We start from the raw sequence: 72,089 nt of genomic DNA, 5'->3' as shown, positions 1-72,089 counted from the left end.
GCATCAAATCTTTGAGGGTTGGGAGTTGGGCAGCCCAATAACTGTGCATTGGGCTGCTGAAAGGATAGCTTATCTGAAAATTTCTCATTCTCTGCCTAAAATTTTTGATAAATTCTCAATCCAGTAAGAAGAGATGATGACTGAAACTTTTTGTTGAATGTTTTCCACAACTAAAGATCATTATATGGTTTGAACTATTATCATCAGTTGATAAAATGATAGAGTTAGAAAACGAGTTTGAAGTGAAGGGTAGATCTGTTTGTGATACAAAATATATCAAAAGAGAGATTTTATTTAAAATTCAATTCATGAGATTGGTATTTCGCTGCTCATATTAATATATTTGATGCGCACGTTTTATTGAAATTTGCCCACAATCTTTCTCAAGTTTAATTTTTGAATTTACGATGCCTCGTAGCTTAAGAGTGATCATGAGGTCGAGAGGTCGAGCCTCTCTCAACCCGAACGCATTTTTTCTTTTTCCTCGTTTGGTTGTTCCTCTATTTTTCGAGCAAACAAGAAAAGCATGCGTAGTTTCTTCTCCATAACAGAAGACCTTTGTTGTTGTGTTGCATCAGTGACACAATAATAAGAGACATGCCTCTTAAAAGTGATCACTCTTCAGACGGTTGAAACCGTCCTCCGACCTAGAAAATATCAACAGATGCATGGATTTTAGCGATCTTGAACCATCCTGTTATGTGTGTTGCTACTTTGATTGGAGTGCAGACACTATGCAAAGATATGGGGACGATCCACCGTAGTGTTCTGAATAAGACTTGAAGCTTTTCGCTTCAATGGCTTAATCTGATGTAGAGTGAGAAATCATGGGAAACTGAAAGGGTGTTCATTATAAAAGAATCAAATCCTGCTGCACGCACCGGTGTCTTTATCCAGGAATGATCGGAATCTGCATTCCGATGTGTTGATACACTTAGAATTAGGTGGCCCCAATGATCAACTTCCTTTCGTAGAGCAGCTGTCCATATATGTGCAACTGAAATCTTACCCCCGCTTCTTACTTATTCAAAAAGCAGTAGCCCAACACTAACTGTCGAGCAAGGATCTATGTCCTTGTTCTTCTGCTCTGCCTTCAGATAGGAATGGAAAATGTTGATTAGGTTAGCAATGTATACTTTTCCTATATTGGTGGATGATCTTGCTGAAGGTCACCACCTTGGGCAGCTCTACTACATATACCTTATCTTTCATTCAATCAAATTTAAGAAATGAAAAAGAAAAAACCATGATACAGATGAAGCAAGATTTTGAGGCTCAGTTTTCAAATTCAAACACCGTTGCACAAAACCTATTCAGTGTATACCAGTGCTACAAAATACCCCCATCCTGTACATGCGAATGAATATTTTTCTTGTGGTAAACCAGAGTGCATTAGAGGCATAACTGAGGAATTCCGGCCAATCTAATGCCATTCGATACCTCCAAGTGTGGTACAACCAACTCCTTCCCAAACATCATTGCATCCTACTTCTTCATTGTCAACACCTTCCATTTGGTCATCCCACCAACCGCCCCCATTCTCATCTGTTAGAAAAAGAATGAAAGCATGGTTTTAGTTCGTTAATAGCTGAACTTGGAGGTGAAAGAAGAGTAATAGAGATTCATATGGTGACTCACAGTGATTGAAAAGAGGTCTAGGTTCTTCATGGGCTAAGTTCTTCCTTCTTGTACTTTGTGTTGGTTTTGAATCTTCTCCAAGAACTACCAACCGCTTCCGAGCAGGTGGCTTTTCATAGTGACCTTATAATTCAGATGGAAAAATGAATAAGTTTTAGTGCTATGGAGCAGAGACGCTCAGTTCTACACAGGACCGAGATTAGATAGGAGTTCTACCATTCTGAGTGCTTATCTTCATAACCTAATAGACATATTGTATAATGTCATTCCCCAAGAAAGAGTAGAATAGCCAAAGATTAAAGGTCTAAGAAAAATATAAAAGGTGGTGAAGGAAGGTGACAAATGAATTGGAAAAAAAGCTGTCAACTGACTTGCCTTAGGAAAGGTACATACGTCAACTAGAAAACCTGAGAGGAGGTACTGAAATGAAGCCAGGCAAAACTTTAGTTTAACTAAACTGAAAATTTCAAAAGGCAAACCCAAAGTTTAACTCATTTGACCTGAACTCTAGTTATCTGAATGTGATGCGGACTGCTAAGAGGAAGGCTGGAAGCTTAACATCATATACTCATATGTGCTCCATAGACAAATTTCTTAATAGATCCGTTATAGATTTAGCATATATACTTCACATGTGCTTCATCAGTAGTAGATACTCCATTGAATCGAAAAGGGAACATGTAACAGTTTAGATGTGTCGTCCTGAAAACCAAAGCATGATTAACAAGCTGCCTTAGCAGGGCTTCTTCAGCCTATACACACAGAAAATAATGTTCCATCAGTTAAAGTTCCCAGCATGTCGAAATTATTATCTTTCCAAAACTAAGGTTCACAACTGTGAGTACTTCCAGCATCAATATAGCTTCAGTAATAATGGGAAGCAATAAGAAATGGATGAAGTTAATTTTAAAGAAGAGTGTCTTCAAACATAAACTTTTACAGAGAAATCATGGAAATGAAGTGGTAAAATTATAATAGAGATTTCTGGTTTTGTTAATCAGCTTGCTAGAAGATGATTAGTTGAGAAACACAAGCAACTAACATTGAACAATAACTGCAGTGCTCAAACAAATCAATCGAGACTTATTGGAGGCTTAATGGGTGTGTGAGAACTACATTGAAATTACATACCTTCAAACAGATTTTTTCTCTTTCTCGTTTGCTGTAAGTCATCCTCATAAAAAATCTCAGTCGCATTGGTTACATGAGAATTGTGAGACTGGCTCTTCTCCTTTCCGACATTCTTGAACATATTGAAAGCACCATCAATTGAAAGCTTTACCTCTGCTTCTCCTTTTTGCTTTTTACCACTTTCTCCCACTGCACCCGTATTGAAATCTTGACCACTTAACGCAGAAGAAAAGCGCAGCTCTTTCCCCTGCCATAACAGAATCCTGTGCTCATAATTGGTTTCTTAAAAGACATTACATTTGCATGAATTACCAACCCAATGCACCCTCACTAAGATTTTTCTAACTTTTATGTAGTCCAAACTTTGTTACTACAACTATGCGTATCTGACAACGTAGTCATGACACTTTTCATCCCATCCTCTAGAATCAAACAACGTAATAAAGCTACAAGCCACACAACATCTCTAGGCGCACGATGATGTTAAAACTGTTCAAGAACCAATTAATCTATAAACAAGAAGTAAGAAAATATTATTGCTTCAGCTGAAGCTAGAGCAGCTCTTTTATTTGCAATTCAAATTCTTCTTCGTTTTCACGTTTAACAATAAACCAATATTTTCTTATTTCTCTTCCATATTCGAAACTTTGACAATGAAAAACCAACATTAGGATTCAAAGAACTTGTTCAAGAATTTGTTATCCTTTGTTTGTACATTCCGAAACCCCAGTAAATCACAACAGCCCATGTGTCTTCCCCAAAAACTGAATAGATTTAACACACTAAACACAAATATCACCTGCACTGATGACGGTAGCACAGAACTCCTATGCAAACTCCTGTTAAGGAAATCAGACAAGGAAACCTGAGAACCCTTTTGACTGGGAGCTTTAGTTACCAAATTCTTCACACAATCACTTGACCTGAAAATGAAAACAAAAGCAAAAACACAGCGAAATATGACATAAAAAAAACAATCAAAAACCCGCATGCTTAGAAATTAAGTGGAAAAACAGATTCAAGAAGCAACTTGGACATTTGAGTTCAGAAATTCACCTATTCGAGGCACGGAAGAGGAACGTCGAAGCGATAGAGCGTTGCCCAAATGGCCTGAGAGAACACTTTTTTGAGTTCATCTCTGTTTGTCTTACCTTTCTTGTTTATCCTTCTCGTTTTCGAGCAGTCTGGTTCAATTTCGGTACGGTGATCCGGCGCCAAATTTCAAATAAATTGGCGGCCAAGAAGTTGAAATGGACATCACGACTCCAGCATAAGCTGCACACACGTTTCCATCGTAGTCTTTACTAATATTAAAAGAGAAGCAATCTTCCAACCTCACAAATTTTGGGGCAGCCAACGACAATGTAGCATTAATTTTTTATAAAATCAAAAATATTCTTAACGAAAAAGTAATTAATTTTTTTAATTTTTAAAATTTATATTAATTAATAAATTATTATTTTTGTTTCTTTTTTTTTATTATTTTATGTATTAATTTATAATATATTTTAAAATATTAAAAATTATTTATTATATACACGTAGAAACAACTTCTCAGACTTTAAAAAATTGAAAATACGTTTGAAACCAACCACAATGTGATTCCATTTTTGGGCTGATTCCAAAATAACCCAAAATTACTAAAATGTTGTACCACATCTCACAATAATTATTTTAGCCCATTTCAAATTTGATATTTGATTTCATTTTCAGCCTATGTCGGACATTGGTTATATGACATGTTTGGGTAGATTTTTTTTACCTACACTAAAACTTTTATAAATTAATAAACTCTTTAAAATAATAAAATTTTCTGGTCCCGACATGGGCCTTTGTAAAAAATAATCAAATTCGATAAGATAATAAGATAATAATTTTTTGAAAAATTCCTTTATAAATATTAGGTCCCATTAAAACTCTAAATTAATAATTCATAAATATTATGGTAATTGGCTAAAATATGAAGTCTGTACTTTACGCATTTGATCATTTATGGATAATTTTGCGATGCTTTTTTTAGATGAGAAGACAGGGTTGAGTGTTATGAATTATTTTATTTTCATATTGAGATTTATATAGTATATGTTTCATTCATCATACATGAATATATTTAATTGGCTATAATAGTTATTTAAGTGCAACGAATTAATGTAAACATGTATATTTAAGTAATTCCAATGAATTGGTACATGCGTCCATGAATATAATAATTAATTGTATACAATGAATTGATATGATACATGAATATATTTAATTAGTTACAAAGAATTGGTTGATGCATGAATATAATCAATGAAACACATATATGAATTCATATATTTTCAATACATATGTACTAAATTTGCTGAATTTAAAAAGTCTCTCTTTTAATTAATAAAATATTAATTTATCGATAAATTAATACCTCTCTAAATTAATAAAATTTCATGGTCCGAAGGTTATTAATTTATAGAGGTTTTACTGTATTGTGTATTTTTTTATAGATTTTGAATTTTTTTAATTTGAATTTTGCATTTTGAATTTTGAATTTTTAGTTTTTTTTTAAATTTGTTTCGAAATATTGAAAATTTAATTTATGTGTACTTGTTTACAATTAGTAAATTGGAGTTGCAGAATAGAAAAATATTGGGTTAATTATTTAAATTATATTAAAAAATTATATAAATATAATTTATATAAATTATATTACATATGTTAGTGACTCGACTTGAAATTTTTTTCTTTTAAAAGAAAAAGGCCAATGTCGTGGATGTCAGCCACGATATCGTCCTTTTTTTTGTTTTTTTGTTTAGTTTTATTTTTTATAAATTAATTATATTTAATTCATTTTTAACAATATATTAAAATTCAAAAAATCATAATTATCCTACAACATGTCAAATAATTTAGGCACTCCCAATAGATGGTGAGCCTATGACAGGAGTTGATTTCGATTGAGCCATTATTCAATGGAAAGACTATTGCTTGACTTATTTAGGTTTTCGGCCGGATGCAAATGCGTTCAAGGATTTACGATTTGCAAACTCAGATAATTATATGTCAGTTGGCGGCGGTCGAAATTACTCATAACACACTCCACTGTTGTCTAGTACGCTCGTGTTGTTGCGTTGCTCCTATTGGGTGGGGTGATGTGCGCGGATTCATTAGGAAATCCGGTATCATTACTATATCTTTTAAAATTAGATGATATAGAAACAACCAAAAACTACAGTTGGGGCAGTGTTGTGCTTGTAATTTTATACCGTGAATGATGCAATGCCAGCATAAAACACAAAACTGCAATTGTTACAGGTAAAATTTAAGTATTAACTTATAGATAAATTTTTTTGTTACAAATATTAATTAATAACACATGTATTTATTATTTATACAAATTTGGGTATGATCACATATCACTCCACTTTGCCCCGGATTTGGTGCAGAACAATTATATATTGGCAAGTCCAAACTGATAATAATCGCTTGCTCCTAGTAGCACCTTATGGTGCTACATGGAATTGTGAGCATACCTTCACCCAAACTATACGAGCCACTATCTAGGTCATAAGAGATATATTGGACGAAATGCAGACGGATCAAGTAACTTATATTTAATATTATATGTATATTTATATTGTGAATTAAATGCACATTAATTTACATTGTTTCATTTATTACAGTTCATCTAGCAACTGTATGACATAAACTCGGATATCATTATGGCTTACTGATAGAATCGCATTTTGTACTTATTTCATATAATATTTTAGCCTATTTTGTGATCAAATACTCCTAATTAAATATTATTTTGCAGCATTAGGACAAAAGAATTGGAAAATAAAGAAAAGCACCAAAATGGAAATTCAAACAAGACTCAAACTCAAATTCTGGCAAGAGTTTGGAACTGCTTGGACTACCTCTGATGAAGGAAGAGTTTAACTAGGATTATAATTTTATCTCTATAAGTCTTCTAGTTCAACTAGGAATCTACTTCTAATCCTAGTAGAACTAGGTATCTAGCTATTATAAATAGGTGATGTAATTCACTTTAAGAGAACTTTTGAACTCTTCTATTTCTCTACGTTTTTATATTATTTTGCTTTTCATGCGTTCTTTGAGCATGTCTAGCTAAACCTCTCATTCCGGTTGAAGACTTGGTGAACGCTTAAATCCAACGGGTTGTGAGATCTAATTTATGCTTTCTACTTTTATTCATATTGGTATTTGTGTTGTTCTCTGTGCTTTTATTACAAATAATCTGATTTAATGTCAAGAATATTTGCCTAGCCAATTGAACTTTCAAATCCGTAATTGTTTGTTTAGTTCGATAACTAGTGGTAACACAACATAATTGATTATGTAGAAGTTTTCGATTATGTTGTGGGGAATGCACAATCTAACTTAAATAAATCCTCGTAGGAATTTATTGGTTAGAATTGGGCCTTTCTAGTTCTTAATGCTGTCGGTAAATTAAATCTTGAGGACGTTCCCAAGGTTGTTTACTGATTAGGGATTTAGTCAACGGACGTTCCTTGACTATCCACAAGGTAAGGAAAGGTGAGGTCGTTAGGTCGTACCAATTGCCATAACCAATTTATCTATCATGAATAATTGTTATCTTTGCATCTATGATCAACCGTGGAATTAAGTGTGATCCTATCTTTAACTGGAATACTCTTCTCTTATATTTATCTCTTCTAATTTTATTAGCCTTTTAGTTTTATTCTTCTTCCAATCAAAACTCCCCCTAATTATTTTCGTTTTTGAAGGAATTAATTTAAAACCAATCTCTGTGGATTCGACCCTACTCACACATCTACAAAAGTGTTCGTAGGAATTATTTTTGGTGGATTCGACACTCATCACTTACGCCGCTGATTTGAACCCCCAGCTGCGAAGATCATCGTGTCCCTTAGTATTCTACGCAATAGTGGAAATGCATCATCCTGAACGGGTCCTTCGCCAATCTGAAATGAGACAGAGTATTCTAAAATCAATGGATACTCGGGACATAAACCTACATCAAATCTCTCGAAAAAATCATACAGGCACAGATTAGAACCTACAACACAATACAATACATCATTAGATGACAAATACGATATGACACGATTGTACAAAGGCTACCCATTTCCAACAGAAGAGAAACAGAACGAGAGTACTAAGAATGGTACTGCAACATAATACAAAATTTCGTATTGCCATCTACTAACAAAAGTTTAAAAAGCGGGTACAAACCTTAAGACGCACCTATGTTGCAAGTTGTGGTCTGTTATATAATATCGCATACTTTATTTTAAATATTTTTTTACAACACAACATTCATTATTTTTCAACAATCTTCAAGCAGAAGAAGTGAATGCCCTTGAAACTTTGCATCAATCTAGACCACTAAATATTGAAGGGTTTGGTGGACAGGTTCAGTTGAACATCATGATGTTGGGTAGATATAGTTGGTCTTTCTACAGTGTATACATCTCAAGATAATTATATTTTCCAACCGCTTCAAGATTACTACATGCCTCAACCGCCACAAGATGATTGATTTCAATCGGCTCTATATATGTCAATCCAAACAAAATCTTGACCTTGGCTTTGGCATTAATCAACTATATACACTAGAATAAAACATTTTACCAATTTTATTTTCATCATTTAGTGCATATCGTGATAATGTTTAGTCTAGTTTTGCAACGATATCAAGTCGGTAGGATATTAATCACGGTGGTGATGATAATGAGACACAAAATGGGCCAATGTAAAATGTGGGCATGAAAATAAAATGACATCGGCGTCAACGCCACAGACGCAATTGTGGAATGGATGGACATTTTTCATATTTATATTTTTATTGTAATATTTTCTAATAAATTGGTCGTAATTATAATTATACAATTTTAACATTATAATTATTTGAATTTTAATATATTGTTAAAAATTAATTAAATATAATTAATTATAAAAAATAAAATTAGACAAAAAAATATATAAAAGGCTGTCGTGGATGCTACCCATGACATGACTGTTTTTTTTTTAAAAAATATACATTTTTGAGATCGAGTTGCGGATGTGATCCACGACTCGACCTAAATGTGTTATACAATTTTTATAACGTATATTATATAATTGTTTTGAAATAATATTTAAATAATTAACCCAAAAAATATTACAATAATTGATTTATTGACACGGTGCATTTAATTTAAATTTATACTATTTATTAAATTAAGTTCTTAAAATAATTAATTTTTGTTGTCAATATGTGTTTTTATGAAATTACTTGAATCCAAATATTATATATAATAAAATACATATAATTAAAGCCACCCATAAACAATATATATATATAATTATAATACATATAAAAAATACATGATTTAACAATGAATAATAATATTTGTCTCCCAAACATATTTCATCCAAATATATATAATAGTATACATATAATTCAAGCAACATACGAACAAAATATATATATAGAATTACAAGTATATATAAAAGAGACATAATTTGATAATGAATAAGTATTGTATATTTGATATTGTGTTTTGGGAGATAAAAATCATTGTTCATTGTAAAATCATATATCTTTTATATATGTGTGTGTGTGTGTTATCCCAAATGTGAGGAAAACCCTGCATGGATTATCTTTAGAGGATTCCGATGTTAGGATCTCGCATGAACAAGTATTCGATTGAAAATCAAATGAAAGAGGTAACCTCGTTTTAGAATTACGTGTCTCTTTTGTTTTTACAACCATAATCTCGTATGAATATTTCTATTCTCGTCTTTCATACTACATCAAACACACGGGAACACCCCTTGGTTCGTACAATTTATGTTTCACTTTAATCTTTATGCAATTTTATCAATTTTTCTCTCTCGTTTTTGCTAGCACGTTCTTGGGCCGATCCGCTATTGCGAGTCGGTTCAGCCGCCTTGACAACTTTGTCAACCACGCACTAACGTTGCGTAGGTGCCCAACATCTGTCGCTGATGAAATGCGACACTCGCCCAATTGATGCAACACTTAGTGCAAGTTTCGGTAGGACTCTCGATACCTACTGTCGAGGTCCTCGAATTAGAACATTTCAGATTCAACCCTCAGCCGGTTCATAGCTGTCATTCAATGCGCATCCAACTACATGGATTGTTTGATTAGTCTATAGACTTTGTTATGATATTAAAGCTGTAAAGCATAATATATCACAACAAATACAATACATTTGAATACTCCACTTTATTCATATAATCTAACATTACTTCAGAAAAAAAATTGATTAAATATATTATAAAATGTCATCTAATTAATTTTTTGGTAATCTATTCTAACAATAAAAATATGGTAAGATCAATTAAAGTCAATGAATAATTCAGACTGCAGTTTCTAAAATGCCACCATGGGGTCCATTTATATGGAGACCATAAAACCCACACAATTGGCTGAAATCCTATCCTAAGAGCATCAAATCAAATACAAAATTTATCAAATCATCTCTGCCCACCTCCATCACCATCTACCTGTGTCATTATTACAGTAGAGCCAAGGTTGTTTCAGAATAAAAGGGACTAAACGAATCGAGTTTTTTCAAGCTTGTGATCAAATTAAAATTTTTATAAAATAAGAAAAAAAAGTTTTGTCCCCTTATCTTATGAAATTAAAAATATAATTTTGCCGTAGATTTTTCTTCCAAAACGGTTGACTAACGGACATATACATTGCACGGTTCTTTTCGTCTGATTTTAATAAAAAACTCGATATGAAACTCAACGTGTCCAATTTTTCTAATTCTGAAACTAATAAAACTCCGGTAAAGTAAAAAAAGCTAAAAGCATTGACCTTATCCAAATAGGACTAAAATTAATATTTTGCGGATTTGTATATCCAATTAAATTTTATTACTTTGAACTCATATTTTCATATTATTGGGAGTAACTAAAGTAATTAAAAACAATTCCACTCCATAACATATATAGCTTAATTTCTTGATGTCAACCATAAGTCAGTTACCATCTATATATTATTTTTCTTGGAAATTTATTAGCCGTAGATGTTGGAAAACTAAAGATGGCTTGTGGCACAAATAAAAACATATACAATTGCAATTCAGACAAGAATAATTAAACTATGTCTTTTCCATCATATGTCCAATCAATCTTTATTAAAAAAAACTTAGCCAAGAGATGAAAAGGAGCAAAATATGAGTGGTGAGCCCCCACACTTCCCTTTCAGCCCACTAATTGTGGCATATTTTTATTGTGTTGTTTTCCCAACTTACTTCACACAGAAGACTTAGGAAACTTAATATGATACCATATGTCGATGTCTGCAACCAATGGCTATTTCATATTATCTCTTCCATTTTAATATATATATATATATATATATATAAAAAATGAATAGAAATTTATCTCCCTGTGATATTAATCTCCCTGTGTGGGGTGTGTGTGTGGGGGGGGGGGGGGGGGTGTGTGGGGGTGTGTGCGGTGGGTGTGTGTGTGCATGTGCGGGGTGTGTGTGTGTGTGTATGAGTGTGTGTGGGGTGTGTGTGTGCGTGTGCGGGGTGTGTGGGGGTGTACGTGTGTGTGTGTGTGTGGGGTGTGTGTGAGGAGGTGTGTGTGTGCGGTGGGTATGTGTGTGCATGTGCGTGTGCGGGGTGTGTGTGTGTGTGTGTATGAGTGTGTAGGGTGTGTGTGCGTGCGTGTGCGGTGTGTGTGTGTGTGTGTGTGTGCGTGTGCGGTGTGTGTGTGTATGTGTGCGTGCGTGTGCGGTGTGTGTGTCTGTGTGAGTGTGTGGGGTGTGTGTGTGCGTGTGCGGTGTGTGTGTGTGTGAGTGTGTGGGGTGTGTGTGTGCGTGTGCGGTGTGTGTGTGTGTGAGTGTGTGGGGTGTGTGTGTGCGTGTGCGGTGTGTGTGTGTGTGTGTGCATGTGCGGTGTGTGTGGGGGGGTGTATGTGTGTGTGTGGGGGGGGGGTGTGAGGGGGTGTGTGTGTGGGGCGGTGTGTGTGTGTGTGCGGTGGGTATGTGTGTGCGTGTGCGTGTGCGGGGTGTGTGTGTGTGTGTGTCTATGAGTGTGTGTGGGGTGTGTGTGTGTGTGCATGTGCGGTGTGTGTGTGTGTGTGTGCGCGCGCGTGCGTGTGCGGTGTGTGTGTGTGTGTATGTGTGCGTGCGTGTGCGGTGTGTGTGTGTGTGTGTGTGTGTGTGTGTGTGCGTGCATGTGCGGTGTGTGTGAGGGGGAGTATGTGTGTGTGTGTGTGCGGGTGGGTGTGTGTGTGCGGTGGGTATGTGTGCGGGGTGTGTGTATGTGTGTATAAGTGTGTGTGGGGTGTGTGTGCGTGTGCATGTGCGTGTGCGGTGTGTGTGTGTGTGTGTGTGCATGTGCGGTGTGTGTGTGGGGGTGTATGTGTGTCACAGTGTGTGTGTGTGCGGGCTGTGTCTGTTTGTATGTGTGTGTGCGGTGGGTGTGTGTGTGCGTGTGTGTGTGCGTGTGCGGGGTGTGTGTGGGGGGTGTGTGTGTGTGTGTGCGCGGTGGGTGTGTGTGTGCGTGTGCGGGGTGTGTGTGTGTATGAGTGTGTGTGGGGTGTGTGTGTGTGCGTGTGCGGTGTATGTGTGTGTGTGTGTGTGTGCTTGTGCGGTGTGTGTGTGGGGGTGTATGTGTGTGTGTGGGGGGGTGTGTGAGGGGCTGTGTGTGTGGGGGGTGGGTATGTGTGTGCGTGTGCGTGTGCGGTGTGTGTGTGTGTGTGTTTATGAGTGTGTGTGGGGTGTGTGTGTGTGCGTGTGCGGTGTGTTTGTGGGGGTGTATGTGTGTGTCACGGTAGAACATGTTTTACTTTCATTTTGAACATAGAATAAGTGAAATGTTGTTTTTATCTTAGTGGACAATGCATTAGTATGGTGCATTTGCTGTTTTTCAGTTTGATATAATGTATCATTTTAATTGCTTTGTTCTTCTGGTTGTAAGAATTCTTATATTTACTGAGTATTCTATATGTGATTCCAACATATGATCGGTCCTGTTAGTTTAATATTGCAGTAATGCTTGGAAATTTATCGAGTTTAAAGTTGTTTTACTTGTTGGTTGCTATTCGATGCTTTGGGGAAGCCTGTTTGTGGTAATCAAGAAGAGATTAACTATTGCTGCTCTTTCGAACCCAGTGCTATTATTGGAGCAAAGAAGGTTGCAGCATATCCCGGTGTGTTTTATATATGTAACGCTATTAGACCAAAAATTTTGCGATTAATATTATCTAGTTTCTGGATCAACCTCTCTAAAAATCATGATCTGGAGTAGCATGTTTTCATTGAGATCATGATGTCAAGGAATATATTTTTATATGTTCTAATCAGCTACTGTATTTCTTTTTCAATTTTATCAACCACAAATTTGAAAAAGTTTTGTTGATTGATCCCCCTCCTTATTCCGACTTTTTCATTTCCTTGTGTGTGCGTCTTTTTTTTGTGTGTGTATGCGTGTGTGTGTGCGGGGTGTGTGTGTGGGGCGGTGTGTGTGTGTGCGTGTGCGTGTGCGTGTGCGGGGTGTGTGTGTGTGTGTGGGGCAGTGTGTGTGTGTGTTTGTGTGAGTGCATGTGCTGTGTGTGTGTGTGTGTATGAGTGTGTGTGGGGTGTGTGTGTGTGCGTGTGCGGTGTGTGTGTGTGTGTGCATGTGCGGTGTGTGTGTGGGGGTGTATGTGTGTGTCACGGTAAAACATGTTTTACTTCCATTTTGAATATAGAAGAAGTGAGATGCTGTTTTTAACTTAGTGGACAATGCATTGGTATGGTGCATTTGTTGTTTTTCAGTTTGATGTAATGTATCATTTTAATTGCTTTGTTCTTCTGGTTGTAAGAATTCTTATATTTACTGAGTATTCTATATGTGATTCCAACATATGATCGGTCCTGTTAGTTTAATATTGCAGTAATGCTTTGAAATTTATCGAGCTTAAAGTTGTTTTACTTGTTGGTTGCTATTCGATGCTTTGGGGGAAGCCTATTTGTGGTAATGAAGAAGAGCTTAACTATTGCTGCTCTTTCGAACCCAGTGCTATTATTGGAGCAAAGAAGGTTGCAGCATATCCCGGTGTGTTTTATATATGTAACGCTATTAGACCAAAAATTTTGCGATTAATATTATCTAGTTTCTGGATCAACCTCTCTAAAAATAATGATCTGGAGTAGCATGTTTTCATTGAGATCATGATGTCAAGGAATATATTTTTATATGTTCTAATCAGCTACTGCATTTCTTTTTCAATTTTATCGACCACAAACTTGAGAAGTTTTGCTGATTGATGCCGTCTTCTTATTCCGGCTTTTTCATTTCCTTGTATGTGCGTCTTTTTTTTATGTGTGTATGTGTGTGTGTGCGGGCTGTGTTTGTTTGTGTGTGTGTGTGCGTGTGCGTGTGCGGGGTGTCTGTGGGGGGGGGGGTGTGTAGGGGTGTGTGTGTGTGTGTGCATGTGCGTGTGCGGGGTGTATGTGTGTGTGTGTGTGGGGTGTGTGTGCGGGGCGGTGTGTGTTTGTGTGAGTGCATGTGCTGTGTGTGTGTGTGTGTATGAGTGTGTATGGGGTGTGTGTGTGTGCGTGTGCGGTGTGTATGTGTGTATGTGTGTGCGTGCATGTGCGGTGTGTGTGTGTGTGTGTGTGCATGTGCGGTGTGTGTGTGGGGGTGTTTGTGTGTGTGTGTGTGTCGGTGGGTTTGTGTGTGCGTCTGCGTGTGCGGGGTGTGTGTGTGTGTGCGGTGGGTATGTGTGTGCGTGTGCGTGTGCGGGGTGTGTGTGTGTGTGTGCATGTGCGGTGTGTGTGTGGGGGTGTATGTGTGTCACGGTAGAACATGTTTTACTTTCATTTTGAACATAGAAGAAGTGAGATGTTATTTTTATCTTAGTGGACAATGAATTAGTATGGTGCATTTGCTGTTTTTCAGTTTGATGTAATGTATCATTTTAATTGTTTTGTTCTTCTCGTTGTAATAATTCTTGTGATGTCAAGGAATATATTTTTATATGTTCTAATCAGCTACTGCATTTCTTTTTCAATTTTATCGACCACAAACTTGAGAAGTTTTGCTGATTGATGCCGCCTCCTTATTTCGGCTTTTTCATTTCCTTGTATGTGCGTCTTTTTTTTATGTGTGTATGTGTGTGTGTGCAGGCTGTGACTGTTTGTGTGTGTGTGTGTGCGGTTGGTGTGTGTGTGCGTGTGCGTGTGCGGGGTGTGTGTGTGTGTGTGTATGAGTGTGTGTAGGGTGTGTGTGCGGTGGGTATGTGTGTGCATGTGCGTGTGCGGGGTGTGTGTGTGTGTGTGTATGAGTGTGTGTAGGGTGTGTGTGCGTGCGTGTGCGGTGTGTGCGTGTGCGGTGTGTGTGTGTGTGTGTGCGTGTGCGGTGTGTGTGTGTGTGTGTGTGTGTGCGTGCGTGTGCGATGTGTGTGTGTGAGTGAGTGTGTGTGTGTGTGTGTGTGTGCGTGTGCGGTGTGTGTGTGTGTGTGTGTGTGTGTGTGTGTGCATGTGCGGTGTGTGTGTGGGGGTGTATGTGTGTGTGTGTGTGTGGGGTGTATGTGTGTGTGTGTGTGTGTGGGGTGTGTGTGAGGGGGTGTGTGTGGGGCGGTGTGTGTGTGTGTGCGGTGGGTATGTGTGTGCGTGTGCGTGTGCGGGGTGTGTGTGTGTGTGTATGAGTGTGTGTGGGGTGTGTGTGTGTGTGTGTATGAGTGTGTGTGGGGTGTGTGTGTGTGCATGTGCGGTGTGTGTGTGTGTGTGTGCGCGCGTGCGTGTGCGGTGTGTGTGTGTGTGTATGTGTGCGTGCGTGTGCGGTGTGTGTGTGTGTGTGTGTGTGTGTGTGCGTGCATGTGCGGTGTGTGTGAGGGGGAGTATGTGTGTGTGTGTGTGCGGGTGGGTGTGTGTGTGTGCGGTGGGTATGTGTGTGCGGGGTGTGTGTATGTGTGTATAAGTGTGTGTGGGGTGTGTGTGCGTGTGCATGTGCGGTGTGTGTGTGTGTGTGTGTGCATGTGCGGTGTGTGTGTGGGGGTGTATGTGCGTCACGGTGTGTGTGTGTGCGGGCTGTGTCTGTTTGTGTGTGTGTGTGCGGTGGGTGTGTGTGTGCGTGTGCGGGGTGTGTGTGGGGGTGTGTGTGTATGTGTGTGTGTGTGTGTGTGCGCTGTGTGTGTGTGTGTATGAGTGTGTGTGGGGTGTGTGTGTATGCGTGTGCGGTGTGTGTGTGTGTGTGTGTGTGCGGGGTGTGTGTGGGGGTGTGTGTGTGTGTGTGTGTGTGCAGTGGGTGTGTGTGTGCGTGTGCGGGGTGTGTGTGTGTGTATGAGTGTGTGTGGGGTGTGTGTGTGTGCGTGTGCGGTGTATGTGTGTGTGTGTGTGTTCGGTTTGTGTGTGTGTGTGTGTGCTTGTGCGATGTGTGTGGGGGGGTGTATGTGTGTGTGTGGGGGGGTGTGTGAGGGGCGGTGTGTGTGTGTGTGCGGTGGGTATGTGTGTGCGTGTGCGTGTGCGGGGTGTGTGTGTGTGTGTTTATGAGTGTGTGTGGGGTGTGTGTGTGTGCGTGTGCGGTGTGTGTGTGTGTGTGTGTGTGTGCATGTGTGGTGTGTGTGCGGGGGTGTATGTGTGTGTCACGGTAGAACAAGTTTTACTTTCATTTTGAACATAGAATAAGTGAGATGTTGTTTTTATCTTAGTGGACAATGCATTAGTATGGTGCATTCGCTGTTTTTCAGTTTGATATAATGTATCATTTTAATTGTTTTGTTGTTCTTCTGGTTGTAAGAATTCTTATATTTACTGAGTATTCTATATGTGATTCCAACATATGATCGGTCCTGTTAGTTTAATATTGCAGTAATGCTTGGAAATTTATCGAGTTTAAAGTTGTTTTACTTGTTGGTTGCTATTCGATGCTTTGGGGAAGCCTGTTTGTGGTAATCAAGAAGAGATTAATTATTGCTGCTCTTTCGAACCCAGTGCTATTATTGGAGCAAAGAAGGTTGCAGCATATCCCGGTGTGTTTTATATATGTAACGCTATTAGACCAAAAATTTTGCGATTAATATTATCTAGTTTCTGGATCAACCTCTCTAAAAATCATGATTTGGAGTAGCATGTTTTCATTGAGATCATGATGTAAAGGAATATATTTTTATATGTTCTAATCAGCTACTGTATTTCTTTTTTAATTTTATCGACCACAAATTTGAAAAAGTTTTGTTGATTGATCCCCCTCCTTATTCCAACTTTTTCATTTCCTTGTGTGTGCGTCTTTTTTTTGTGTGTGTATGCGTGTGTGTGTGCGGGGTGTGTGTGTGGGGCGGTGTGTGTGTGTGCGTGTGCGTGTGCGTGTGCGGGGTGTGTGTGTGTGTGGGGGGGTGTATGTGTGGGGCAGTGTGTGTGCGTGTTTGTGTGAGTGCATGTGCTGTGTGTGTGTGTGTGTATGAGTGTGTGTGGGGTGTGTGTGTGTGCGTGTGCTGTGTGTGTGTGTGTGTGTGCATGTGCGGTGTGTGTGGGGGTGTATGTGTGTGTCACGGTAGAACATGTTTTACTTCCATTTTGAATATAGAAGAAGTGAGATGCTGTTTTTAACTTAGTGGACAATGCATTGGTATGGTGCATTTGTTGTTTTTCAGTTTGATGTAATGTATCATTTTAATTGCTTTGTTCTTCTGGTTGTAAGAATTCTTATATTTACTGAGTATTCTATAAGTGATTCCAACATATGATCGGTCCTGTTAGTTTAATATTGCAGTAATGCTTTGAAATTTATCGAGTTTAAAGTTGTTTTACTTGTTGGTTGCTATTCGATGCTTTGGGGGAAGCCTATTTGTGGTAATGAAGAAGAGCTTAACTATTGCTGCTCTTTTGAACCAAGTGCTATTATTGAAGCAAAGAAGGTTGCAGCATATCCCAGTGTGTTTTATATATATAATTCTAGTATACCAATGATTTTGTGATTAATATTATATAGTTTCTGGATCAACCTCTCTAAAAATAATGATCTGGAGTAGTAGGTTTCCATTGAGATCATGATGTGAAGGAATATATTTTTATATGTTCTAATCAGCTACTGCATTTCTTTTTCAATTTTATCGACCACAAACTTGATAAGTTTTGTTGATTGATCCGTCTCCTTATTCCGGCTTTTTCATTTCCTTGTATGTGCGTCTTTTTTTTATGTGTGTATGTGTGTGTGTGCGGGTTGTGTTTGTTTGTGTGTGTGTGTGCGTGTGCGTGTGCGGGGTGTGTGTGGGGGGGGGTGTGGGGGTGTGTGTGTGTGTGTGCGTGTGCGTGTGCGGGGTGTATGTGTGTGTGTGTGTGGGGTGTGTGTGCGGGGCGGTGTGTGTTTGTGTGAGTGCATGTGCTGTGTGTGTGTGTGTGTATGAGTGTGTATGGGGTGTGTGTGTGTGCGTGTGCGGTGTGTGTGTGTGTGTGTATGTGTGTGCGTGCATGTGCGGTGTGTGTGTGTGTGTGTGCATGTGCGGTGTGTGTGTGGGGGTGTATGTGTGTGTGTGTGTGCGGTGGGTTTGTGTGTGCGTCTGCGTGTGCGGGGTGTGTGTGTGTGTGCGGTGGGTATGTGTGTGCGTGTGCGTGTGCGGGGTGTGTGTGTGTGTGTGCATGTGCGGTGTGTGTGTGGGGGTGTATGTGTGTCACGGTAGAACATGTTTTACTTTCATTTTGAACATAGAAGAAGTGAGATGTTATTTTTATCTTAGTGGACAATGAATTAGTATGGTGCATTTGCTGTTTTTCAGTTTGATGTAATGTATCATTTTAATTGTTTTGTTCTTCTCGTTGTAATAATTCTTATATTTCCTGAGTATTGTATGTGTGATTCCAACATATGATCGGTCCTGTTAGTTTAATATTGCAGTAATGCTTTGAAATTTATCGAGTTTAAAGTTGTTTTACTTGTTGGTTGCTATTCGATGCTTTGGGGGAAGCCTGTTTGTGGGAATCAAGAAGAGCTTAACTATTGCTGTTCTTTGGAACCAAGTGTTATTATTGGAGCAAAGAAGGTTGCAGCATATCCCAGTGTATTTTATATATGTAATGCTGTTATTAGACCAATGATTTTGTGATTAATATTATCTAGTTTCTGGATCAACCTCTCTACAAATCATGATCTGGAGTAGCAGGTTTTCATTGAAATCATGATGTCAAGGAATATATTTTTATATGTTCTAATCAGCTACTGCATTTCTTTTTCAATTTTATCGACCACAAACTTGAGAAGTTTTGCTGATTGATGCCGCCTCCTTATTTCGGCTTTTTCATTTCCTTGTATGTGCGTCTTTTTTTTATGTGTGTATGTGTGTGTGTGCAGGCTGTGACTGTTTGTGTGTGTGTGTGTGCGGTTGGTGTGTGTGTGCGTGTGCGTGTGCGGGGTGTGTGTATGGGGGGGGGGGGGTGTGTGGGGGTGTGTGCGGTGGGTGTGTGTGTGCGTGTGCGGGGTGTGTGTGTGTGTGTGTGTGTGTATGAGTGTGTGTGGGGTGTGTGTGTGCGTGTGCGTGTGCGGGGTGTGAGTGTGTGTGTATGAGTGTGTGTAGGGTGTGTGTGCGTGCGTGTGCGGTGTGTGTGTGTGTGCGTGCGTGTGCGGTGTGTGTGTGTGTGTGTGTGTGTGTGTGTGTGCGTGTGCGGTGTGTGTGTGTGTGTGTGTGCATGCATGTGCGGTGTATGTGTGTGTGTGTGTGAGTGTGTGGGGTGTGTGTGTGCGTGTGCGGTGTGTGTGTGTGTGTGCATGTGCGGTGTGTGTGTGGGGGTGTATGTGTGTGTGTGGGGTGTATGTTTGTGTGTGTGTGGGGTGTGTGTGTGTGTGTGTATGAGTGTGTGTGGGGTGTGTGTGTGTGTGCGTGTGCGGTGTGTGTGTGTGTGTGTGTGTGTGTGTGTGTGCGCGCGCGTGCGTGTGCGGTGTGTGTGTGTGTCTATGTGTGCGTGCGTGTGCGGTGTGTGTGTGTGTGTGTGTGCGTGCATGTGCGGTGTGTGTGAGGGGGAGTATGTGTGTGTGTGTGTGCGGGTGGGTGTGTGTGTGCGGGGTGTGTGTATGTGTGTATAAGTGTGTGTGGGGTGTGTGTGCGTGTGCGTGTGCGGTGTGTGTGTGTGTGTGTGTGTGCATGTGCGGTGTGTATGTGGGGGTGTATGTGTGCCACAGTGTGTGTGTGTGCGGGCTGTGTCTGTTTGTGTGTGTGTGTGCGGTGGGTGTGTGTGTGTGTGTGCGTGTGCGGGGTGTGTGTGGGTGTGTGTGTGTGTGTGTGTGTGCGGTGGGTGTGTGTGTGCGTGTGCGGGGTGTGTGTGTGTGTATGTGTGTGTGTGGGGTGTGTGTGTATGCGTGTGCGGTGTGTGTGTGTGTGTGTGTGTGTGTGTGCGGTTTGTGTGTGTGTGTGTGTGTGCTTGTGCGGTGTGTGTGTGGGGGTGTATGTGTGTGTGTGGGGGGGTGTGTGAGGGGCGGTGTGTGTGTGTGTGGGGTAGGTATGTGTGTGCGTGTGCGTGTGCGGGGTGTGTGTGTGTGTGTTTATGAGTGTGTGTGGGGTGTGTGTGTGTGCGTGTGCGGTGTGTGTGTGTGTGTGTGTGCATGTGCGGTGTGTTTGTGGGGGTGTATGTGTGTGTCACGGTAGAACATATTTTACTTTCATTTTGAACATAGAATAAGTGAGATGTTGTTTTTATCTTAGTGGACAATGCATTAGTATGGTGCATTTGCTGTTTTTCAGTTTGATATAATGTATCATTTTAATTGCTTTGTTCTTCTGGTTGTAAGAATTCTTATATTTACTGAGTATTCTATATGTGATTCCAACATATGATCGGTCCTGTTAGTTTAAGATTGCAGTAATGCTTGGAAATTTATCGAGTTTAAAGTTTAAAGAAGGTTGCAGCATATCCCGGTGTGTTTTATATATGTAACGCTATTAGACCAAAAATTTTGTGATTAATATTATCTAGTTTCTGGATCAACCTCTCTAAAAATAATGATCTGGAGTAGCATGTTTTCATTGAGATCATGATGTCAAGGGATATATTTTTATATGTTCTAATCAGCTACTGTATTTCTTTTTCAATTTTATCGACCACAAATTTGAAAAAGTTTTGTTGATTGATCCCCCTCCTTATTCCGACTTTTTCATTTCCTTGTGTGTGCGTCTTTTTTTTGTGTGTGTATGCGTGTGTGTGTGCGGGGTGTGTGTGTGGGGCGGTGTGTGTGTGCGTGTGCGTGTGCGGGGTGTGTGTGTGTGTGGGGGGGTGTATGTGTGGGGCAGTGTGTGTGTGTGTTTGTGTGAGTGCATGTGCTGTGTGTGTGTGTATGCGTGTGTGTGGGGTGTGTGTGTGTGCGTGTGCGGTGTGTGTGTGTGTGTGTGCATGTGCGGTGTGTGTGTGGGGGTGTATGTGTGTGTCACGGTAGAACATGTTTTACTTCCATTTTGAATATAGAAGAAGTGAGATGCTGTTTTTAACTTAGTGGACAATGCATTGGTATGGTGCATTTGTTGTTTTCAGTTTGATGTAATGTATCATTTTAATTGCTTTGTTCTTCTGGTTTTAAGAATTCTTATATTTACTGAGTATTCTATGTATGATTCCAACATATGATCGGTCCTGTTAGTTTAATATTGCAGTAATGCTTTGAAATTTCTCGAGTTTAAAGTTGTTTTACTTGTTGGTTGCTATTCGATGCTTTTGGGGAAGCCTATTTGTGGTAATGAAGAAGAGCTTAACTATTGCTGCAATTTTGAACCAGTGCTATTATTGGAGCAAAGAAGGTTGCAGCATATCCCAGTGTGTTTTATATATATAATTCTATTATACCAATGATTTTGTGATTAATATTATCTAGTTTCTGGATCAACCTCTCTAAAAATCATGATCTGGAGTAGTAGGTTTCCATTGAGATCATGATGTCAAGGAATATATTTTTATATGTTCTAATCAGCTATTGCATTTCTTTTTCAATTTTATCGACCACAAACTTGAAAAGTTTTGCTGATTGATGCCGTCTCCTTATTCCGGCTTTTTCATTTCCTTGTATATGCGTCTTTTTTTTATGTGTGTATGTGTGTGTGTGCGGGCTGTGTTTGTTTGTGTGTGCGTGTGCGTGTGCGGGGTGTGTGTGTGGGGGGGGGGTGTGTGGGGGTGTGTGTGTGTATGTGCGGTGGGTGTGTGTGTGTGTGTGCGTGTGCGTGTGCGGGGTGTATGTGTGTGTGTGTGTGGGGGGTGTGTGTGTGGGGCGGTGTGTGTTTGTGTGAGTGCATGTGTTGTGTGTGTGTGTGTGTATGGGGTGTGTGTGTGTGCGTGTGCGGTGTGTGTGTATGTGTGTGCGTGCATGTGCGGTGTGTGTGTGGGGGTGTATGTGTGTGTGTGTGTGTGCGGTGGGTTTGTGTGTGCGTCTGCGTGTGCGGGGTGTGTGTGTGTGTGCGGTGGGTATGTGTGTGCGTGTGCGTGTGCGGGGTGTGTGTGTGTGTATGAGTGTGTGTGGGGTGTGTGTGCGTGTGCGTGTGCGGTGTGTGTGTGTGTGTGTGTGCATGTGCGGTGTGTGTGTGGGGGTGTATGTGTGTCACGGTAGAACATGTTTTACTTTCATTTTGAACATAGAAGAAGTGTGATGTTGTTTTTATCTTAGTGGACAATGCATTAGTATGTTGCATTTGCTATTTTTCAGTTTGATGTAATGTATCATTTTAATTGCTTTGTTCTTCTGATGTAAGAATTCTTATATTTACTGAGTATTCTATATGTGATTCCAACATATGATCGGTCCTGTTAGTTTAATATTGCAGTAATGCTTTGAAATTTATCGAGTTTAAAGTTGTTTTACTTGTAGGTTGATATTCGATGCTTTGGGTAAGCCTGTTTGTGGTATTGAAGAAGAGCTTAACTATTGCTGCTCTTTTGAACCTAGTGCTATTATTGGAGCAAAGAATGTTGCAGCATATCCCGATGTGTTTTATATATGTAATTCTATTAGACCAATGATTTTGTGATTTATATTATGTAGTTTCTGGATCAACCTCTCTAAAAATAATGATCTGGAGTAGTAGGTTTCCATTGAGATCATGATGTCAAGGAATATATTTTTATATGTTCTAATCACCTACTGTATTTCTTTTTCAATTTTATCGACCACAAACTTGAGAAGTTTTGTTGATTGATGCCCCCCTCCTTATTCCTACTTTTTCATTTCCTTGTATGTGCGTCTTTTTTTTGTGTATGTATGTGTGTGTGTGTGCGGGGTGTGTGTGTGGGGCGGTGTGTGTGTGTGTGCGAAGGGTGTGTGTGTGTGCGTGTGCGTGTGCGGGGTGTGTGTGTGTGTGTGTGTGTGGGGTGTGATTGTGTGTGTGTTGTGTGAGTGCATGTGCTGTGTGTGTGTGTGTATGAGTGTGTGTGGGGTGTGTGTGTGTGTGCGTGTGCGGTGTGTGTGTGTGTGTGTGTGTGTGCATGTGCGGTGTGTGTGTGGGGGTGTATGTGTGTGTCACGGTAAAACATGTTTTACTTTCATTTTGAACGTAGATGAAGTGAGATGTTGTTTTTATCTTAGTGGACAATGCATTAGTATGGTGCATTTGTTGTTTTTCAGTTTGATATAATGTATCATTTTAATTGCTTTGTTCTTTTGGTTGTAAGAATTCTTATATTTACTGAGTATTCTATATGTGATTCCAACATATGATCGGCCCTGTTAGTTTAATATTGCAGTAATGCTTTGAAATTTATCGAGTTTAAAGTTGTTTTACTTGTTGGTTGCTATTCGATGCTTTGGGGGAAGCCTGTTTGTGGGAATCAAGAAGAGCTTAACTATTGTTGCTCGTTTGAACACAGTGCTATTATTGGAGCAAAGAAGGTTGCAGCATATCCCAGTGTGTTTTATATATGTAATTCTATTAGACCAATGATTTTGTGATTAATATTATCTAGTTTCTGTATCAACCTCTCTAAAAATCATGATCGGGAGTAGCAGGTTTTCATGGAAATATTTTTATATGTTCTAATCAGCTACTGCATTTTTTTTCAATTTTATCGACCACAAACTTAAGAAGTTTTGCTGATTGATGCCGCCTCTTTATTCCGGCTTTTTCATTTCCTTGTATGTGCGTCTTTTTTTTATGTGTGTATGTGTGTGTGCGTGTGGGGTGTGTTTGTTTTTGTGTGTGTGTGTGCGTGTGCGGTGGGTGTGTGTGTTTATTGTGTGTGTGTGTATGAGTGTGTGGGGTGCGTGTGCGTGTGCGGGGTGTGTGTGTGTGTGTGTTTGTGTGAGTGCATGTGTTGTGTGTGTGTTTGTTTATTTTGTGTGTGTGTATGTGTGTGTGTGTGTGTGCGTGTGCGTGTGCGGTGTGTGTGTGGGGGTGTATGTGTGTGTCATGGTAGAACATGTTTTACTTTCATTTTGAACTTAGAAGAAGTGAGATGTTGCTTTTATTTTAGTGGACAAAGCATTAGTACGGTGCATTTGCTGTTTTTCAGCTTGATGTAATATATCATTTTAATTGCTTTGTCCTTTTGGTTGTAAGAATTCTTATATTTACTGAGTATTCTATGTTTGCTTCCAACATATGATCGGTCCTGTTAGTTTAATATTGCAGTAATGCTTTGTAATTTATCGAGTTTAAAGTTGTTTTACTTGTTGGTTGCTATTCGATGCTTTGGGGGAGCCTATTTGTGGTAATGAAGAAGAGCTTAACTATTGCTGCAATTTTGAACCAGTGCTATTATTGGAGCAAAGAAGGTTGCAGCATATCCCAGTGTGTTTTATATATATAATTCTATTATACCAATGATTTTGTGATTAATATTATCTAGTTTCTGGATCAACCTCTCTAAAAATCATGATCTGGAGTAGTAGGTTTCCATTGAGATCATGATGTCAAGGAATATATTTTTATATGTTCTAATCAGCTACTGCATTTCTTTTTCAATTTTATCGACCACAAACTTGAAAAGTTTTGCTGATTGATGCCGTCTCCTTATTCCGGCTTTTTCATTTCCTTGTATATGCGTCTTTTTTTTATGTGTGTATGTGTGTGTGTGCGGGCTGTGTTTGTTTGTGTGTGCATGTGCGTGTGCGGGGTGTGTGTGTGGGGGGGGGGGTGTGTGGGGGTGTGTGTGTGTGTGTGCGGTGGGTGTGTGTGTGTGTGTGCGTGTGCGTGTGCGGGGTGTATGTGTGTGTGTGTGTGGGGGGTGTGTGTGTGGGGCGGTGTGTGTTTGTGTGAGTGCATGTGTTGTGTGTGTGTGTGTGTGTATGAGTGTGTATGGGGTGTGTGTGTGTGCGTGTGCGGTGTGTGTGTATGTGTTTGCGTGCATGTGCGGTGTGTGTGTGGGGGTGTATGTGTGTGTGTGTGTGTGCGGTGGGTTTGTGTGTGCGTCTGCGTGTGCGCGGTGTGTGTGTGTGTGCGGTGGGTATGTGTGTGCGTGTGCGTGTGCGGGGTGTGTGTGTGTGTATGAGTGTGTGTGGAGTGTGTGTGCGTGTGCGTGTGCGGTGTGTGTGTGTGTGTGTGTGTGTGTGTGCATGTGCGGTGTGTGTGTGGGGGTGTATATGTGTCACGGTAGAACATGTTTTACTTTCATTTTGAACATAGAAGAAGTGTGATGTTGTTTTTATCTTAGTGGACAATGCATTAGTATGTTGCATTTGCTATTTTTCAGTTTGATGTAATGTATCATTTTAATTGCTTTGTTCTTCTGATGTAAGAATTCTTATATTTACTGAGTATTCTATATGTGATTCCAACATATGATCGGTCCTGTTAGTTTAATATTGCAGTAATGCTTTGAAATTTATCGAGTTTAAAGTTGTTTTACTTGTAGGTTGATATTCGATGCTTTGGGTAAGCCTGTTTGTGGTATTGAAGAAGAGCTTAACTATTGCTGCTCTTTTGAACCTAGTGCTATTATTGGAGCAAAGAATGTTGCAGCATATCCCGGTGTGTTTTATATATGTAATTCTATTAGACCAATGATTTTGTGATTTATATTATGTAGTTTCTGGATCAACCTCTCTAAAAATAATGATCTGGAGTAGTAGGTTTCCATTGAGATCATGATGTCAAGGAATATATTTTTATATGTTCTAATCACCTACTGTATTTCTTTTTCAATTTTATCGACCACAAACTTGAGAAGTTTTGTTGATTGATGCCCCCCTCCTTATTCCTACTTTTTCATTTCCTTGTATGTGCGTCTTTTTTTTGTGTATGTATGTGTGTGTGTGTGCGGGGTGTGTGTGTGGGGCGGTGTGTGTGTGTGTGTGTGCGAAGGGTGTGTGTGTGTGCGTGTGCGTGTGCGTGTGCGGGGTGTGTGTGTGTGTGTGTGTGTGTGGGGTGTGATTGTGTGTGTGTTTGTGTGAGTGCATGTGCTGTGTGTGTGTGTGTATGAGTGTGTGTGGGGTGTGTGTGTGTGTGCGTGTGCGGTGTGTGTGTGTGTGTGTGTGCATGTGCGGTGTGTGTGTGGGGGTGTATGTGTGTGTCACGGTAAAACATGTTTTACTTTCATTTTGAACGTAGATGAAGTGAGATGTTGTTTTTATCTTAGTGGACAATGCATTAGTATGGTGCATTTGTTGTTTTTCAGTTTGATATAATGTATCATTTTAATTGCTTTGCTCTTTTGGTTGTAAGAATTCTTATATTTACTGAGTATTCTATATGTGATTCCAACATATGATCGGCCCTGTTAGTTTAATATTGCAGTAATGCTTTGAAATTTATCGAGTTTAAAGTTGTTTTACTTGTTTGTTTCTATTCGATGCTTTGGGGGAAGCCTGTTTGTGGGAATCAAGAAGAGCTTAACTATTGCTGTTCTTTTGAACCCACTGCTATTATTGGAGCAAAAAAGGTTGCAACATATCCCAGTGTGTTTTATATATGTAATTCTATTAGACCAATGATTTTGTGATTTATATTATCTAGTTTCTGGATCAACCTCTCTAAAAATAATGATCTGAAGTAGTAGGTTTCCATTGAGATCATGATGTCAAGGAATATATTTTTATATGTTCTAATCAGCTACTGCATTTCTTTTTCAATTTTATCGACCACAAACTTGAGAAGTTTTGCTGATTGATGCCCCCTCCTTATTCCGAATTTTTCATTTCCTCGTCTGTGCGTCTTTTCTTTTTGTGTGTGTCTATGTTTGTATGTATGTGTGTGGGGTGTGTGTGTGTGTGTGTGTGTGTGTGCTGGGTGTGTGTGTGGGGTGTGTGTGTGTGTGTGGTGGGTGTGTGTGTTTATTGTGTGTGTGTGTATGAGTGTGTGGGGTGTGGGTATGCGTGTGCGTGTGTGGGGTGTGTGTGTGTGTGTGTGTTTGTGTGAATGCATGTGTTGTGTGTGTGTGTGTGTAAGAGTGTGTGTGGGGTGTGTGTGTGTCTAAGAGTGTGTGTGGGGTGTGTGTGTGTGCTTGTGCGGTGTGTGTGGGGGTGTATGTGTGTGTCACGGTAGAACATGTTTTACTTTCATTTTGAACATAGAATAAGTGAGATATTGCTTTTATCTTAGTGGACAATGCATTAGTATGGTGCATTTGCTGTTTTTCAGTTTGATGTAATGTATCATTTTAATTGCTTAGTTCTTCTGGTTGTAAGAATTCTTATATTTACTGAGTATTCTATATGTGATTCCAACATATGATCGGTCCTGTTAGTTTAATATTACAGTAATGCTTTGAAATTTATCGAGTTTAAAGTTGTTTTACTTGTTGGTTGCTGTTCGATGCTTTGGGGGAAGCCTGTTTGTGGTAATGAAGAAGAGCTTAACTATTGCTGCTCTTTTGAACCCAGTGCTATTATTGGAGCAAAGAAGGTTGCAGCATATCCCAGTGTGTTTTATAGATATAATTCTATTATACCAATGATTTTGTGATTAATATTTTATAGTTTCTGGATCAACCTTTCTAAAAATCATGATCTGGAGTAGCAGGTTTCCATTGAGATCATGATGTCAAGGAATATATTTTTATATGTTCTAATCAGCTACTGCATTTCTTTTTCAATTTTATCGATCACAAACTTGAGAAGTTTTGCTGATTGATGCCCCCTCCTTATTCCGGTTTTTTCATTTTCTTGTCTGTGCGTCTTTTTTTTGTGTGTGACTATGTGTGTATGTATGTGTGTGGGGGGTGTGTGTGTGTGTGCGGGGTGTGCGTGTGGGGGGTATGTGTGTGTGTTTGTGTGTGTATGTGTGCGGTGTGTGTGTGTGTGTGTGTGTGTGTGTGTGTTTTTGTGTGAGTGCATGTGTTGTGTATGTGTGTGTTTATTGTGTGTGTGTGTGTGTATGAGTGTATGTGGTGTGTGTGTGTGTGTGCGTGTGCGGTGTGTCTGTGTGTGTGCATGTGCGGTGTGTGTGGGGGGGGGTGGGGTGTGTGTGGGGTGTGTGTGTATATGTGTTTGTAACGGTAGAACATGTTTTACTTTCATTTTGAACATAGAAGAAATGAGATGTTGCTTTTATTTTATACGCCAACGAATGTCGTCTGCGTCTTGTTACATTTGCCATTCTCATTCAATTTTTAATTATTCACTTCAATCTACACAACCCTTTTTCTCGTGCAGGATGTCACCATAGTTTTGCAATATTTTATACTCATTACGGGTATTGTGTGTCTTTGTGGTCTATTTATGTCCTTTGCAACATATTTGTGTGCTTGCATAGATGTGTATTCTCATTTTTGTTTACCTGATATGAAAGAGTATTTATTGAAATGAAAAACAATAACAGGACAGGAGAGAGTGCATTATCCCTCTTCTTTTTTTCTTTCAATATATCTCGTTAGCAAGAGTGGTCTTGGATTGATTTACTTTATTAGAGGAGATATAGTGTGAGAAAATGTGTGGATGATTGATAAAATCTATAAATGCCTTGGGTGGTTATGATATGCTAACCAATTCTTAAATTGGTTGACAATTACCACTACAAAATGTTGTAGTTTTGAACCCTGAGTTTGGTGTGTTTAGACATTTTGATTCCCTTCCTGCTATTAGCGGTCTCTATATTTTTCACCCTTGAAACACATAGTAGTTTCTGTAGTATCACCTTGATTTTTGGGTACCTGCATGGAAGAGGGAGAATGATCCTTTTGCTTAGGAACAATTAATCAGTTATATATGTTGTAGTTGGTGCTTGACTCATGCTTGTGCTTACATGTGGCTTATTGTTTATCAGGTAAAGAACTAATCATTCACCTATCCAAGTTTCTGTTATTTTTCTGCCTTCAGGTACTTATGGGCAGTTTCATACATATTTGAGTGGTAACAGTTTCCTAGTAATGTGGTTTTGGTATTGCAGAAACCAAGATATTAGGCCTATAAGTTGTTGAATCTGTGGTGTTACTTGATAAATGGCACAACTGTCCCTGTGGCTCTTCTTTGGAAAGATAATTCCTTTACTGGAAGGAGACACTAGCTTTAACTTTTTGGAAGAGAGATAAGTTTAATGAAATAATCAAAATCCATTATAAGTTTTTATGCTAACTTTGTTAAAGGTTGAGGCGCCTTGTGTGATTTATGTTTCTTGTCGCTTACGCTTTTGTTGAAATGCCTTAGTAAATACAAAGCTAACCCAGTGCTAATTGCTTTTGTTAACCATCCCATTTATTCTAGCATTTTGGATTTTGGTTTACTTTCTAATCTAATATTGCTTTTGAGCAGTATGGGTAGTTGGATTACCTTGAAGGTCCTTTTCTATTTCTTTTTTTTTTCTTTTTAAGGAATTGAATGCACTTTTCTAAATTAGGTAAATTGCAGGAATTGAAGCGCAGGGGAAGAAACAGGAAGAGTAGGAAGGAGAAGAGGAGGAGGAGGAGGAGTCACCATCATTCAGATGATGATTCTTCTGATGATTCTGCTGATCTGCGGCATAAAGGGAGGAGCAGGAAGGCATATTTAGACTCTGATTCCGACGTCAGTACTTCAGATAATTCGCGAGTGGTAGGGGCAAGAAGCGGTCTGAGAAAAAGAGCAGGAAACATCGACATGTAGAGGACTAGCTTCTATAGTTGGTGATATATCTTGTGCTTTTAAGGTTCCTTTAAACTGCTGCTAAGTGTGCCCTATTCAATCTTTAATCTGGTGGTTGATGAACTTCTTAATGAAAACCACTTTAGCTTAGTGGACAATGCATTAGTATGGTGCATTTGCTGTTTTTCAGTTTGATATAATGTATCATTTTAATTGCTTTCTTCTTCTGGTTGTAAAAATTTTGATATTTACTGAGTATTTTATGTGTGATTCCGAAATGTGATTGGTTCTGTTAGTTGAAATATTGCAGTAATCTTTGAATTTTATTGAGTTTAAAGTTGTTTTACTTGTTGGTTGCTATTCAATGCTTTGGGGGAAGCCTGCCTGTGGGCATCAAGAAGAGCTTAACTATTGCTGCTCTTTTGAACCCAGTGCTATTATTGGAGCAAAGAAGGTTGCAACATTTCTCAGTGTGTTTTATATAGTATTAGGGCAATGATTTTGTGATTAATATTATCTAGTTTCTGGATCAACCTCTTTGAAAATCATGATCTGGTGTAGCAGGTTTCTATTGAGATCATGATGTCAAGGAATATAATTTTATATATTCTAATCAGCTACTGCATTTTTTTTCAATTTTATCGTCCACAAACTTGAGAAATTTTGCTGAATGATGCCCCATCCTTATTTCGACTTTTCCATTTTCTTGTTTGTGCGTCTTTTTGTGTGTGTGTGTGTGTGTGTGTGTGTATGTGTGGGGTGTGTGTTTATGTGTGTGCGTGTGCGGTGGGTGTGTGTAAGAGTGTGTGTGGGGTGTGTTGGGGGAGGGTGTGGGGTGTGCGTGTGTGTGTGTGTGTGTGCGTGTGCGTGTGCGGTGTGTGTGTGTGTGTGGGGTGTGTGTGTGTGTGGGGGGTGTGTGTGCGGTGTGTGTGTGTGGGGGGTGTGCGTGTGTGTGTGTCTCACGGTAGAACATGTTTTACTTCTATTTTGAACATAGAAGAAGTGAGATGTTGCTTTTATCTTCTGCGCCAACGAATGTCATCTGCGTCTTGTTACATTTGTCATTCTCCTTCAATTTTTAAGTCTTCATTTCTATCTACACAATTCTTTTTCTCATGCAGGATGTCACTATAGTTTCGCAATATTTTATGCTCATTACGGGTATCTTGATGAGGGAGATTATTTAATTACCTAAATACCCCTACCTTTTAATGCATTTTTATATGAATATTTGACTGTATTTGACCAAGTTTGACCCACCTTAACCAGGTTGAAAGTCAACTCTAGCAGCTGCCCTTGGATCAGGTGACGTGACAACATCTCAACGGTGCCACGTGTCACTCATCTAGAAGGTAGCGTACGGTTATAAATAGCTTCATTTATGATTATTCAAAACACACATTTTATTACTGTTTACCGCCATTTTCTAGTCACATTCAACCTCACTGTGCTTTCGACCTCTTACTTTTTGACCCCACATTTCTAACTTAGGTATCGGAGGGCCTTCGCCGAGGGCTACTCGACTAATCTTACGTTTGCTTTGTTCTCATGATCCACTAACAGGTAGCTCAAAAGAAGGATCTAGCGACCCGATCCACATTTTGCGCGACCTACATAAGATAGGAAAAAAATTTAAGTACCTCATCTAATGTTGGAAATGATCAAAAAACCTCTATGAAAAAATAAATATTAAATGCATCTCTTGTGATATGAAAAAAAATTCAAAAAGCCACCCGAGGCAAGAGGTTGTGATACACACGCGTTGACTGCAAGTAGGGGTCTGAAAATTGTATTTTTTTTTATGATTTTGCCCTTCTTTCTTCCATTTAATGTTGCACCCAATTATAATATATACATATATATGCAATTTAAAATTTTAAAATAATATACAAATATTTTATTAATATTAAAATATTATTTTATATGTAAATATACTAGTTTTGGGCACCTTTCGGAGCGAAGAAGATTACCTGTGGGGAAGCCCCCTCCCACTATCTCCTTGTTCCAACATGCCTTTCTTTATGGTGGACGGAAAAACAAAGACGCATGGCTGGCTTAAAAAGGGCATAGGATCTTGTAAGCAATGGGAATGAGCACGTCGGATGAAGAAGATGGCTCCATACGGGAAGACCGAAGGGACTTTTTCTTTGTAAAATTCATGAACCAAAAGCTAAAACAAGGGCTCAAAAGCAAAAAAAAGGCACAACACAAGGATCTAGGCATATAGTCTACTTCTAGGATTCTGGTAAGAGAGCGGTCACAATTTAAGGAATACACGCGCGCGCCCGCGACCATCAGTCATTCGTTTCTCTCCCCGAGAGAAACTCATTCCTTCCATTAACCGCTCGTGCTTTCCAACTAGGAAAGCACTCTCTGTCCGCTATCCTTATTAAGGCGTTCGTGCCTTCGGCAGCTCACTCGATTAGCTCTTCTCTCTGGGAGGTAAGGCCCTTCCTCTCGGCTATGTCCCAGTCCCTCACGCTTTTTGGGCTTACGGGACCAGGACTAGTAGTCGAGAAAGTTCTTCCCTCCTTTGCTTAACCGTTCCTGCCTTCCAACTAGGAAGCTAGTCACTGCTAGAACAACTGGAGTCTACCGTTTGTGACTTTGTCACTCTCTCCATTTAGCTCAATCAAGCAGGATTTTCCGAAGAAAAATCCCTTCCTGGAGGTGAATCAAAGCAGATTCTGACCCTCGTCCTAGAAGGATTCAAAAGATGGTCCGGGCCCTTTCACAGTCCTTGTACTATCTTATACCTCTTTAGCAATCTATAGGGCAACCTCAAAGACTAGTTATAGAAAGAAAAAGAAGATAAAGAATGAACTCAATAGCTACATAAGGCAAGTCCGGACTCTAGCATCTAACATCGAGCTCCTAACTCATAGCTCCTAGCAGCTAAACATCTAACTCAGAACAACTAGTTCAACAGGGATAGAGCAGTAGCAGCCTTACTCCATTCCCTCCTTACAGTCTGGAATAGCCGACCGCAAACTCTTGACTCCGATAGATGTCAGCTTCGAGCTTCTTCTTCGAATCAGCTCTCACCTCCTCTATCGAAGGCTTTAAATTCCCATCGGTCGGTAAAGACTGATTAAAGATAAAGATCTAAGGGCATTATCTTTAAGACAACAAGAAGAGCTACAACTTCATATGTTTTTTCACTCTGAAGGCTCCTGGATCTTCTTATCTTGATTTCTCGAACCGAGAGATCCATGAATCGAGATCCTGATGCATATAGATACAAATGGTCCAATGGGAGCAAGAATTTCCAGGAATGTTTGGAACATTTCGTTTTTGAGCAGAAGAGCCGTTTTCAAATAGTGTTCGATCGATTACGTATTAATCAATATTCGATTGATTGGTCTGAGGTTATCGACAAAAAGGATTCGCCAAGAAAAGCACTTCTTACTTGGTGAAGGGTTCCAAACCTACGCTTGTTCCTGCGCGCCGAAGACGGATCAAGGCTTTTATACCAAGGCGATAGACGAAGGACCGAAGAATGGAAAGTTGTCATCGCTACTCTAGAGGAGGGCATACCCGCGCCCTCCATCGCCTAGACGGGGGGCGACAGCATCGCCATTGCCCCATCGGGGGGGGGGGGGGGGTGGAAATAGGGGGTTGGGGGGTTTATTATTATTTTTTTAAACAATATTTTTATTTTTATAAATTATAATTATAATAATTTTATTTTTATTGTAAATAATTTTATTTTTATATATTATAATAATTCATGTAGTATAACAACATGTCATCCAACTCATTTTCTAAAGAGAAATAAGACTAAACCCCCCCCCCCCCCAAAAAAAAAATTAATTGGCATGTCATGGCATTTTTCGGTTAAAAATTAAAATTTTGGCCATAGAAAAACTAAATTTCATTAATTTTTAAGCTTAATGGACTTAATTATCAGACTAAAATCATAATTCAGCATATTTAACGGACAAAAAATATAATTTTTTCTATATGAAATTTTAATTTTATATATTATAGATATATTATGAGTATATTTTAATAGGTTTAGGTTGATCGAGAGGGGCATTTTAGTTATTATTTCTAAAAAAATATGCTCAAATTGACCGAGGACGATATGAGTTATTATTTATAACATAGGGATAATTTTTTATAATAAAATTTTTATACGAGATTTTTTTATATTTTTTCATACCATATAGGATCAGAATGAGTTTAACTCTATATAGATATAGATATAGATATAGATATAGATATATATACACACTCATATAGAGATTTAGCCATATAGGTACATGATGAGGTGTGGCAGACAGCATTACCTATATATGCATTATATCCCCCCCCCCCCCTCTCTCTCTCTCAATATATATATATATATATATATATATATATATATGTATGTATAAAGGATGGGAAGAAATGGTGGTGGAGAAGGTGGAGCAGCAGCATCAGTGGGTGGTATTTCAGAGTGCTGTATGTGCGGAGATTATGGCTTATCTTCCCATCTCTTCATATGCAAACACTGCCGATTCCGATCCCAGCACAAGTACGTTAAGATTACTACCTCCAAACTCATCACCCTTTGATTTTAATCTCACTACACCTTAGTCATAAATCAAAATTTGATTCTTACAGCCCACAACTGCTTGTCTGTGATCATCTTTTTGTAATTTACAATCACTGCAAACCAAATGTCTCACCCACCTTAATTAACATTTTGAGAAATAATCATCCAACCCTCTTCCTCTTATTGTTAATTTTCATGTTTTGATTAGATATTGTTTATTTTGCCCACATACTGCTCTTAGTTTTGTTTCTTATCACACTTACACCTCTCATTTTCTGCTGTGTTCTGCGATTTTAGAATCGAATTTTGCAAAAATTTCAGGTCATTTTTTTATCCCTCAAGAGATATTTCGCCTATTAATACTTTTGTTCGTAAGCCCTTCAAATTGATGTTGCAGATATTGCAGCAATCTGTATCCAGAAGCTGAATCCTACCACATTTGCAATTGGTGCCTTAGCCAAAAGGGCGACAAGAAAGGAGAATTACTGGGAAATACAAAAGCCAGCTCTCCCAATTCCTCCTCATCATCACTCAAAACCCCAAGTGATCATCAAGATCACATGAAGATGAACAACGGGAAGAGGGTTTTGGGGGAAAATGATGGAGGTCTAAAGGACACTAGTGACCAAATAAAGAAGCAGAAGAAGTCGTCCCAGACGACGGAGCGATCCGGACCGTCGTCGGCAGGTAGGAAGAGGGTCACAACTGATCGTGGAGGGAGTATCGGTAAGAAGACAAGGTCAGAAGAGGTATCAAATGGTGGGGTGAATATCATAAAACAAGTGTTCAGAAACAAGGTGAGGAGATATAAGCTTTTGGATGAAGTCCCGAGCTAGCTAGTTAATTACATGTAAAGAAGATTGAAAATTTTTGCATGAGAGTATATATGTATATGGTATGGTAATGAAATTTTTAGATGTTTAATTGCTTTGTATCAATCATGAAAAGGTTTTATTTGTGAGAGGAAGAGATATACATTTTAGTGCTATTTCACTTTATAATTAACACACATATATATATATGTATATATATATTGAGCTTTCTATTTTGTCATATCATTGTCTGTGTCACGCCTCGAACTTCCAAGCCTGTTAAATGTGAGAATTGCCTTTCAAACTCATTCATAAATCTTAAAATTCCCAGATTATTAATATCTTGGATGCAGTAAAGTTTAATAATCAAAGCTTATATTGTAATTATTTTATGAGTTCTTATTCCATGTGGATGTATTACATCATCCCTCCTTCAAAACGCGATGTCCTCAGCGCGGCATGACATAAATCCTCGTTCAGAATGCAAGGTCATCATCTTCTTTGTCGATGGAAGATGGGATATCCAATCAGGCCTCTTCAGAATGCGGCGTCCTCATCGCGGCGTACACATAGCCTATGATCGATCGTCAGGCATAAAAGTTCTAGACATGGTTCTTACAGGTTCAAGAGATGGCTAGCTCCGAGCATTTAGCACTTTGTTTCGTAGGTTCAAGAGGTGGCTCCCACCCGTATAGTATTTTGTCCCGTATAGCACTTAACTAGTTACTGATTCTACTTGACGATCTTCTCTAATACCATTTCTTGTGGCTCTAGTCCATAAGCCTGTTGGATGCGAGAATTGCCTCCAAACCTACCGTGTGCATCCTAAAATTTCATTATGAATAACTCCCCAAAAATAAATATCCAACATATACATTTGAATTATTTAATCAAAACTTATATGATACTTATCAGTTCTTAATTGACGTGGAACTGAACATCACACTTTATATATGCTACACGGGTTTCGATGAGAAAAGAAAAAGAGAATGTTACATGAAACAATTTGCGTATTGGGTTTATTAGGAAGTACAATAAAAAATAAAACTTAAAAGAGAAAATACATCATAAGTCACTATAAGAAAGTTGATTTTTAACTATACATTACAGATGATAACAATTCAAAATCACGGTAAATCAATACTATTAACTATAATCAAACACAATCAATACAAAAATTAACATAAAAACATTTACCACGACTACATAGATGTCATAGTTTTTAGCTACAATCAAAACATTTGTCATGATTTAGCTATAGCTTTGATCTTGCTTGTAAAAATAACGGCTAATAACCGTTGCAAAACCATGATTAAATTGTATTCACCATAATTTTTTTTATCAAAATAATTAACATTAGCAAAAAACAATTATATTTCTTCTAGTAATTGGAAATAGAAAAATTATTTTCTTCACAAAAGACTTTGAAAAAAATTCACAAAAAAGAAAATTGATTTCACCTAAATCCTTCCCACTCCAACACATCATTCATCATACCCTTTCTTCTCCTTTTTCTTCTTTTATTACTTTCCCCAGCTAACCAAACAAATTCAGGATTAATTTATATTTAATTTATATTCTTTCCATTAATTTGTTAATTTTTTTTCTTTTTTCTAATATATATATAGTCTTCTTTATTCCTCATCAAAACTTTTGAACCAAAAAAAAAGGGTCACGTCTTTGTGACGAATATAAATATTTCTTTTCATGTATAGTTGGGATGCTTTGCCGCCAGCTTCTATTGTTTATTTACTCATATTCCTTTCAAATTGAAATAGAGAGAAGAATTTGGTATTAGAGTAGAGGAAGACTACTTTCATGGTGACAGTGTAGTTGATAAGAAAGCACTACCAAACTGTATTTTGAGATGTGATATAATTACACGTAAATTTTCTGTGGTATAAAAATTACATCTAGTACTGCGAAAGTTTATTTTTATCTAACAAATAAGTCACTTCGTTAGTCAAAATTCACCAAATTTGCTTATTTTAACAAAAAAAAAGGATAAAAATTTATGTATTTACCTTCGATTGATTTATAATTACACTTCAAATAAATTATTATATACATCTTTAAATGTTAATGCATGTGAGGAGGTATATTTTCACCATTATAAGGATGAGTAAATCGAAAAAAAAATTATTTGACCTACAATAAATCAATAATAAGTCAATAGCGGTAAATACTAATTTTTATTTAATTTGTTTTTGTTAATAAAAACAAATTCAGTTATTTTAGCTAACAAATGAATTTATTTATTAAATAAAAATATATCTAAAAAATATAAAATGTAATTTTTTAAATCACAAAAAATTTATATGTAATTATATTAAAACTCAAAGGTGGAGCGTAACTATCCCTATATATATAGAATATGGTAAAGGGCCATAACAGCTAATTTGTCATCATTTGTAACTCCTCCTCATACCCCTTTTTCTAATCATTATTGAGTTTTGATGGCCATAACAAAAACCTAAATCATTGTTGGAACATCTGACATGCATAATAGGACCCCCAATTAAATTAACCTTAGAAATTTCATGTGGGCAATCTCAGCATCTGCGAATTTTTGGTAGCTACCAAGAATTGAAAAGGATAAATGTTTTATCCCTTTGTTTGTTTGTGGTGAAATTGACACCCACTACCTCTACGATTCTAGGAATTAAGAATCACATTATCACTTTGCTACAACATCGTCACAATGTATATATTAACAGTCGTGGCATATTGATGCTTTGAAATTTTTAATACGACAAATTGCAATTTATTCTCCTGTGTGCATAAAAATAACAAAACACCCCATGTGAAAAATAAATTAGTAATTTAACCCCTCTCAATCGTTGAATCTTATTTTTAGATGAACGATTCAAATTTAATTTTACTTATATAATTATATATAAAAAGTATAAATATATATTTTTATAAGTATAATATACATGTATATATTTATAAAGATATGTATACAATATATATATATAGATATACGTATAATATTTATACCAGGCAACCACCTTCCTCCCCGTCGTTGGCGCCAGCCGGTCGCCCCCTCTACCCCCAACCCACCAGCACGCCTCCGTCCCACCCACCAGCTCGCCCCCCTTGCTGCGTCGTTTCTTTCCCCCACCATGCGCCTCCCCCCTGTTGCGCGGTTGCGCCGCTTCTTTCCTCCACCACGCGTTCACCTCCCTCGCTGTTGCGCCCCTCCAGTGTGCCTCCCCCGCGCCGTCGGCCCCTCCTCACCACCACACATTCAATTTTTTTGGGTATTTTTAATTTTTTTATTAATATTAACTATATGTATGTATTATATATATTTGTATGTACATGTATAATTTATAACTTATTTATTGTAAAAAGTATTTTACTGTTATAAAATTTATGTTATATATTGTATAAATGTGAGCCATTGATTTAATTGAAATAAATTTGATCCATTGATTTATAAATTGATATAGATCGTTGATCAAAACCAAGAAAAATGTAGATTATTGATTTAATTATCAAATCTCAAGAAATAATTTTATTTTTCGTACCCAAAGTATACCCCTTTTTCAGCTTTAGTACCCCAAGTTTTTAAGTCATCAGACTTGGTACCCAAAAATTATGATTTTCATCAATTTGAGTACACTCTGTTAGGTTGACCGTTAAAACAAATGGTCATCCGAATTTTAGAGGGAAAATTAGGTGGGATCTTGTCTATATAAGGGCATGTTTGGCTTCTATTTTATTTAACACACCAAAAGTTTCTATTTTAATTCTAATTTTATAATTGAGAAAAATAATGTAAAAAGAAAATTCTAACCCAATTTCTATTAGAAAAACGCTAATTCAAATCATTATGAAAATATCAATTTAAATATTTCCTCCCAATTAAAATTATTATGAAAATAAAAATGCATGTTAAATGTTGAGTAGTGTAGAGATAATCCCCTAGTAATAATTTAAGATAATTAATAGAGTCTTTTGTTCAATCACCACTAGTATTGTTTGCGAAAAATAAACAAAAAAAAATTGAATAAGCCACTCAAACACTACAAAATAAGGCGGGATTCGTAATGGTCTTTTGGAACGGCCATATCACAGGGCCTTTATAATGGATTGGACGTACTGGCATCATTAAGAGGATAATAAAAAAGAAATTTTTGTAACAGTCAAAACCGTTACAACACCCGTTACAAAGTCGATGTGTGCCAAAATGGTTACAATTTGTAGGGCATTAATATTCTGCGGTTTTTGTAACGGCTATCTATTTATGTAACAGATAATTTTTCAGATATCAAGCAGTTACAATGGCAATGGTAAAAACCGTGAAGTGCATGAAAATACGGTGTTACAAGAACCATCACATTAGGAACGGTGTTTTTTGGACCGTCAACTAGTGCTGATCATCATTTAAGTTGGTTGACTAGGTAACAGAGACTAATTTAATACTTTATTGTGTTTAATTAAATTAATTGTAGTACATTTCTTATTTTAGTTTTATAACTTTTTATTAATCTTATATCATGTTAATTATATGTATGCTCCTAAACAGTGTACATAGTACTGTAATATTTATAAATATGTAGGTCGTCAAATTAGAAAATTAATTAGATATATACTTTTATGTGTGAATACAACAATATATATCATCATGTTATGAGAATTGAAGAGATGGATGTATAATAAGAACCTCCCAGGGACTGAGATTGCAAATCGTATCAGTCCATGAAGTTGCTACGGACAAATCAATCGTACGATCTACGTGATCCCACTGGTTTACAAATTGTGGTCGATCTTTTGACTGTACACAACAGGTTGCAAGTACTTCAGGGACTGAAACTAGTCAAACTAATAATAAAGATGAAGAGGATGATGAGGACAACATCAAGAACTACGAGACTGACGATGATGAATACGAGACTACATAATGTATATTTATAAATAATTTTATTTTTTTTAAAAAAATTATTATTTTGGAACAGCCTATTTATTTAAAAACCGTTACAAATGCCGTTATAAAATAAAGCGGTCAACTTTTGTCAATAGGCGGGAAATGGAATTTTGTAATGGCCAAATTACAGATAGCCGCAAAGGGCCGTTACAAACTAAAATTTTTGAAATCAAAATGAAAAAAACAGGAGGAAATTTTATATTTGATTCACTGTTACAAAAGTCATTACAAATGTCGTTACAATGGAAAATTATACCAATTATTACAAAAGTCATTACAAAAATTGAGTCATCTCATAAATTCAGATCGGAGAATACGATATCTTCACATCCGGACACCTGATTCATACCAAATTTAAACATATACAAGTATGTGCCAATTAAATCATATCAAAAGGTATAATTTTAAATCACATGGTCTAATTTAGAAATACACCATATTGAATGATTAATATTATATTCCAGAAACGATATGTCGAAATAAGGCTACAACTTGGCTGAATGAATTTTTTGGTAAGTGTGATCATATCTGACAGTTTGCTTAATTTTGATGGCCCGATTAACCCATTCAATTTAACACTAAGATGACAGTTATATAAATATAATCCTAGCATTTATGAATATACAAATTTATTACATACTGCGTACATGTATCAATGTCAAATAATTTTTTTTATTTTTTAATATATTTCAATTATATTGTTCCGATACAATGATACGTTGCCACAACATTAAATCGTCGAAAATGGCATCTTGTTTTTTTTATAATAATTTTTAATAAAATTAATTAATTAATTAATTAATTATAACGGCTTTTGTAACGAAATTTACCAAAACGACGTCATATCATTATATTGTAACAGTTTTTGTAACGACTTTTTAAACGTGTATCTTACGCTATACGATTTGTAACGGCTTTTTGAATACTGTAACACTGTTTGGAACGGCTCGGCTATTCTGAAATTATATATAAACAGCACTTGCAGATTGTTCTTCTTCTCTCTTTCCTCTTTTCTCTCTCTCTCTCTCTCTCTCTCCCTGCCCGCGGCCCTGTCGCCCCCTGACACTGAAAAAAGGTACGCCTGTCCATTCTGCTGTAAGTAATTTTTTCAATCACTGTTTGTATTTTAAATATGATCATTCTGCTCCAGTGTTTCTTGTGATATATGTTGATGATATGTTCATTGTTAGCCTCAGCTTAAAATTGATTAAAGAATTGCAAAATAACTTGAGTAGAAAATTTGAAATGAAAGATTTAGGTGATGCTAAGAAAATTTAAGGAATGCCTATTGATAGAAAGAAAAGTAATTCTACAATTATTCTGCATAAAAAATCCTATGTTAAATTTGTATTTGAAAATTTTCCAATGACTGGTTCTAGACCCTCTTCTATTCCTTTAGTTGCTCATTTTCAATTAAGTAAAAGTCAGAATCCTAAAACTGAATCTGAAAAAGAGCAAATGAAGAATGTTCCTTACTCTAGTGCAATTGGGTCTATAATGTATTTAATCGTTAGTACTCGCCCATATATGGCCTATGCTAAGCTGCCTAAGTAGATATATGTCTAATGTTGGGCTTCCTCATTGGGATACTCTTAAATGGTTACTTAGGTATTCAAATGGTTCTATGAATACTGGTATAAAATTTTCTAAGGTGCTAAATTAAGTGGATATGCGAATTCCAACTATGCTAATGATAGAGATAGTAGGAAATCAACAATCTCATATGTGTTTACTTTGTGTGGTGCTTGCATAAGTTGGAAATCTCAACTCTAGCACATTATTGCCTTGTCGACCATTGAAGCTGAATATAATGCCACTACTGAGGCTTTTAAAGAAACAATTTGGTTAGAAGGACTATTAAAAGAAATAGGTTTCCTAAAGGAAAAACCACAGTATTTTCTGATAGTTAATCTGGAATTCAACTTTGTAAAAACACTGTCTTTAATGATAGAACTAAACACACTGATGTTAGGTATCATTTTATTAGAGATATTATTAGAAAGGAAATTATTAACTTAGAAAAGATAGATTTTGAATCTAATCCTATAGATATAGGTACTAAGTGTTTACCAATTGAAAATTTTAAAACTTGCCTTAGAATTTTGAACTTAGGATAATTAAATATCTTCAGTATTTTTCACATTATTTAACCATATATATACAATTGTCTCTTTCTTATTTTGTTGGTACAATCCCGGCAAATGACGATGATGAAGCTAGATCCGATTTTTGGACTTGATCCCTCTTTTGGATCCTAATCAAGGTGGAGCATGTTATAAAAATTATGGCCCAATGACCTATTTTAGTAGGTGCAACCCACACCATCAAATGACTCATTTAGATGGCTGCCCAATTCTGTTGCCTTTGGTCCATTCTTTGGCTCGGCCCACTTCTACCACCCGGCCCACTTGACTCAACTCGACTTTCTTGATATTTATCTCTCCCTCTTCTGTAGATGAAATCCTAAACCTAATTCTCCCTCTCTCGTCTCCCCCTTCATCTTCTCTCTGAATCTCCACCGCCACTTTCTCTCTTCTTCTCTCTTCTCGTTTTCACCCTTCGTTGTTCTTCTCTCTCATCGTCATTAATGGCTTCCCTCTATATAAACCCCCAGACGTCTTCTGGTGGGAATAACAAACAGAACAAAAGACTTATTCCGCTTTCTAGTCTCTTGCTTCTGATTAAAAGTTCTTCATGAACTAAGTTCCCTAAGTGGAAAACTCTCAGTGGTTTTAATGGTCCTTTGTGGATCGACCTTGGTGGCGTGTTTTGGGATTTAGCAACCGGTGAAGTGGTTGCTGGCTATGGCTACCCTCTACTGGCTCTAGTCCCTGAACCAACTACTTTTTGTGTTCTCTTTATATCTGTTACTGCTTCTCTTAGAACTGTATATATATGTTAATATTTCTGTAATATTGGTTTGTAATATAAGGATTTTCGTAAAGTACGATTTTCTGCAATAGTTGATTAGGGCTTTTCTATTTTGGGTTCACTGCTGGTGAATTCTTCCGACAGACCTAAATTTTATATAACAAATGATGAAAATGTAATTTATATTACAATACCACTCAAGTAGGCCTGGTGGGATTATGTATCCGAACAAGTCAAGTGGGATAGTTGTCCCATGCTTACAAGGCCTTGTCACAAACTAGCCTGATTATGCCTTATTTGGTTCGTGTGATAGGGTAGTGTGACAAGATTGGGTGGGAGGGAAACAAGATGACAACTGATCCCACCATCAATTATACAGTGTTTGGTTTGACGTATTGTAAAACGACCAAAGGTATCATTTTTTAAATTATTTTTATTTTAACATCGTAGCTTTTGAATTATTACAACAAATAAAACCCTCTCAATATATATTGAAATAAAATTTTTAAAATAATAATTTATATGGAATATTTTTATTTTTTTTCCTACATTCATATGAAGCAGAAATTCAAAATAGACATTCAATAAAAAAAGAAAAAAAAGAATGAAGATTTAATTAAAAAAAAGTTATAAAAGTATGGCAAAAATTCTACTTTTGAAATTTAGTAACTAATCAAAATTCAAATACTTTTCAAATGTCCCAAATAAATGAAGTAATGATTTTATTTTCTTTTATTATTAAATTATAAAGTACATTCTTTTAAACATACATATATTTCACAAGTAAGGAAAAAAATCAAGGTGAAAAATAACCAACCAACTACTTAATAATAAGTGAATGCATGGATCATAAATATTATGTCAATTTTAAGTGGAAGGGCATATAAGAAAAAAAGTTTTAATCCTCACTTAAACTAATCAATTGGATAGTGTATCCCACCTAAGTTATCCCATAAATTAAGATTGTAAAATCAGACCCGGTATTAATACCTGCTCCAATAATACGAACAAAATGTGTGATTGTGCATAATAAATAATTTAATACAAACCAAACGGGATTTTAATATCGGACCACCCATGTTGTAAGTAAACAAGTAATTGCACCGAATATTCAGTTATAACTGATTCAATCACTTTAAACATGGCCTTAGGGCTCGTCTACTTTAAAAGATGGTATTTGGGTGGAACAAATTATTGATGGATGAAATTTGGAACGAGATTGAACTATCCCTTGTAATCCTTGTTTACTTGTTTTGACGAAATTGTTTTTTGTTTACTAATAGTTTATTAGAAGGCAAAGTATATTCAACCTTCAAAATGCTAAACATATATAAAAATAGAATCGTGAAACTTGAAGGTAGATCACTAAATGATTTTTTTTGTAAAAATCAGGTTTGATCGAATCAAATTAATTACAGAGCAAATGTATCACACTTGTTATGCGATTTGTCATTTTTTTTGAGGTGTACCTCAATCGCATGACAAATATATTGCATTTGTCATATGATTGATTCAAATTCGATTGAGTCGGATTTGAGCTAGAATTTCCCAAATTAATATCTATCTTTTTTGGGGAAAGCAGATGAGAAAAGTAACCTTACGTCAGTTTAATCAGGATTTGGGCCTCCTTTGGGCTTAATAGCTCAACCGAAAACAATCTGCCATTATTAACCCAATCCTAATTTCTATCAATTGAAATTTTTAAAATTGACTGAAGTCCATATTTATCAGACAATCAGATTTCGTCTTTTGCATAATTGGCTCGCAATTCATGAAAACCCAGTTCTCCGCAGCTTCTCAGTTCTCCCTCTCGCCAAATTCGTAGGTTTTTGTTTCTGGCAAAGCCGCAAGGTATTTTCATTCGTGCTTGTTCTCCATTTTCGCAGTGACTGAATTTGGAAGAGATTTTGAATCCTTTATTTCTTTTGTTGACGACACTGAACTTGTTTCATTTCCTCTGTTCAGTCCTTTATGTGCACTTGTTTTTGTTTTGTTTAATATTTTTGGGTTGGTACTTGACATTTTTGTTGTTGTTGTTTTGCTTATTTATGTGCTGCACAATCACTTTGTAACAAGTAGGTTTGCTTTTTGAAGACATGGGATGTATATGTACATATATATTTGTAAATTAAAATGAGCCCTTAAATTTTCTTTATGGGTTGTGTTTCTGAAGGAGGTGAGCCGTGGGTTGTGTACCACAATGGAAAAAAGCGATTGGTTTCTTGGTCAATTGGGTGATTTCTTCTGAAAGTCATATATATATATATATATGTATATATAGTGGGTAAGTTTGAAAAGTCATATTTTTGATGTAAGCATTTCATTTTTTTCTTTTCTTAAATCTGAATGGCGGTACAGGGATGAACTCATGTGTTTTATCAAGAAAATTATTGTAATTACTTTAAATTAAGAAGAGAAATGGTGGAGCAGAGCTCCATTCCTAGTTCAACTGGAACTGCACCACTGAATGATGCATCTGAACAGACACAAAACAGTGCTGCTGGATATGCATTCGTACGACCTTCCTTCTCTTACTTGAATGCAATCTATATGCCTCCTGGAAGCTCTCAACTGTCATCTGCCAGTCCTGTCAGTACAAATGAGGAAATTTTGTACTTTTTGGTCGATTCCTTTTACTTGTATGGAAGAGCATTATGCTGATCAGGAGCGCTATGTGTTTGTTGTAGGTGATGCAGTCAGAGTCTCTAGGTTCTTCGTCATCCCTTCCTCCTATGTCTTCGGGTCTGTCTGTGAGTACCGCTCCATCTTTCTCATCCAATGTCTTGCATTCTAGAGCTGGTTCTGCGGTGCTCAGCTGTTATCAACTAGCATGGTAGGAGCTTCCTAGATTCAATGCATAATGTTCACTTGACATGTATGCTCAGAAAATAATTATATATATTTGATAAGCTTTTTGATTGAACAGCATGAGATTGATTTTAAGTCTCATAGGTTGTGGGTGCTCTGAATCTGATATTGATACCAGCTGTTAAAACCACTCCTGGTATGGGTTTTACTCCCACCATCAGTTTTTTGACCAACCTCGTGACTGCATTTTTGTTTATAAACAAAAATGTGCTAAGACTGCACTAGTTGTAATTAGTATGGGCATTACGGTTAATTAGGTGGATATTTTTGTGATATATTTGTGCCAGGCGTTTGATGTTGTGCAGTATGACACCATTCTAACTGCTTTTTTTGTGCATTTGGCTGTAAATGTCCAAGTCTAAATCTAATACATAAGAACCCCATTTTTATGTTAGTGTAACTGAACATAACTACTAGTCGTGTTAGCAGAGCGAATTGATTTCATCGCAAGCTGAAGTGTGGGAAGAAACTTTGTCATATAGTTAAGATTTGTGCTGTAAGTTGCACTGCTTCACTGCCGCTATGTTTGTCGTGCGGGGAATTAAGTCAAGGAAGTTAGTAGTTCACACACAAATTAGAAAATAGGGACCCTGTAGCTTCCTTTTCATCTATGCATATTTCCATCAGAAATCCACATAGGTTTTCATAGAAAAATTCAATTTTTGGAAGGATGATGCCTCCTGCTTTAAGATGTGACTTCAGAGCCAGTCAATATGGTTCTTTTAACACCTTGGTAGAACTGAAGACGGAGCTGCATAATGTCCATGGATAATGAGCCTCAAAAGTGCTTGATTATGGTATGAAAATGACAAAAAAGTCAGTTTATGTGCATCTTATTCTAAAAGAGAAAAGGTTCATTAGATTCATATCTATGTTTGATCTGAAATTTTTTAAATATCTAGAGAGCATGTATTTTTACCAGAAGCAGAACAAATGACCATCTGTCTGACATTTCCATATTCTTTACCAGTAGTAAATTCAATCACCTTCTTCAGACATGTGCATATTTAAGAAGATCAGCAGTTGATGAACTACTTATGATACTTAAAATATTTTTAGCCTATAAATCTACCCTTGACGCTCTGATTCTAAATTCAATGTGTGTGTAATTATCAGATTAGTTTTACTATTTTATCCTGTCTTCATCTGCCTTACGATATCAATATGGTTTATATCTTTTTGTTCTTTCTCTTTAGTCAACTTAGTTACTGGAGTGTGTTGTCACTTTATGCTCTAAAGTAAATTTGTGCAGAGGACTTAAGTTGTTGTAATACTTTTACGTCATAAAAAGTCAAGAATGGTGTTTCAAGATGTTCATGTGCTTTGAATAGGTTTATCAGGCAGTTCTGATTGCTGTTATTTATTTGTGGCAGGCCATTGAGCAAGGTCTCTCTGCAGGAGGAAAAAGTGCTTCATATCCTGCACAATCCATGCTACCTCCCGGTTCTTCACTCCCGTCACATTCTGCTTCCTTTGCACCTGGAGCAGCAGTACAGGTCATAGCCCCTTCAGGTGCTCCTGCTGTTCCAGAAGGAAGTTCATTGCATGCTGGAAATTATTCTTTGAACGGGAATGTGCTGCCAAAGCAGACAGATCAACCACACAGAATTGTACGCATTAGCTTAATTATTTTTGTGGTTCATTGCCATTTGCCATGAGATTTGATCCTGACTTATATTGCAGCATAACAATCAAACTTGCTATTCAGTTCATTGGCTCATTTCATCTGGATTTTCTTATTGCCATTTGAGTCCATGTCAATTGTCACTAAAGTTTACTTTGACACATCTTGCACCATTTCTCTCTTAGCACACAATTACCATAAGCTCATACCTGAGTAATGTCTAAATTAACATGTTTTGTTGGTAATCTTGTCTGTAAAAGTCATGTTTCCTGAGTACCCTTGAATGAAATATAACGAGTAAAAGAAGTTTCTGAAGATCTTCAGTGGTAAAAGTAGGCATTTACAAACACAACTTATTAGCTTGGAAGGGTCTGGTAGCTAGTATTGTTTACAGCTTCTAGCAGAACTGTGAAAAAGATAATATATTCTCTAGGAGAAAATTTAACGAAGACAATGAGGACAGAGAACATATTTGTCTAGTATGAATTAATACCAGTGAGTGTAATAGTGATGACAATCACTTAACCCACACTGTTCGTGTATAGTTGCTCATAAACAGCGTAATCCTTGTTGAACAAGCTTTATTGACGACTTTACAATTGTACTAATGCAAAGATTTTGATTAAGATAAGTCTTGGTGAGTACCTGGCTTTGATTGGGACTGAAGCCAGTCTGCTGGGTATTCTCTTAATGATTACGCTACAGTACACTTTGAGATCTTATTCTCATACTAAAGTTGATTGTTACTAGCGATGTCTGGTAATCTAATAGTTGTGGATTTGTTTCTGATTGTAGAATGTAAGACTTGATGGTACTCAAGATACGGCAGCAAGTACTTCTTCACCAGCTATGCAGTCTGCTTCTCACCCTGCTCTTCCAAGTTCAAGTCCCTCTGCAACTTATTTTGCATCGAATAATTTTAATAACATGGCTACTTGGATGCCACCTCCACCAACATTTCAAGTGCCCAGAGCGATGCCTAATACTCCTGTAGCACCTGCCCCCCCTGGGATCGCTTCCTCTTTCCCTTCTCCATCAAATTCTGTCGCCCAGGCCTCGTCTCTAGATTCTGCTGCACCTCCAAGAACCTTCATGCCTGCAGCACCTATTCTCTCTAACCCCTCCACACAGCATAATGTAATTTCTATGTACCCATCCCCATCTCCTCATGCTGCTCCTCCTGGACCATGGTTGCAGCCCCAGCAGATCAGTGCCTTCGCCAGACCACCATTTTCACCATTTGCTGCTGTTATTCCTGGTCCTTATCCCACACCGACTCGTGGTACGCCACCGGTTTCGGTTGCATTGCCTGATATCCAACCTCCAGGAGTTTCTCCAGCAGTATCTGCAGTTGGAGCTCCTACATCTTCCTCTACTGCAGGTGGCCAACCGGCCATTGGTTTTGGGCTGGCGGAGTTACCTCCTGGAGTTGGTAAGTCCATTTCCACTTAAATATTGTTAGATTTAGGATTTAACACACTATATCATGCCACTTAATGCTGCGAGAATGTTTTGTAGAAAACAATAAATATGTTGGTAATGCTGAAACCAAAGATGAAGCTCCAATCAAAGAACAACTGGATGCTTGGACAGCACACCGGACGGAAACTGGGACTGTATACTACTATAATGCATTGACAGGGGAGTCCACTTATGAGAAACCTCCTGGTTTTAAAGGAGAGGTACTGCAAGCATTATTATCATCTCTGGGAATTTGATGTCAGTTGTATTTTCTAAGGGGTTTCTTTCCCTTTTCCCTATAATATGTATTGTGTGTGGCATGTCATGACCAGCATTTTGTTAATTTCTATAATCTAGGCAGTTCCATTATGCATTTGGTTTTTGTTGCTTCTGCTCAATCTTCATATTGTTCTCATTCTTGTTCTTCAATAACTAAATATACTTGGTATATGTCCTTAAGCCATATCCCAAATATGTGCTTTAATTTTAATGTATATGATGACCATGAATTTAGTTATGTTTCATTAATATTATTGAAAGAAGGTGCATAGGTAAGGGTTTGTTTGAAAGACTTTTAGAGAAAGGCAAGCCTATCTAGGTAATGTGATAAGTAACATAGGCAAAAAGTTCCCTTTCAATGCATTCAGCCAGGATAGTTTGCGGGATGAAGAATTTCTAGAAAATATCAGATTAGCTTTGAGTACTGAAATGATTGAGCAAAATACAGAAGAATGAATAGAGGAAGAGTAGAGAAACAGAAGAATGCTGCAGCCTGCAGCCTGCAGCCTGCAGCCCTCCATGAATATGTAAAATTGCTTAAACCATGGTATTAGATTCAATCAAGTTTTTTCTGCAATATTCCTTGGGAGTGGACAACACTGAGTAGCACATTCTTGATAATTTTCTGGTGAAACACTTAAAATGCTACTTAGAACCGTGATTAGACCTACAAAATTATCATTTTAGGCAAGGAACTTGCCATAGTTTTGTTGGCTCTTAAAACTTATAAGAAAAATATGAAACCGTTGAGCAGCATTTCATCAGAAATTGGAATAGCATAGCGACCTTTTCTTTGCATATATTTTTGTTGGAAACAGCTGATTTTGCTAATCGTAATTTCAGTTTGAGCTATCTTCCTATGAATGCTTGTTTTGTTATAGCTATTTTGTTGTCTTGTGACCTTCCTCTATATTTCCTTGATGAGCTGTGATTGTGTTCTATGAATGCAGTCAGATAAAGCAACTGTGCAGCCAACTCCTATTTCATGGTGAGTTCACTTTCTACAATGGAGAATTCTATCTTCTACATTGACTTCCTCTTTCGCTATAATTTAACTTGTTGTATCAAGCTATTTCCATGCACTATTTACTGGATTAGCTTATTGAAAATATTAAATTTCAAAATTAAAGGCTAATGATATACTAGCAACAGTTTACAGGTTGAGAGATGATTAATTTTATTCCTAAAACTGGAATTTGGTATGCAAATCTCTCTTGATTGTACTGAAAAATTACCACTAATTGTAAGAACAGATAACAAGAGAGTAAAAGGTACTGAAGTGGAATGTTACTGAAAACTACTTGATGGCTTCACTGTCTGGGAGAGGCAAGTATTGATGTCTTTCACGGTGAGCTTCGGTCATCTAGTAATCATTACTATTCCAGGAAAATAGTTGAGTAATTGCTTAGCGAGGCTTTGTAAATTTTTTCCTGCTTCAATAGCTTAATTTTTTTTGTTATTAAAAGGTGGGGGTGGACCTCAACACGTTTATTTATATAATAAAAATTAAAAATAGTTTCTCTAAAATTCTGTACAATTCTAAAGGAGTGAACAAGGAGTCGAGGAGTACTTACTCCCTTTACAAGCACAAGTTCTATTCAACTCTATCTAATTTTCATCTAATTTTAATCTCAAATTCTATGTATGAAGTTCTATCTAATGTCTTTCAATCTTTTTTGTACAACATAGAAAGTCTGAAGTTTGAAAGTAAAGCCTATCTAAGTATACTAAGCTAGATCCTTGAAGTCTCTTTAACATAAGCCAAATTTGCCGAGTGATGAGTCAGTCTCCACTTCAATGAGAGCTTTGTGCATCCAAGCTCCCAAAATAGCACTTTAATTCCCATATTCCCTTCAAAACTTTGCGTGGAGCAGTTGCTCTCAAGTCCCAAAACAGCCGAGTGGATGCCCATGCTTGCTGCCCCAATAAATTGGCTTCCAACTTCAACCCAGTTTGACCATCAAAATCCATGGCCTTGTTTGTTTTCCAAACACCTGAAGATGTGGGCTGAAAAATTTAGCCCAAAGTTTTAAATCATTATAAAATGCTGCCAGCGTCCACTCCTCACTTTGATCCGTCAATTCAATTGAAGACATTGTCTTACTGCATAAAGCTCCCTTCTAACTCTTGTTGTGTCACTGATCAGCCACACTCCTTCTCTGATAGAGCCTCCACATGTTCCAGCATTAAACACTAGAAAAATAGTCCCTGCTATGGCTGCAATGGCGTTTCTGCAGGTCGTTTAATAGCTAATAAGCTGCTGCAACTCCCTCCCTGTCGGCACGTGACAGATGCAAGTTCCCTTTTGCAAAAATTCTTGTGCTGTAAGTCAGTCAATCTGATGCTCTCAGCTTCGGACAACTCTACAGAAACACTAGAAAATCACAGTAGCAATGTGATTATAAACATATATGAGGACACTAAAAGCTTAACTACATTTCGTTGCATCTGAGTAGCTACTGCTCCTCAACCTGCAAGTAGCACCTCCAAGCACCAATCTGAGCAGGATACTCCAAAGCTGCTGCACAGAGGAGGTTGTTTAAAACCTAAAGCTAGGCAATTGCATCCTGTTCCTGGAGTCTTGACAAAACTAGTGGCAATCAGTTTATCTACAGTAATCCCCATTCATCTCCATTAATTAATCAAATTTCTGCGGTGCTCACACCTCCATACTTTAAATCTGCTGCACTTTGCTACCTGCAGAAGCACAACAATAGATCAGGAGTAATATTCTTTAATCTGCAACAATATCACTTCAAAGCATCATATACTGTTTCAACATATTCAGCACCATAATCTCATTATATTCAGAAATCAACAACGAAATACCACTCTTTAGTTATCGAATAAGCGGCTAACACACATCCCTGGAGGTTCTCTAGCAAAGAAACCAACTCTCCACCACAACTTGAACAATCATAAAACTAATGTCATCTATTCAATCTCGAAACACATTAAACACCTTTCATGGTATTAAACTTGAGGATAAGTTGTTCAGTCCCTAGGGCACTGAGCAGGCAAAATTTGGAAATATGGTCTTACTTCTGCTTATTAAGTTACAGAAGGTGTCCTCATTTGGAAATGAATCTAGCCCATGCTAGACATATTTGTTGAAGAGAAGTGATTCAAATTTCCTCTCTAATTGTTTGTGTTTGGATGCTGAAGTATCATTCTGTATTAGCGGCCTTGCTGCTTGCATTTGTTATAGATTCTTGTTTGGTTGTAATTGATGAGAAATGAAATGAAGAGAACTGCTTAATGGAAAGGTTAAGGAAATGCAACAGAACTGCACTCAGTAAAAGCCTATGGGGACCTGTAAGTGTGGGCTCTAAGACTTCCGTATCTTGTTGGAGAATCTAGTTAATCGTACTCTTTCTGGTTCTTTAGTTGGCAATTTTATGAACTTGGTGATTTTTAATTTTTGCAACTAGGTTACAGGATGTAATGGATTTAAGAAGCGCATTGTATTGCAACAAGAAGTCCCTGGAAGAAGATATATTGTAATCTTAGTTTTTCACAGTAGATTTTGGAATCAGAGATGACAGAGCAGCAGCTGTTATGATCAAGGAAGATTAATATGTTGCCTCCTAAAAGCTAATATGATTTTCTTAAGACAATCATAATTGAGTCAATCTTCACCTTTCGTAATGATTTTGTTGTTATCTCTGGGTGTCTCGAGTCAGCAATTGACTGTTGTTACTGGTTATCTTTCTCTCTGTCAAAATTAGTCTTATATAAAACAGCCAAAGGGAACTACTTGTCTGTTGACTCTGTTCTGCCATGTCTAGTTAAATTCTGAAGGCTGTTTCTAAACCCTGAGCAGTTTCTGTTATGAAATCTTTCTGATATCTTATCATGTTCTTATGTGGCCAGGGAGAAATTGACTGGAACTGATTGGACATTGGTCACCACAAATGATGGCAAAAGATATTACTACAACACCACAACTCAGGTATGGTATAGTCCCAATCCTGAAGCTTGTAGCCCCATTCCGAATTAGCTATCTCTCATTAGTAAGGTGTCTCATAGAGCAAAATGTTTTGGCAATTGGAACTGATTTCTTCGCTTTCGCTCATAAAATTTTCCCTTTTCTGGGTTCATTCTGTTCGATGCCCATGTACCTACGTTTTGTTTTTGGACAATGTTGATATGGAAAATGGTTCTTCTGTCTGTCTGTAATCTATTTTTTTTTTTCTTTTATAAATGTGTAAATCCTTAACTTCTGGATCATGACAACTGCATGCTCATGAGTCATGACAACCACCAAAAAGGATGTAAACCTCATATTGGATTGTTCATTGAAAGGTAAATGAATTTGACATGCTCTATACTCAACTTCCTGAATAAAAGAATTCGTTAACAATGTCCTGCATTTGACCGTCCTGTTTCCAAAGATTCCAATTAATTCCTGAACAAAGTAAAATGCTTGACAAATGATGCTCACTGGACGAAGTTTAGCATGTAATATGTTGTTAGATTAAGGTAGATTTCAATGGGTGAAGTTAATATCCAGACTAATACAACCAGAGCTATCAAGTGATAAATGCGCCTTGTATAAACAAATAAAAACAAACATAATATTGGAAAAAGGTCCTTCTCGGAGCGACAGTACAAAAGAATTGAACTATACCCATCACAACTTTCTTGGCGATCCCTCTGGCCCAAGTAATGTACCAATAACCCAAGTTGGTGTCAGCAGTCAGTTGCTTAGTGCCATTTCTGGAATGTCCAAAGTATGATGTCTGCACATGGTCTGGCCATAGAACTACGAAAATATGGAGTAGATTGTTTATGAGAACCAGTATAGTATCATTCTCCAAATATAATCTTTTTATACAATATAAGATGGTTTTTGCTGACAATTCCTTGGTTCTCTTTTCTTCTACAGAAGAAAAGTATCTTTTCCCTAGCAAATATGTGGATGACTAGCATTAGACTGAAAATATGACAATGACAAGTGTTAAGGTTGTTGAGGACATAGCCTTTATGCTTTAATATTTTGAGATTCTCTTCATGGAATTGAGAGAAATATAAGGATCCACAATTCCATATAGCTGAATGAAAACAAGTACTGGACAAGGTTTTGAGGTGGTTGAATTTCGTTGCTTCTCTCTGTCTATTGCTGTCTCTAATTAAAGTTCTTCTTCGCATATCCAGAAAAGTCACCAATTGATTTGTTAGCTGCAGTTCAGTCTACAGTTGCTTGATATTAGTGTTTGACCCTTGTAGAGCATTATTGCATTTCTTGCAAATTTTACTTTCTCAAAGTCTGTTTGCTAGTAAATTGACTGAAATCAGCCATTCAATGGTAATGAATGGATCAGAAAATATAATGTGCACCATATGTTTGACTTGTTTTGTTTGTGAATTGGATACAAATTGAGTGCTAGGATCTTTGAGGGAAAAAATAAATTGTTAATGTTATATTTGGATAGAGTTCATATTTTGGTTCATTCTGCTGCAACAACTCTAGTGATTCCAATTAATGCTGCTGTTGAATCTAGTAATCTATAACATCTTTCAGAGGCTATATATTTGGAGATCTTGTGAGAAGTGGTCAAGGCTTTCATTTTCCTCAGAACTTGTACTGTTTTCCCTCACTAATCGAGTTTTCCATATAAAAAAGTATCCTTTCATTCTTTCGATAACTACAATTTTAGTTTATTCCTGAACATGTCATGAAAAACACAAATTAATGTGGGGTCTGCATATTTGGAATGCAAGTATAAGTTAGTCATTAAGTTTGTTCATTATAAATAAGTTCAATGCTGTAAATGCAAATTCTGTGCTGAATATCATTTTATCCAGATCCTAGTTGACTTTGTGCTCCCTATTGGATGGAGTCAGAGTGGATTTCGATCAACTTAATTGTGTAGGGTACTTCGTCATCTTTCTCTGAATTGCAATCCCTCTTCCCCGATTCTCATTTCATGTTTTATGCATATCATTCTTTGTTTTACAATTGATGGTATTTCCTCTCATAATTTTATCATAGATTTCCCATCTTCCCATCATGGAACAGCCCCTTGATTAGCAAAATCACCGCTCTTCTGCATCAATTCCGTCATGTGTTCTTATTATCATCCATAAACTATGCATTTTGCATGAAGTGTGTTTTATTAGGTTAATTATATGACCTCCCATGAGGTTTGTCCAAATTATGTTTACCTATCCTAAAGCTAATATTTGTTGCAAAGACTGGTTCTTGGATGAAATGACCCATTTACCCTTCATCCGAAACTGTAAACCCCCGCAAGATTAGTCCAATATACAAGGACCCTCCTTTTGAAATATCCAATTATAACCTGCTTTAGGTTCATCCTAATTACAAATAAATCCTTAGCAGTTTATTAGATAAATGACAAAATAATTGAAATTTTTATTGCAGGCACTTTTAACCTTTCAATTAAGGTTACTAAATATAAACTCAAATTTCTGAATCTATTGATGACATTATTGTTGACGCCAAACTTGGATTTAGAGTGGGGACTCTTCCACTTCTCTTCTTTTCTTCCTCATAGTCATGGGAGAATGAAATCCCGGGGCAAGCAACATTTGGTGGCATTGTTGGGAGTAATGACAACAAATTTAAGTATAACTGTGTGTAAGAATTTCCAATAAGGTTTTTGTTTATTCAAATAAAATGACATTTTCATTAGTGTTTTCTAGTTTTAATTTTTTGGCAAGAAAAGTAAAAGGCAGCTTAAATATGTGTGCTTCATTATTTTTAAAATTATATTTAAAAAAGTTTGAAACTCTTGTGCATTCACAGACCAGATACTGCTGCACTTTTAAAATATTGAAGTAGACAAATGTGTCAAAGTATACAGTTGAGAGAATAATTTAGTAGTTTATGTTAAGAAACAAATATTAGAGAAAGAATTTTGCTAAACTGCACTAGTTCTAGAGGCTTGGTCTGAATTTAGACAGACCATAGGGGTTGTTGTACCAATTATTTGGTGTAATAATGCAGAGGTGCAGCGGAATTTTCATAATATATGCTTATGCCATCTTTTTCCATTATGGTGATAATATGGAAGAGGTAATTTGTAAACTGATATTGAACCTCTGAGGTGGGGCATGTATGGTGGATAAACCTCAATAGAGGGCCCTATAGTTAACCCTTTTAAATGTATCAGGTTATATCATTGCTTCTCGTTTTGTATCTTTTTGCTTATTTAATAGATGATTGGACTTGTAATCTGACAATGTCATATGCTTCCTGATCAGTTAAGTAGCTGGCAAATACCTAGTGAGGTGACAGAGTTGAGAAAGAAGCAGGATGCTGATGCTTTGAAAGCACAGTCAGTATCAGTGACAGCTACTAATATAATAACTGAAAGAGGACCTGATGCTGTTAATTTAAGCACACCTGCTGCTAACACAGGAGGTCGTGACGCCACAGCTATCAGACCCTCAAGTGTCTCGGCGTCATCCGCTCTGGATCTTATAAAAAAGAAGTTGCAGGATTCTGGAATGCCGGACTCTAGTTCCCCAGGCCCTTCTTTGTCCAGTGCAGTGGCTTTAGAACTAAATGGCTCAAAACCTATGGAGGCTTCCATCAAGGGTCTCCTGAATGAAAATAATAAAGAGAAGCGCAAGGATGCGAATACTGATGGTGATATATCCAATTCCTCTTCAGATTCAGAGGATGAAGATGGAGGACCCACCAAGGAGGAATGCATCCTCCAGTTTAAGGTATTTTTATTTTTTGTCTTGTTTAACTTGTCTTTTTTGGTAATACTAATTTGGGGTCATTTAGCGTAACTACTTGAATCTTGTTTCTGCTTCTTGAGGAGCCCAAATGTGCATATGATTAATGGTGTGCATGTGAAAATGGATCTTGCATTGTTCTGGAGAGCTTGTCCGCTCTTCATCACTCCAAATCATTTTCTAAATGAATTAAGGCTTCTGTTATATGTATCATCATATAAAGTCTTCAGTTGATTATTCTCCCTTGAATCTTTATAGAAGTGTTTTTCAACCTGCTTTTCAAGGTAAAATAGCGTAATTTGTCTGTGTATAAATTATGCCACCAGCACTAAAAACTTTTTTGTTTCCTCGAATAAAACTTGTTTTGATAACTAAGAGTTGGTGTGGCTGTGAGCGGCATGCAATGTCCATTTGAAAATTATGATATGCATAGAAGACTACCATGTCTTGCTGATGAACTGAAGTCAAGATATGAGATGACGATAAAAAAGTCTGAAAAAGGTGAAGTCCAAGATGAGCTATGTATTGGATTGAGCGCATGGGATTAGCATGGGCTGTAGAAGTTCTTTCTTGATTCCAGTAAAGGTCGAGCAATGCAATGGATTTTATAAGCTGTCTAACTCTGTGCATGGAAAACATTGGGGGCATGGAATTGAGAGTGGCTAGAAGGGCCTAAGCCTATGATTCTTTTTATAATTCTTACTTGGAACATCTTTCACCATGCTTCAGAGTTGTTACAGTGAATATATTCTATCATTGGCACCCGGAGAGTGTGATCAATCCAAGACAATATAAATTGATAAACTTTCTAAACTATTACGGACAGATGGTGTATATTTGGTTATTTTGTACTAAAAAAGTGTACTTCTTGATCGTATAAATATTGAAATCTTTATTCCAAGTGTACTAGTTTGAAATATTTTTCATATCGCTAAATGAAGAGTGGGGAAGCAAATGTGATTAATACTAGATGTGAGAAATAAAAGTTTTTATTAATATTCTGCTACTCAACTTGCTGGCGCATGATTCTCCATAGTCCTTGGAGTTTAAACAGTTTTGAGTGAACATTCTTCTTCATTAAGTTATCCCTGGAAGTGTTTCTCACACACTACCAAATGCTCCTTTTTCATGCTATTGCCTTTCCCACTTTGATTTTGAGAAATTTTACCACTCTCTGTCGCTTGTCTCCCTCTCTTTCCGTTTTTCATATATTGATGCTGACATACACACAAGTAGGGCCTTCAACTCTTTTAGATAATTTTCTACTATCCTTTGAATTTTTTGGTTAAGTAGCTGATAGCTCAAATGATGGCGTTGGCTCTTCAGCTTCTGTCTTGTCCTCTTAGATTTCTGTTGCTATGTGCTGGCTATATGTACCACTTGTTTTGCTTTTGATTCAAAGATTTCCGCTCATATACTAACATCCTGTGGCATTAAGTTACCTTTGTGCTTTTGCAATTTCTAGGAGATGCTGAAGGAACGGGGAGTGGCACCATTCTCAAAATGGGAGAAAGAACTTCCTAAAATAGTGTTTGATCCACGCTTTAAGGTTTGTTTATTCCTTTAGCAATGTGTTAACCTTCTGTGGATTTGGGACATACCATATTTCTAGAGATTCTTTATATATATTTGTTATACTTGTGTTTACATTCTGCAGTTGGAAGAACTTGCTTTAATGTTATAAGTTTTTTTTGATGCCGTCAGGGTTATGTAGGTGTGTATCTATGCTATTGGAATTTCATACCTTGGTAATTTGTCTTTGCATTGGTCTATTTTATCACTGTGTTTATGGAGTACTGCATTTTAGCTGAATAGATAATTAGAATTTAGATTATAAATAGTACCGATCTAGGGTCTAGATATATTTTTGTAACCACAGCATCTGAAGCCCTATGAATTTTACATTACAGTCAAATATTGGTATCTGGAACACCTCTGGTAATAAATAGATTGCAAAAGGAAGCTATTGAATCCAACCAAGCGAATAAACATGCGGTTGGTTACACTTACATACCCTTTGAAAATGGTAAATTAGCAACTCCCCCCTCTATATTTCAAAATTATAAAAAACTTTCCTCTGAAAATGCATCAACTTCAAAGCTCACCGTGATATTAGGGCTTTGAAAGGGAAATTATGATGTTAGCATAGATGAACCACTTCCATTTTCATTTACTAGCAGAGTATTCTCATAGAGGTGGTCTTTTGAATTTTTAAACATGGAAGGGGAGTTGATAATTTTTAGCATCTTCTGGAGGGATGGGGGTGGCTTAAGTGTAATTCTCTGAATATATAGTTGATTGCTTGCATCTGCTGTCAGCCTTTCATGCATGCAATAAATTGTTTTTGCAGTTCTACAAGTTTTGGAAATCATCTTATCTGGAACACTGGATCTATAGATCAATGGATGAATAATAATTGGGCTTGCTGATTATGGTTTTAGTGTTCGATATGATTTTGCTCCTTCCACGCGTAAAAGGCCTTTTATGCCTCCCAGACTCTATTGTAAACAAAAATACGAGAATCTGTGTGGTCCATAAACGGATAAAGGTTTAATGTCCAAAGAGCTTACAGGAAGTGTCTGTTTTAGGCTTAATAAATGTCTATAGAACTAATTGAAATGGTTGAAAACTATATAAAGGCTTATATTCCAGAGAGCTTATGGGAGTGTTTGTTTTGGGTTGCATGTCTTAAGGTTTTCTTATTTGCTCAAGTGTTTTGGCAACTTTGAAACAATTCAAATATCATATCTGAACTATTCTTATTCCTCTAAGTTTGAATAAGAGAATTTATACAATATAAATTTTTCCTTCCCTTTTTTGGCTTTACCTATTTGTATTTTTGGTTAGTAAGAACAAACATATTCTAAACTGTCTTTTTGTTCTTTTTTCAATTTGTATTTATATACAAAAGCAGCACAAATGTTACCTGCTTTTCAATTTGTATTTATATACAAAAGCAGCACAAATGTTACCTGCGTAATCTTATCCATTCAATTAGAAACTTGGTTTCACTTATTCTTTTTTATCATGCATTTTATCATACAAAGTAAATATCATATTCAAACTATAATTTAATCACAATCTTTATTTAAATGAGACATTTACTCAATCAATATACATCCAATTCATATAATAATAGACAGCCAGACCCAGATTGAAAATTACAGATTGTATGGACAAGCCCTGAAAATCTCATGGCATCTCTGGGTCAAGTTTTCTCAGTAATAAACTGTGTTAAATAACTAAAGTAAGTCTGCAACTTGACTATCTTATTTATTTAGAAGGGGCTTCCTGGTGTTGGTAGTCTACATCTTGTGGGGAAAACTCCCAAAGTTCAGGCCAATTTGTGTCGTTGTTATGCTGCATATCCTAAATGTTTGAACTGTTGACTTTGTTCTTTTTAGGCTATTTGATCTTGTGTCCAGCAAGCAATGTGGACTCTTTTGCTTAATATTTTTGTAGCTTTCAGCAAACGATATCATGCTTTCATTTCTTCTATGATGCCAGAAAGACTGGCCATGTCTTAACAGTCTTGTCAGAATAATTGGGGGATTTTATTCCAGAAGTTTATGACTGTGCCCTGAAATTTTCCAATTTCAAGTTTTAAGCTCTATTATGAATGGGAGAGGGTCTGCATGAATATGGAAACAACCTAGAAAAAATGGTTCAAACATGATACATGTGCAATGATATCTCTTAGAAGAGTTCAGTTATTATATTTACTTGTTTCTTATTTCGTTTTTCTTCACCACAAGTTTACTGGATTCTAGAAACTTGAATGGATTTATTTCCTGCAATCTTTGTTGGTCTCCCATCACTGGTTATGTACTTAACTTTCTTATTTTATGCATCTTTATAGGGGTTCAGTACAAAGTGTGTTTGCCATTGCTTTGTCTTCATGAAATTGATCTTGTACAGGCTATACCAAACCACAGTGCACGAAGAGCTCTTTTTGAACACTATGTCCGGACACGTGCTGAAGAGGAGCGGAAGGAAAAGAGAGCTGCTCAGAAGGCTGCTTTGGAGGGTTTCAAGCAGTTACTCGAAGAAGCAAAGGAGGTTTGATGCAATTGTCTCCTATTAAAGTATTCTCTGTTTCTTTTACAATTTGAATTTTGGATAGGCATTATGGAGTCAAGAGACTAAGACAAGTGTTTAAATATTCAGGATATTGACCACAACACTGATTATCAAACATTTAAGAGGAGATGGGGAGAAGATCCACGTTTTCAGGCCTTGGACCGGAAAGAACGAGAGGCATTGTTAAATGAGAGGTATAATTTTCATACAATTTAGTACTTACACCAAATGTGTTAGTGGTAACCATCTCTCTCTTCATTTATACTTTTGCTCCAGTTTGGACCTTGTTATTTTTTTTCAATCATTGTTCCAGTAAAAAGTAATTAAGGACAACAGATAATTGGTCAAGCCTCAAGCATAACATTAGATGTTATTTATCCATTGAAATTAGTAGTTGGCTTCCCATTTTCCATTTTGACTTAGGTATTTAATAGAGAATATATTGACCCTTTTGGAGTGTGAAGCAGGTATAGACATGAACTCCCATCTTCCAGGTTCCCTGTTCCTCTCTATGCTGTACTCATTGAGTGTGCTTTTTAAATATTGAAGATTCATGTTATCCAAGTCATATCATACATGGGAGAGGAAGTTAGCCCACTCTTTATGCTCATTTAGTATGGCTTTCTTCTATCTCCACTACATACAGATCACTCAAAATGGATTTACTTCCTTCCCCCCCCCCCCCTCTATATCTATCTATCTCTCTCTTTATATATATATATTATCTTTTTATAATCTATTCTGTTTCTGTTCATCTCTCTCTCTATATATATATCTACACATAGAGAATCTGATATATGTGAAGGCATAATGTTCAATATATTTAGTCCTAAATCTGTAATTTTCATGGAATTACATGTCACACTTGTCTGGAGTTTGATGTGCTTTTAGCCAGAATGCTAATGATACAAGAGAGCAACTTTAGGAGTTAATAAATGATATGTATCTAACTTTGCAGCATACAAATAGCCTCGAATCTGCACAACCTTTTAATACCTTTTGGGATATGTAAATCACTCGGTGGAATTGACGGTGGTATGAACTGGATAACGACTCACATTTTCAAATAAGAATTTTATGCTACATGATAATGTTTTCTGTATAGTTATTCAATATTAATCCTTTTGTACAGTCTTTTTATGTCCTCATGTGTGAATGTATGGGAAAATGTTGTCTAGATTTAATATTGAATTTTAGGCCCTCAATTGACTAGTTTTGTGTTCCTTACATTAGTTTGTTTTCGCATGTGAGTTGGTGGTGCAGGCATATCATTTGGTTGGCATGGTTGGATGTTTAATAGCCGAGTTCTTTTTCTTCTTCCTTTTTCTTGAACTCCAGAAATATTAACACAGTGCAGTAGACAACAGATCTAGCTAAGTTTATTGTATCGCATTTCATATTAAGTTAACACATCAAACCTTTGGTGTGAGTTCTTATAATCTTGGATTTGTTTGATGGATGTGATGAAGCTTCAGTTTATCTAAGTCTATTGTATTCTATTTCATAACCTAGGTTTTACCTCCTTTCTCCAGGGTTCTTCCTCTGAAAAGGACTGCGCAAGAAAAAGCTCAAGCAGAGCGTGTTGCTGCAATATCTAATTTCAAGTCGATGCTTCATGATAAAGGAGATATCACTTCTAGTTCCCGCTGGTCAAAGGTATGTTTATGCCAAAACTAAATGTTATTTCTGGTTCCCCCTGGTGAAGGCTAGGCTTACGCAAACAATCTTGTACATGCATGTGTGAATGCTAGTTGCTAAATAGATACTCATTGTGCATTGCTAACTTCAGTACTTTGAGGGTTAACAATGAGTGATTTCTCCCTCTTTACGAGTGATGCTAATGCTGGTGATGCCAAAGACTTTCTTGCTTTTTTCCGGAGAATCTTTTGAAGACTTAGTGCATAGAACACTATGAATATACTGATGAAACAAAAGGACTTGGGTTTGGTTATTACTATAAAAACAGTAGGAGGTTTACAGTTTGTAAATATGATGAATAAACTAACAAGCAGAAAGCTTGACAAATAGTGGTTCGACATAAAATAGGAAATGAATTCTCTATCCATGCTTTTCCTCAACAATTTGATGGAGTTTTCCATTTTATTATGAAAATGATAAAGTCGATAATACTGCTGAAGGCCAGATCTTCATGGCTGGTTAATGGAGAATCTTGATCTATTTTTAACTTCTGTGGTTGTGCTGAACCTGGCATGAAGGCTTGACTTAACCTGGCTACAGTTGTTCGGCAGGACATGGGAAGTGTCAATTATTTTGACTTGGTATTATTAAATTATTGCAGTCAAGATAACTTACTAATTGCTTGTTTTTAAAATTTTCCGCTCTTTTTCCTAGGATCTTCCAGCTAATTGTTGAGGGAAGAAAATGTTGTGAGACTAATTATGCTTTATTGGTCTTCAGCAAGGTCTATTCATTTCCTTGTTAACAGTGATTTTGAACAAAGATTCAATATATGGTGTGGTATCACTGAGTACTTAATGATGTACTATTTGATATGAATAAGACATTTTCACAATATGAGGGAAGAAAGTCTGATTGATTTCTTTACCAAAAGCTTTTGTTCTTTCTTTATGGGCCAGAAAATGTAGCTGAATTGTTTTGTGGTGAATGCATTTGTTGAAGTAGATAGAAATTTGAAACACATCTTGAAGTCTGATTTAAATTCTTTAAGGTTTCATTTGTATGGAAGGATTTAGATTTGAACAAAGAATTTGAAAAAAGGATTTCAAATGACTCCAATATTAAATGGATTTGAAATCCGTCACAATATTACTCAAAGTAGCTCAAAATGGGAATAAAAGAATTTCAAATAATTTGAAACATAGAATTATCCAAACAAGTGTAATGGATTTATCATTATGGACTTGAAATGCTTAACTCCAAATACAGCAATCACAACATAGGAGCCTAAAACAATGCTGACTGAGGTTGTTTAATAATCTCATAAGCACCAATTGTTCTTAAGTACGTTTTAGTGTTTGTATACAGCTTATTTGAGAAATAAGTAACTTGTTCAGCTTTGTTGGCTGCCTGTACAAACATGAGCTGTTGCTATACGACCTGCAAGCTCTTACATATAAATTATGGAACTGAAAAAGGGATGGTGTTTTCATATAGCATATTAAAATTGCTTAAACATAAGTTATTTGGTGGATCAGCCGATTAGGGTTGATATTTGGAATATGAACATGGAGACTGTTAATGCAATCTGTTAGGTTGAACCAAAAGGCCTTAACCTCCCAACCAGACGTTAGGATATCTCAGATTTTGACTTTTGGATCATTAGCACCTAACAGGACATACTAATAGTTGTATGGAAAGCCACCTACCTCTCTCTGGTGCGAGGCACGGGGCTCCCTAAGGGTCTACCTTTGGGGGACTTATAGAGAGATGGCAAGCTGTTGTTATGTAATTAATTGTAGGTTTTAAGAAGACTTCTTTTCCTCATTATCTCCTTTAATCTTACTAGAAGCTAGTATCAACAGACGAATATATGCGTGTATGCCTGTGTGTGTTTAGTCTTTAAAACAATTTCTGAGATTACCTGTTAAGTAAGAGCACACAGGTGAATTGTCTGGCCTAGCTGTTTTAAAGATCTATCTTTATTTCATTGTGAAACACAAATTCCATTTCTTATTCCACATGTACCTTTTTATGAAGTTATGAGTTCTCTCTGGCAGGTGAAGGAAAGCTTAAAATGTGATCCCAGATACAAGTCTGTCAAGCATGAGGATAGGGAGAAGTTATTCAACGAATATGTAGCTGAACTAAAGGCCGCTGAAGAAGAGACAGTGAGAAAGGCAAAGGCAAAACAGGACGAGGAGGTGATAGAACTTTTTCCAACCTTCAAGAATCAAGATTGCTAATTCTGTTTTAATATGCATGTTTACTTTCCTTTTGCTTAACATTTTCCCAAAATTTTTCAATTTTCTTATCTAAGAGTAGGTGTGATTAACTATTTCATGAAATGCATTCTCCTGATTAGGTTAAGATATTTGACCTTGTCATCAGAAAGAATTCAATCAATACATTTGCCCATCTCTGGGTTTTGTTTCGTTTTTGCAGTCTGTTGCCTACATGTTAATCTAAGGTTAACTCGCTATGAATCAAGAAAGGAATTTGTATATTCAAACCCACATTTATATTTTGAAAGTCTGTTCCTTATGTCCATGATGCAGCTTGGATGTAACATTTTTGTTTGTCATTTTATGTCCTGGATTCGCTTTTAGTGACAAGTTTCTGCTGTGTTAGTCGGGACGGTCTATGTAAGCCCCATTATTGAGATGCACACTCTGATCTATGAGCTCCATTGTTAAAACACAAACTCTGCTTTCTTGATTTCAACATAAACTTCCGATTTCAGTGCATGTCACTTTGTTTGGAAAACGAAGAAGCCCCTTCATCTTCTGACTGATTAGGAAAAATATTCTCCACTGTGTTTGGTTCTGTTTTCTGAACCAAATTCTCCATCCCAGAGAACAAACCATGCGTACTCCCCAGAGAGATAGAGAGAGAGAGATGAGTTTTTGCATATGATGTACTTGATGTCCAAGTTCTGCTATTAAGCATAGTAACTTCTCTTGGAAGTAAAATTTGATGCCATATAAGTTCTTCAAAATATAATTGATTTGCATGCGGTCTGTCCATTGGGTTAATTAGCTGTATATGGGAATTGAAGGATGATCAAAATGCACCAGAAACTCAGATATTTAAGCAATTCCAAAACTGACATGTTAGGTTTTGTTTTCATTTCCAATTTCCAGTTATCAGTGGGAGATGTATGTTTTCAGTTTCATATAGATTTTCGTGTATAAATGAGATATGTTAGTGGTGTCAAACAATAAATTCTTTATTTGATGAAAATGCTAACTTCTTTTTTTTTTTATAGTTAGGCTGTCAAATCAAATACATTTTTTACTTGGGTGAAGTTGATAGTTATATTTTTATTGATTTTAGAATTGTTATTGATGTCATGTCAAAGTATTATGAAAAACAATATATTATTAGTTTTTAAAAAATTAATGATTGTAAAATTTTGTATGTATGTAGATGTATAAAAAGAAGTAATGACTGAGATGCGAACCATAGCTCAACATTTCCAGAGAAAATATATATCAACAAACTTGACTGATTCAAAAATTGAAAATTGAAACCAGACAAGAGTGATAGCTCAATATTTCCAGTGAAAATACATATCAACAAACATGTTTTAACTTCTTTTACTGTTTCCAAGATTGAATGAAACCAGACAAGGCATTTCATGAGATGATAATGTCGATATCACTTCCAAAGAAGGATTAAAGTAAGATATATCGTGATGAATCTTACTCTGTTTTTCTTATAGTTACATATATCACTATGTTACCTTGCATTGCAGTGGAAAACATCACAACCTGCTCTTCTATTATTTCAACTAAATGCTGTCCCTCACTTGCAATGGAGGCCATGAATTGGGGAACAACTTATTGATTGTTCTTTTGTAACCCTTTTAGTTATTTACTATTTGTTGGTTACGAGATTGTTATGGTATGTATTTGTTCTTTGGTTATAGGAGAAACTGAAGGAAAGAGAAAGAGCTCTACGCAAGAGAAAAGAAAGGGAGGAACAAGAAGTTGAGAGAGTGAGACAGAAAGCTCGCCGGAAGGAGGCTTTAGAATCATATCAAGCTTTATTGGTAGAAACAATAAAAGATCCTCAGGTATTTATATCTTTATATGATTCTTGAAAATATTTATATTGATGTGTTCTATGAGTAGGTTTATTATGGTATAATATTTAACTCTGTTGTAGATGCAATTCTTAACGTTAGCTAAATCAATCAACATAATATGGCATACTCATTACAAGTAGTAGACAACATACCTGGCATGATAATTTGGAATCCTGAGTAGTTCTTTTACACAAGTAAGCAATTGCTAGTGTTTAAAGGGCATCAGGGGCGAGCTCTGTGGCACGGTGGTTGGAAATTGTCTGAGGCCATGTGGGTGTATGCTAGGGTGTTTTTGGGCAAACTCAATTGATTGGGCCATATGAATTTTGCATCAAAATCATGAGCTCTAAGGATATGCTCCAGAGAGTGAATCATCCAAGATCCTCTCAATTATAGATTTTGAAATGCTATCATCAAGCGCCATGAAAATGGCAATGGGGTCTTGCCATTTGCGTCTCGAGCCACAGGGTGCAACATCGCGTCTTTTATAACTATGAACTATGGTTCTGCCGATATCCAAGGTTGTCTTATTTGTGCAACTGGTGGAAGGGAAGATCTAAATTTCTGTATTTGGGGCAGAATATAAGGGGGGGTGGGGGGGAGAAAAAGGGACTTCTTCCTTGAAAAGTGTCCATCCCTTTCCATCATAGTAGTCAATGGCGCCAAGGGCTCCTGGAGCCATGGCGCACGGCATGGCGCGCGCCTTTTTAAAGGATGGCGCAAATATAAGAAATAATCTATATATTTATATAATTAGTATTATTTTGATTAGATTAATGTGTAAGGGGTTGAATAAGACATAAAACAACAAATTGAACATAACAAAACTTCATATAATTAAATCATCCCAAAAAGAAAACACTAACAGAACAATTAGAGCACTCAAAGATTAATAAAATCACATCAATTTCAAAGATTCAATCGGTATAATTAGAGCTTGTACTGCTGTACACACCAAAAATTAACTTAGGAAATTAGGGTTTATTAAGTTAATTTTTTTTAGGGTTTATATTTAGGAAATTAGGGTTTATTAACTTATTTTTTTTTTTAATTCATGGGCCTGGGCAGCCCAGCCAAAACCCAGGCCGCCTAGGCCCTTTCTTTCATTTTCGGTGCTGCCCAGGCGCTCGCTATGGCGGCGCCATTGACGACTATGCTTTCCATTTGGCCTCTTTTTTTTTTATTTTTCTTCTTTTGCTCTGCATATATACACTTCCAATATATTTGGATTATTTAGACGCCTAAAAGATAGTTTGAAGATAGGATAGGAAGCATTAAGATATTCTAGTGCTCACCAACCATTGAGGAAAAACAGTTATTTTGAATTTGCTTTCATTGTGGTAACTGATTACAGCTTAAGAGAAACAGTAGGCCTGGTTAGAGAATTGGGTTTCTTTTTTTCTTTGGGGAAGAACAGGATTTACTTGAAATTGCTCTGCTTGGAATTTTCTTCTATTAAATGGATAGTGACATAAGGTTCTTGCTTTTGCTCTTTGGGAATTTAGTAAAATGTAAGATGGTATCATGGTTCCTTTGAATAAGTGCATTCCATGATATGCTTATGCATCAATATTTCGCTTTTGGTTAATGACTTTTAGACGATGTAAGTACAGTCACATTGTTAGGTGTTATGTAGCAGCATAAAATAGTTTGACCAGTTCTGCTGGGGTCTTTATATTTTTCAAAGTTGTAGGCACCATATCTTCACTTTCATAGCGTTATAACCTTGCTTTCTGCCATTGCTTCATTGTTGACAACTTTGTGTTACTATAGCTGATTTTGTAACATACATACAGGTCTTCTTTATTATGCTGAAAAGATTGTCCGACAGAATTTGATTTCAGAAATTCTCATGTGTATTTATTTTCATGTGTTTTTTCCATATTCTCTTTGCACGCATAACTAGTATCACTCTTTCTACACTGTCATTTTAATGTTATTATTTCCTCGATGATCGTGTGAAAGATAAATAGCCCATTTTGTGATTCTCATTGGAAAATTTTAGATATTTCATGTATCTCTTGTAAATCGACAAGGCTTCCGTGGACATTATTTTGTTGGTAGCATGAGCATCCATACACGAAAGGCCACCACACTCAAGACCACTGCACTAAATGATTGAATCATGGTAAATTTTCATGTCATCATATTTAGAGATGTGGAGTCTTATCTAGCAATACTTTTCATCTTTTATAAGGGGATATGTCCTGTAATTTGTAAACAACAAATATGTGAAAACATCTACTGCTGCCATGGACGTAGGTGTTGTTTGGAAAACCATGTAAAACCTTGGTTGTGTATGTGGTTCTTCTTCCAATGGTCTTTGGTCTTTTGCTTGATCATTAACCAGCAATGATTCACTCTCCATGTGCAGGCATCCTGGACAGAATCGAAGCCTAAGTTGGAAAAGGATCCTCAAGGACGTGCAGCAAATCCTCACTTAGATAAATCTGACTTGGAGAAGCTTTTCCGGGAGCATGTAAAAACTTTGTACGAGGTAAGCTGGCATTTCTTTGATATTTTATTTAGTTGAAAATGTCTGCAGTAGACATGATCTGTAATCTTCCAGGCATGGCCTACATTGGCATTTTCTTTTCTAATTTCATTTTTTCCCTCATATCAGCATTTTCTTTCTTTTGTTTTTTCTTTTAGCTAATAATTCTTCTATCATCTGTATGAGGTTATAACAATGTTGTAATCCAAAAGAGGGGTCATTATTGGACACTGAGAGGGAGGACCAAGAGATTTCTCTTTTGCTATTTGTTAAATCTTTCTCGATGAATGTTTCTTACATCATGAGTTACTCAGTTTCATTTTCTCTTTTACTTTTTTGCTAGAGTAATTCCTGGAACGAAACTTTTTTCTTCATTTATGATCATCATTTTTATTTTCTTATGATTAGATGTATGTTAAGCATCACATATTTGCTTGTAATCTTCCTACTAAAAGATCGTGTAGTTGCGAGTTCTTTTATGTGCAAGTTTAAGGCACGTCTTACTGCAGTCAAGTTGCAATAGCATCTTTGTATAAAGTTAGTCTTGTGGTCTCACTGAACTCCTATTGATTCTAGAGATGTGCGGTGGAGTTTAAAGCTCTATTGACGGAGGTTATAAGTGCGGATGCTGCAGCTCAAGAAACACAAGATGGTAAGACTGCTATTACATCTTGGTCAACGGCCAAGCAACTCTTAAAGAATGATCCCAGATATAACAAAATGCCGAGGAAGGAGAGAGAGTCATTGTGGCGGCGTCATGCTGAGGAGATCCAGCGGAAGCAGAAGAAAGTGCATGATCAAGAAGGAGAGAAGCCTGCAGAAGGAAAAAGTAGAACTTCGGTCGACTCTGGGAAGCATTTGTCTGGATCGCGGAGAGCACATGACAGAAGATAGCCACTGCTGCTTCATTCTAGTTGGAGCTTTTTCAGATGATCTTTTGAATTGCACCTCAAAAATCAATCTGACCAAAATTGACAATCGTGCTACAACACCCGATTGAAGTGAGAGAGGGATGAGCAAAACTAGAGTACAAGAATGTGTTGCCGTATCAACTGTAGTATTTGGTATTATGAACTTTTGGTATTTTTGCTGAGAAAGGGCGATCCTTTTTTCACTAAACTACATTCAGTTCTAGATTAATTTGTTTCAATCCCCTCCACTTTGTTTCTCTTCCACCATTCCTTGGCAGTCCCAACGGTCCGAATTCCCAATAAATCCGTCAATCCAACAGTTACACCTATGAAGATGGTGTTTCGATAGTCGATCCATGTATGGTTCGAAAGCATGTGATAGTAACAGACAAAATGTTTGGCATGAAGAGATTCAAACATCTGGGAAGACTAGTCTGCAACGGTCTTGGGAAGTTTTGAAGCCAATGTCTCCTTGAACAAAAATGGACTTCCCTAAAAGAGCCAAAGAGAGTAGGTCTGAAATACAAAGAGTGAGACAACCATGGTTCAGTTTGGAAAACAAGTGCAGCAGTTCACACAACAGAGGTGGATGAGGAAGACTGTAATGTCGAGCTTCAAAAATTTAAACATAAAAATATTACCTGCCAAGCTGATATCAACACCTTTTTAAGCGTTTGTATGGGAACTTGAAAAATCATAGTTCAGATTAGTATTTAACTCAAATATTACCCTCATAAAATAATTTAACAAAAGTAATACAAATTAATTTCATATTTTACTTGATAAAAAAAAAGAGGAGATAAAATATTATCATACTCGACAAAAATGTACTTGATGAGTTTGAACGATGAAGCAATTGAAAAGGCCAAGAAAAAAAAATTAAAATGTACACCAATACAAAAGCTGATTGCTAGAATTCTTGGCAAGGCGTAATCAAACATTACAAATAGATTTTCTTGATTTCTTGTTTTCTCCGATTATTTCTTGAAGCATTGATGCTGCTCTTAGAAGCCCAAATGTAAATTATGCTTGGGTGCGTGGACCATAATAAGATATGACCAAGTTCACAAATCCACAAAAGAGTAAGCACCTCTGCTAAACTTATATATTTGTCTCAACCATCACATTAGTACTGTCGGCTATGTAATTAGATCAAGTGATAGTATCATTGTATCAGTGACGATATCAAAGATACTAAATGGTCTTGAATAATATATGAAATTGGGAGATTTTATCTGACCGGTAGTGGCCGATTCGGTTGATATCGACCGATATTTTAAATCATACTTTAGTATTTATTAGAGTATTTATAATTTTGAAATAATGAGAATATATTTATAATTATGGTAAATTTCGATAAAACCTATTGAAATTCACTCTATTACCATCAGCCATAAACTAACCGGAACTTCCTCTCCACTTTTCAACTCTATTCTCTATTTTCTGCTCCCTTAACTTGTTATATATAACACACCACCAATTAGTGCTATTTTATTACCAGCCAAAAAAAACCAAAACATGGCAGCTTTCAGAGTAACATCCAAATGCATTTCCACTGGAGAAACATTGCTCAACACTGCATGGATTTGCAGGGGATTTGTGTCCTCCACAAGGCCATCCCAAATGGTAAGCAATATCTCATGAATTCATGCTACGCTCGATGTTTTCTATACTATATGCGTAAATAATTCACACGTTCTTTGTTTTTAACTAACTATACGATGTATTGACTATCATGTAATATCTATTAGATTTCTTTTTCCGTTACGTAGAATTCGAATAACAAATATTTTGGTCATAAGTAATACTATGTCGAATGCTGTTTAATTGTAATCAAAACTCAAACTTTCAAGTCATTTTCAGTTTATCTTGGTAGATCATGTTGGTTTGCTATGATTTTTAAATCATAATAATTTCTAATGTAGGAATTTATGCATTTCTTCTAAACAGTGCGAGCGAGGTGAGACTCGTAGGCTGGATCTATTTGTTATTATCTTCGACGGGGTGTGTTCAACTTCATCTGAAAGCTTACACCGAAAAATTATTTAATATTTAATATTTTAACAAGATCCACGTTATTGATGTAAAATAATTTAAATTTATGAACTA

General features: G+C 37.0%; 3 protein-coding genes across 8 annotated transcripts; 2 read left to right on the top strand and 1 right to left on the bottom strand.

Moving 5' to 3' along the window:
• Window positions 1-1,250: 1,250 nt before the first annotated feature.
• LOC105158647 (RNA-binding protein) lies at window positions 1,251-4,090 on the bottom strand. Its single transcript, XM_011075466.3, has 5 exons — window positions 3,826-4,090; window positions 3,569-3,692; window positions 2,770-3,016; window positions 1,639-1,761; window positions 1,251-1,545 (listed from the first exon to the last, which is right to left on the bottom strand). Exons 1-5 carry the CDS (start codon window positions 3,903-3,905, stop codon window positions 1,424-1,426), a joined length of 696 nt encoding a protein of 231 aa, XP_011073768.1. The 5' UTR covers window positions 3,906-4,090; the 3' UTR covers window positions 1,251-1,423.
• A 29,905-nt stretch (window positions 4,091-33,995) lies between these two features.
• LOC105158727 (uncharacterized) lies at window positions 33,996-35,246 on the top strand. Its single transcript, XM_011075567.3, has 2 exons — window positions 33,996-34,185; window positions 34,604-35,246. Exons 1-2 carry the CDS (start codon window positions 34,049-34,051, stop codon window positions 35,040-35,042), a joined length of 576 nt encoding a protein of 191 aa, XP_011073869.1. The 5' UTR covers window positions 33,996-34,048; the 3' UTR covers window positions 35,043-35,246.
• Window positions 35,247-44,516: 9,270 nt separating this feature from the next.
• Window positions 44,517-70,219, top strand: PRP40C (pre-mRNA-processing protein 40C). Of its 6 annotated transcripts, XM_088878440.1 has the most exons (18): window positions 44,563-44,673; window positions 44,996-45,106; window positions 45,307-45,411; window positions 45,510-45,572; window positions 47,064-47,300; window positions 48,110-48,746; window positions 48,833-48,996; window positions 50,005-50,042; window positions 52,928-53,006; window positions 56,285-56,752; window positions 58,233-58,316; window positions 60,686-60,826; window positions 60,935-61,041; window positions 62,380-62,503; window positions 64,546-64,689; window positions 66,417-66,563; window positions 68,950-69,072; window positions 69,646-70,219. In XM_088878440.1, exons 3-18 carry the CDS (start codon window positions 45,373-45,375, stop codon window positions 69,961-69,963), a joined length of 2,913 nt encoding a protein of 970 aa, XP_088734566.1. In that variant the 5' UTR covers window positions 44,563-44,673; window positions 44,996-45,106; window positions 45,307-45,372; the 3' UTR covers window positions 69,964-70,219. The 6 variants fall into 6 exon arrangements, with proteins under 6 accessions (XP_088734565.1, XP_011073766.2, XP_088734564.1 ...); XM_088878439.1 differs by lacking the exon at window positions 44,996-45,106 and having other exon boundaries at window positions 44,517-44,673; XM_088878438.1 differs by lacking the exon at window positions 44,996-45,106 and having other exon boundaries at window positions 44,533-44,673; window positions 45,181-45,411.
• Window positions 70,220-72,089: the final 1,870 nt, after the last annotated feature.

Source organism: Sesamum indicum, linkage group LG3 (assembly GCF_026168435.1).
Source record: "Sesamum indicum cultivar Baizhima isolate 11 linkage group LG3, ASM2616843v1, whole genome shotgun sequence".
NCBI lineage: Eukaryota > Viridiplantae > Streptophyta > Magnoliopsida > Lamiales > Pedaliaceae > Sesamum > Sesamum indicum.
Note: the sequence above shows the minus strand (reverse complement) of the source record. Positions and strands in the feature narration are given on the sequence as shown.

What these genes read in the sequence shown, in the direction of transcription:
- LOC105158647 (XM_011075466.3), bottom strand. Translation starts at nt 3,905, where the DNA reads ATGAACTCAAAAAAGTGTTCTCTCAGGCCATTTGGGCAACGCTCTATC. An exon ending in CTCTTCCGTGCCTCGAATAG is followed by an intron (nt 3,693 to 3,825) that starts GTGAATTTCTGA and finishes TTTCATTTTCAG; the next exon opens with GTCAAGTGATTGTGTGAAGA. An exon ending in TGCTACCGTCATCAGTGCAG is followed by an intron (nt 3,017 to 3,568) that starts GTGATATTTGTG and finishes CTGTTATGGCAG; the next exon opens with GGGAAAGAGCTGCGCTTTTC.
- LOC105158727 (XM_011075567.3), top strand. Translation starts at nt 34,049, where the DNA reads ATGGGAAGAAATGGTGGTGGAGAAGGTGGAGCAGCAGCATCAGTGGGT. An exon ending in CGATTCCGATCCCAGCACAA is followed by an intron (nt 34,186 to 34,603) that starts GTACGTTAAGAT and finishes TTGATGTTGCAG; the next exon opens with ATATTGCAGCAATCTGTATC.
- PRP40C (XM_088878438.1), top strand. Translation starts at nt 45,241, where the DNA reads ATGGTGGAGCAGAGCTCCATTCCTAGTTCAACTGGAACTGCACCACTG. An exon ending in GGAGTTACCTCCTGGAGTTG is followed by an intron (nt 48,747 to 48,832) that starts GTAAGTCCATTT and finishes AATGTTTTGTAG; the next exon opens with AAAACAATAAATATGTTGGT. An exon ending in CTAGTTCCCGCTGGTCAAAG is followed by an intron (nt 62,504 to 64,545) that starts GTATGTTTATGC and finishes TCTCTCTGGCAG; the next exon opens with GTGAAGGAAAGCTTAAAATG.